Source organism: Lolium perenne, chromosome 5 (genome assembly GCF_019359855.2).
Source record: "Lolium perenne isolate Kyuss_39 chromosome 5, Kyuss_2.0, whole genome shotgun sequence".
NCBI classification, from domain to species: domain Eukaryota; kingdom Viridiplantae; phylum Streptophyta; class Magnoliopsida; order Poales; family Poaceae; genus Lolium; species Lolium perenne.
Window position 1 is genome coordinate 110,439,723 of NC_067248.2, and position 70,815 is coordinate 110,510,537.

The 70,815-nt window shown below is 42.5% G+C and overlaps 6 protein-coding genes, 1 long non-coding RNA gene and 5 other non-coding genes across 12 annotated transcripts in view; 9 read left to right on the forward strand and 3 right to left on the reverse strand.

The window, feature by feature from the left end:
• Window positions 1-18,148: 18,148 nt before the first annotated feature.
• LOC127304753 (uncharacterized) lies at window positions 18,149-20,048 on the forward strand. The gene is made up of 3 exons (XR_007853525.2): window positions 18,149-18,230; window positions 19,604-19,757; window positions 19,890-20,048. It is a non-coding gene; the product is annotated as an uncharacterized lncRNA (long non-coding RNA).
• Window positions 18,337-18,418, forward strand: LOC127304992 (small nucleolar RNA U54). Its single transcript, XR_007853657.1, has one exon. It is a non-coding gene; the product is annotated as a small nucleolar RNA U54 (small nucleolar RNA).
• Window positions 18,600-18,679, forward strand: LOC127304991 (small nucleolar RNA U54). Its single transcript, XR_007853656.1, has one exon. It is a non-coding gene; the product is annotated as a small nucleolar RNA U54 (small nucleolar RNA).
• On the forward strand, window positions 18,941-19,020 carry LOC127304989 (small nucleolar RNA U54). The gene has a single exon (XR_007853654.1). It is a non-coding gene; the product is annotated as a small nucleolar RNA U54 (small nucleolar RNA).
• Window positions 19,177-19,256, forward strand: LOC127304990 (small nucleolar RNA U54). Its single transcript, XR_007853655.1, has one exon. It is a non-coding gene; the product is annotated as a small nucleolar RNA U54 (small nucleolar RNA).
• Window positions 19,365-19,445, forward strand: LOC127304988 (small nucleolar RNA U54). Its single transcript, XR_007853653.1, has one exon. It is a non-coding gene; the product is annotated as a small nucleolar RNA U54 (small nucleolar RNA).
• A 3,861-nt stretch (window positions 20,049-23,909) lies between the features above and the next one.
• On the reverse strand, window positions 23,910-43,860 carry LOC127299627 (BTB/POZ domain-containing protein At2g13690). Its single transcript, XM_051329620.1, has 2 exons — window positions 43,199-43,860; window positions 23,910-25,069 (listed from the first exon to the last, which is right to left on the reverse strand). Exons 1-2 carry the CDS (start codon window positions 43,796-43,798, stop codon window positions 24,152-24,154), a joined length of 1,518 nt encoding a protein of 505 aa, XP_051185580.1. The 5' UTR covers window positions 43,799-43,860; the 3' UTR covers window positions 23,910-24,151.
• Window positions 33,867-37,247, forward strand: LOC127299626 (uncharacterized). The gene is made up of 11 exons (XM_051329619.2): window positions 33,867-34,484; window positions 34,559-34,711; window positions 34,807-35,046; window positions 35,134-35,313; window positions 35,454-35,808; window positions 35,885-36,090; window positions 36,192-36,392; window positions 36,473-36,601; window positions 36,677-36,789; window positions 36,871-36,946; window positions 37,025-37,247. Exons 1-11 carry the CDS (start codon window positions 33,906-33,908, stop codon window positions 37,139-37,141), a joined length of 2,349 nt encoding a protein of 782 aa, XP_051185579.1. The 5' UTR covers window positions 33,867-33,905; the 3' UTR covers window positions 37,142-37,247.
• On the forward strand, window positions 37,963-38,985 carry LOC127299630 (uncharacterized). Its single transcript, XM_051329624.2, has 3 exons — window positions 37,963-38,057; window positions 38,156-38,296; window positions 38,475-38,985. The coding sequence occupies exons 1-3, from the start codon at window positions 37,968-37,970 to the stop codon at window positions 38,886-38,888; spliced, it is 645 nt and encodes a 214-aa protein (XP_051185584.2). The 5' UTR covers window positions 37,963-37,967; the 3' UTR covers window positions 38,889-38,985.
• On the reverse strand, window positions 40,220-42,194 carry LOC139831166 (protein FAR1-RELATED SEQUENCE 5-like). Its single transcript, XM_071820526.1, has 5 exons — window positions 42,051-42,194; window positions 41,901-41,969; window positions 41,761-41,826; window positions 41,567-41,650; window positions 40,220-41,476 (listed from the first exon to the last, which is right to left on the reverse strand). Exons 1-5 carry the CDS (start codon window positions 42,192-42,194, stop codon window positions 40,220-40,222), a joined length of 1,620 nt encoding a protein of 539 aa, XP_071676627.1.
• Window positions 43,861-69,047: 25,187 nt separating the features above from the next.
• The window catches only part of LOC127299631 (uncharacterized), a 5,012-nt gene continuing 3,244 nt past the window's right edge, over window positions 69,048-70,815 (reverse strand). The window contains exon 2 of the mRNA XM_051329625.2: window positions 69,048-69,529. Coding sequence (XP_051185585.1) covers window positions 69,293-69,529 — 237 coding nt within the window. The 3' untranslated portion in view covers window positions 69,048-69,292. The remainder of the gene's footprint in view (window positions 69,530-70,815) is intronic.
• The window catches only part of LOC139831014 (uncharacterized), a 2,275-nt gene continuing 1,352 nt past the window's right edge, over window positions 69,893-70,815 (forward strand). Inside the window, exon 1 of the mRNA XM_071819935.1 lies at window positions 69,893-70,815. This exon is cut by the window's right edge and continues 1,352 nt beyond it. Within this exon, the coding sequence (XP_071676036.1) occupies window positions 70,105-70,815 (711 nt within the window). The 5' untranslated portion in view covers window positions 69,893-70,104.

The following is a 70,815-nucleotide window of genomic DNA, read 5'->3' on the forward strand; positions in this document are numbered from 1 at the left end:
GGACATTGTGCCTTTATTTTATTCCAAATTTTATCCTCCAAGTGAAATTCACAAAGATCGGAACCGCATATATAATTTCTGGCCTCATGATGGAGAGAGTATTGCCCAAGCTTGGGGGAGATTGAAGTCTTTAATGCTCAAATGCCCCATTCATGAGCTTCCTGGTAATGTTATTATTGATAATTTCTATGCAAGACTTTCTTTTCAAGACAAGACCTTGCTGGATACTTCTTGTTCTGGATCATTTACACGCAACAAAGAAGAGTTTAAAAGGGACCTTCTTGATCGGATCCAAGAAAATACTGAAGGATGGGAGAACGACAAAGATAGAGAATCAGGTATAATTTATGATTATAAATGCATTGAAGCTTTTATGGATACTGATAAATTTCGTAATATGAGTGCTACATATGGTCTTGATTCCCAAGTTGTTGCAAATCTTTATAAAGCTTTCGCCTCTCATTATGAATTGCCTAAGAAGAATTTTGATAAGTATCATGAACCGTATAAAGATAAAGTTGATTCATCTGTAAACAAATGTGTAGTGATTGAAACTGTTGATAATGTTATTCCTGAAGCTTATATTGAAAAAACTCCTTTCCCTGCTAAAATGAAGGAGTACTCTGTCATATCTAGTGCGGTTAATAAAAGTGAAAAGAAACCTAAAGAACCTGAAGAACAAATTAAAATTGAACCTGCTGTTGCAATAGTTAAAGATCTTGTGACTGAAAATGTGGAGGATGGTCATATTATTTTCTGTGAAGATGCTTCTAATATTGTTTCACATCCTAATAAACCCAAACAAATTAGTGTTCCTATGCTATCTGTTAGAATTGGTGATCATTGCTATTATGGTTTATGTGATATTGGTGCAAGTGTTAGTGCTATTCCTTATGAGCTTTACACGGAGATTATGCACGAAATTGGTTCCTGTGAACTTGAAGATATTGATGTGGTTATTCAGCTGGCTAATAGAGAAACTATTTCTCCAATTGGTATTGTTCGAGATGTGGAAGTTCTATGTGGTAAGATTAAATATCCTGCTGACTTTTTGGTACTTGGTTCTGCTGCTAGTGATCATTGTCCTATCATTTTTGGTAGACCTTTTCTAAATACTTGTGGAGCTATTATAGATTGTAAGAAAGAGAAAATTTTGACTAGATTTGCTGGTGAACCTTATGAATTTAACTTTTCTAAATTTACCAAAACTCCTTATAAAGTTGACTTGCCTAGTAATGATTTTAAAATGGAGCAGTGTGCATCTATTGTTCTTGTTCCTAATAATCCTTTGCAGCAACATTTGGAGAATAGTGAAAGTGAAGCTTTTAGGAAAGAAAGAGATGAGCTTGAGGAAATTTTTCTTCGCCAACCTATTCTCAAGCATGATTTACCGGTGGAAGATTTGGGTACAACACCGCCACCAAAGGAAGATCCTGTTTTTGATTTAAAGCCTTTACCTGATAATCTTAAATATGCTCATATTGATGAAAAGAAAATATATCCTGTTATTATTAGTTCTAAGCTTTCAGAGATTGAGGAAGAAAGGTTATTGGAAATATTGAAGAAACACCGAGGAGCTATTGGCTATACTCTTGATGATTTGAAAGGGATTTCTCCTTCTATTTGCCAACATGCTATCAATATGGAAGATGATGCAAAGCCTGTTGTTGAACATCAACGTCGTCTAATTCCGAAGATGAAAGAGGTGGTAAGGAACGAGGTATTAAAACTTCTTGAAGCTGGTATTATATATCCTATTGCTGATAGTAGATGGGTTAGCCCTGTGCATTGTGTTCCTAAGAAAGGAGGAATGACTGTTGTGCCTAATGATAATGATGAGCTTATTCCTCAAAGAATAGTTGTAGGGTATAGAATGTGCATTGATTTTCGAAAAGTTAATAAAGTTACTAAGAAAGATCATTACCCTTTACCCTTTATTGATCAAATGCTAGAAAGGTTATCTAAAAATACTCATTTTTGCTTTCTTGATGGTTATTCTGGGTTTTCACAAATTGCTGTTAAAGCTAAAGATCAAGAGAAAACCACATTTACTTGTCCTTATGGAACTTATGCTTATAGGCGTATGCCTTTTGGTTTATGTAATGCTCCTGCTACTTTTCAAAGATGCATGTCTGCTATTTTTCATGGTTTTTGTGAAAGCATTGTAGAGGTGTTCATGGATGATTTTTCTGTCTATGGGAATTCTTTTGATAATTGCTTGCGAAACCTCGATAAAGTTTTGCAGAGATGTGAAGAAACTAACCTTGTTCTTAATTGGGAGAAATGCCACTTTATGGTTAATGAAGGAATTGTATTGGGACATAAAATTTCCGAGAGAGGTATTGAAGTTGATAGAGCTAAAGTTGAAGCAATTGAGAAGATGCCCTATCCGAGGGATGTTAAAGGTATTCGTAGTGTTCTTGGTCATGCTGGGTTTTATAGGAGATTTATTAAAGATTTCTCTAAAATTTCAAAGCCTCTTACTAATCTTCTTCAAAAAGATGTACCTTTTGTTTTTGATGATGATTGTAAGGAAGCTTTTGAAACTCTAAAGAAAGCCTTAACAACTGCTCCTGTAGTCGAACCTCCTGATTGGAATTTGCCTTTTGAAATTATGTGTGATGCTAGTGATTTTGCTGTAGGCGCTGTTCTTGGACAGCGAGTAGATAAAAAATTAAATGTTATTCATTATGCTAGTAAGACTCTTGATGCTGCTCAAAGAAATTATGCTACAACTGAAAAGGAATTGTTAGCTGTAGTCTTTGCTTGTGACAAGTTTAGACCCTATATTGTTGATTCGAAAGTTACAATTCATACTGATCATGCTGCAATTAGATACCTTATGACAAAGAAAGATGCTAAGCCAAGGCTTATTAGATGGGTACTTCTGTTGAAAGAATTTGATTTACATATTATAGATAGGAAAGGTGCTGATAATCCTGTTGCTGATAATTTGTCTAGATTGGAAAATATTGCTTATGATCCTGTTCCTGTTAATGATAGTTTTCCAAATGAACAATTGGCTGTAATAAAGGTGAGCTCGCGAGAGAGCCCTTGGTATGCAGATTATGCTAACTTTATTGTTTCGAAGTATTTGCCTCCAACCTTTTCAGCTCAGCAAAGGAGGAAATTCTTTTATGACTTGAGGCTTATTTTTGGGATGACCCACACTTATATAAAGAAGGAGTGGATGGTATTATGCGAAGATGTGTTCCTGAATATGAACAACAGGAGATATTGAGTAAATGTCATGGTAGTGTTTATGGAGGACATCACGCTGGAGATAGAACCGCGCAAAAGGTTCTACAATCAGGTTTTTATTGGCCAACACTCTTCAAAGATGCAAGGAAATTTATTTTATCTTGTGATGAATGTCAAAGAGTTGGTAATATCTCTAGACGCAATGAAATGCCTATGAATTATACTCTTGTTATTGAACCATTCGATTGTTGGGGATTCGACTTCATGGGTCCTTTCCCTTCTTCAGATGGTAACACTCATATACTTGTCGCTGTTGATTATGTCACTAAATGGGTAGAAGCTATACCTACAAAAAGTGCTGATGGTGAGACCTCTATAAAAATGCTTGTAGATGTTATATTTCCTAGATTTGGAATACCTAGATATATTATGACTGATGGAGGCTCTCATTTTATTCATGGAGGTTTTAGAAAAACTCTTGCTAAGTATGGTATTAATCATAGAATTGCTTCTGCTTATCACCCTCAATCTAGTGGTCAAGTAGAATTATCAAATAGAGAGATTAAAGCTATCTTAGGAAAGACTGTTAATAAATCTAGAAAGAATTGGGCTAGTAAATTGAAAGAAGCACTATGGGCTTATAGAACTGCTTATAAAAATCCTATGGGAATGTCACCTTATAAAATGGTTTATGGAAAAGCTTGTCATTTACCTTTAGAACTAGAGCACAAAGCTTATTGGGCTGTTAGAGAACTAAATAAAGATCCTAAATTAGCCGGTAATAAGAGGTTGCTGCAATTAAATTCTCTAGATGAATGGAGAAGTGAAGCTTATGAAAATGCTAAACTCTTTAAAGAAAAAGTTAAGAAATGGCATGATAGAAGGATTATCAAAAGAGAGTTTAATATTGGGGATAAAGTCCTATTGTATCGGTCTCGTCTCAGATTCTTTGCAGGGAAATTACTCTCGAAGTGGGAAGGACCATATGTTGTTGAGGAGGTGTATCGTTCAGGAGCAATTAAAATTAGCTCTCTCCAAGGCAATGCCACGCAAGTGGTGAATGGACAAAGACTCAAGCATTATATCTCGGGTGATTCTTATAATGTTGATGTTGATATTATTCAAGTGGAAACACCGGAGGCTTTCATCAAAGGACAAATTGACAGTCCGCCAGAACTCGACTTTGAATAGGTAACAGTACAGGTAATAAAAAGTCCGCGTTTACCTTTCCGAACATTATTTCTGCTGTTTTTGGAAAATATGAAAAATTACGGAATCGAATCGGAGTGGAAAAGACGCGCGAGGGCCCGTCACCACAGGCCGGCGCGGGCCCCACCCTGGCCGCGCCGACCTATGGTGACAGCCCCTCGGCGTCCCGTTTCCACTCGTTTTCGGCCTGGAACCTTCCTTTTGTCGTAAAAATATTTGCTATATAATCCCCCGGACCCCTGGAGGTCCGTAATATCGTTTTCTCGTCGTGTTTTGTTTCGAGCTGTTTTCTGCCAGATTTGTTTTGATCTAGAAGCACCATGGTCTCCAACAACAAAGACAAGGGGCCTTGGAGGGAAGAGATGGATGAAAGGATCAATAAGGAGAAGGAGAAGATAGCATCAGCAAAAGGAGAGTGGGAAACTACGAGGAGTAAGCCAATTTTGGTGGGATCGGTTAACACTGGACGTTCTTTTTCTCATAACTTGCAGGGAGCTCTTCCGCCTGCTCTGGACCTCGACTCTTTCCCTTGTGTGGAGGAAGCAATACGGGTTGCTGATGAGTTTTGTGATCAATATCGTGCTCTTAAAAGGGAAGTGGAGACACTTCAAGAGGAGAACCAGAGACTTCGCAGAATGCTGGAATATTACTCAATTCCCAGCACAAGGCCGTCACCGCCACCCTCGGATAACAATAAGTCTCTTCAAATTTTGGTGCAGAATTGCAAAATTGAAAAACTGAAGCTGAAGGAGATCCTTATGAAGCGCGAGAAGAATCCATCGCCATCATCACCGAAGGAGTAATTCATCATCGGTATTGGCATCCCCTTGGTTTGTTCCAAGCTTGGGGGAGTGCCGCGGTATCACATCATCATTACCTTTATCTTTTACTATCAAGTAGTGTCATATCATGAGTAGGGAAGTTATCATATGGAATAGTATGCAATATGGAAGTATCTCTCTTAGTTAGTTATCTATGTATCCGTTGGTGTGAGTTATCGTTATGGAATATTAATGAGAAGTCTTATCATTTACTTTTTGCACACCTTATTTTAGTTTGCAATCTCCATTATATGATTACTCTTGACATGAGTATTGATATCACTTTGGGAGCATCAAGTAAATCTATTTGGTTTTGGCAAACTTAGCATTGGTCAATAGCAACAACACCCTGATGTTTAAATAGAAGAGAGAAATACACTTAGATACATTACTCTATCATCTCTATGCTAATGAGTTTAGTATTCTGAAGTTAAAATTGCTTGTGCTTATGGGAAAGATGCATGATTGTTCTATCATATGTATATTTGTTTGTTTCCCTCAACCTTTATGCTTGCTATCAAACCTTGCTAGCCAAAGACCTGTATCGAGAGGGAATGCTTCTCATACATCCATAACCTTAGACCAAACCTATGCCATTTGTGTCCACCATACCTACCTACTACATGGTATTTTTTGCCATTCCAAGTAAATACTTCATGTGCTACCTTTAAATTATTCAAACTACTACTCCTTATTTGTGTCAATGTTCTATAGCTCATGAGGAAGTATGTGGTGTTTTATCTTTCAATCTTGTTGGGCGGACTTTCACCAATGGACTAGCGGCATATCCGCTTATCCAATAATTTTGCAAAAAGAGCTGGCAATGAGGTTCCCAGCCTCAATTAATTAACTTGCATTAATAATTCTCTTCACATGTTTTGCTCTGATTTATCAGTAAGCAACTTAATTTTGCAATAGACACTCCTCCATGGTATGTGAATGTTGGAAGGCACCCGAGGATTCGGTTAGCCATGGATTGAGAAAGCCAAGGTTGGGGGGAGTGTCATCCTTAATAAAACTAAAATACATGTGTAAACAAAAGAGAAGGGGGATGATCTGCCTTGCTGGTAGAGATGCCGTCCCTCATGGGAGCCGCTCTTGGAAGGTTCGCTTGGCAAGGGGGTTAGAGTGCCCGCTACCATTCGTTGACAACAACAAACACCGCTCAAAATCTTACTTTTATGCTCTTTATATGATTTCAAAACTTGAAAAGCTCTAGCACATGATTTAATCCCTGCTTCCCTCTGCGAAGGGCCTATCTTTTACTTTTATGATTGAGTCAGTAAACCTATTTCCCTCTATCTCAAGCAAGCAATTGAGTTGTTGTGAACCAACTATTTATGCTATGATTCAGTTGATCATGTCTTTTATACTTTCTTGTTTAGTACCAATTTTATCTGAATGAATATGACTTTGAAGTTATCAATGATTATGAGGAGATTGTTATGCTTGAATATGAAAGCTCAGCTATAAAATCTAATATGAAAGCTTTGCTTAGAAGTACAATCCGTTAGCAGTTCTCTGACCAAGAACAAAGTTTGCCATCACCAGCTATGATTTCTTATGCACCTTTACTTGTGATTTCTCTTTACCTATTTCAAGATGAGTTATATGAGGAAGTTGTTTACTAGAATGTCTTGTGTGAATGAATATGATGCTTCTTGTCCGTATTTTATTTATCGACTCTTTACTCCATAAACATGTGGTCTTGTTTATCGAGCTCAGTTTCGCTTGGGGACAAGCGAGGTCTAAGCTTGGGGGGAGTTGATACGTCCAATTTGCATCACTATTTTGTATCATAATTTGCTGTTATTCATTGATATATTTCATATTGGGACACAATACTTATGTTATTTCATCTATTTTGCATGTTTCATCATTATTGGAGGATCAAGCACCGGAGCCAGGATTCTGCTGGAAAAAGCACCGTCAGAACGCAATATTTCGGAAGATCAACTGTGGAAGGAAATTTCACGTAAATTCCTATTTTTCCAGATGACGAAAGGAGCCAGAAGGGGAAGAAGAGGGGAGCCATGGTGGGCCCAGACCACAGGCCGGCGCGGCCCATGGCCTGGTCGCGCCACCCTGTGGTGTGGGGGCCCCACAACCCCTTTCGCCTCCTTTTCTTCGCGTACTCCTTCGTCCCGAAAACCTAAGCCAGAGGGAGGACCTCACGAAGAGTTACAGCCGCCTCTGCGGGGCGGAGAACACCAGAGAGAAAAGAGCTCTCCGGCGGGCAGGAATCCGCCGGGGAAATTCCCTCCCGGAGGGGGAAATCGACGCCATCGCCATCGTCATCGAGCTGGACATCATCTCCATCATCATCATCATCATCTCCACCATCTACACCGCCATCACCACGGCTGCAACTCGTCACCGCTGTAACAATTTGGGTTAAATCTTGATTGTATGATAGGGGAAACTCTCCCGGCATTATTCTCTACTTGTTATTGATGCTATTGAGTGAAACCATTGAACCAAGGTTTATGTTCAGATTGTTATTCATCATCATATCACCTCTGATTGTATTCCATATGATGTCTCGTGAGTAGTTCGTTTAGTTCTTGAGGACATGGGTGAAGTCTAAATGCTAGTAGTGAATTATGGTTGAGTAATATTCAATGTTATGATATTTAAGTTGTGGTGTCATTCTTCTAGTGGTGTCGTGTGAACGTCGACTACACGACACTTCACCATTTATGGGCCTAGGGGAGTGCATCTTGTATTCGGTTGCTAATTGCGGGGTTGCCGGAGTGACAGAAACCTGAGCCCCCGTTAGTATATCGATGCAAGAGGGATCGCAGGATCTCAGAGTTTAAGGCTGTGGTTAGATTTATCTTAATTACTTTCTTGTAGTTGCGGATGCTTGCAAGGGGTATAATCACAAGTATGTATTAGTCCTAGGAAGGGCGGTGCATTAGCATAGGTTCACCCACACAACACTTATCAAAACAATGAAGATTATTAAGCCACATGAAGCGAAAGTACTAGACTAAAATCCCCGTGTGTCCTCAAGAACGCTTGGTCATTATAAGTAAACAAACCGGCTTGTCCTTTGTGCTAAAAAGGATTGGGCCACTCGCTGCAATTATTTCTCTCGCATTTTACTTACTCATACTTTATTCATCTGTTACATCAAAACCCCTTGAATACTTGTTTGTGAGCATTTACAGTGAATCCTTCATCGAAACTGCTGCCAACACCTTCTGCTCCTCGTTGGGATCGACATTCTTACTTATCGAAGATACTATGATACACCCCCTATACTTGTGGGTCATCAAGGCTTTAAGTAGGCGAAAGGGCAAAGTCGGGGGGCTGACGAGGGTCCCACACCATAGGGCGGCGCGGGCCCCCCTCTGGCCGCGCGGCCCTATGGTGGCGGCGCCTCGTCGCCCCACTTCTTATCCCTTTCGGTCTTCTGGAAGCTTCGTGCAAAAATAGGACCCTGGGCGGTGATTTCGTCCAATTCCGAGAATATTTCCTTACTAGGATTTCTGAAACCAAAAACAGCAGAAAACAGCAACTGGCTCTTCGGCATCTTGTTAATAGGTTAGTTCCAGAAAATGCGTAAATACGACATATAATGTGCATAAAACATGTAGGTATCATCAATAAAGTAGCATGGAACATAAGAAATTATCGATACGTTGGAGACGTATCAGCATCCCCAAGCTTAGTTCTGCTCGTCCCGAGCAGGTAAAACGATAAAAAAGATAATTTCTGAAGTGACATGCCATCATAATCTTGATCATACTATTTGTAAACATATGTAATGAATGCAGCGATCAAAACAATGGTAATTTCATGAGTAAACAAGTGAATCATAAAGCAAAGACTTTTCATGAATAGTACTTCAAGATAAGCATCAATAAGTCTTGCATAAGAGTTGACTCATAAAGCAATAAATCAAAGTAAAGGTGTTGAAGCAACACAAAGGAAGATTAAGTTTCAGCGGTTGCTTTCAACTTATAACATGTATATCTCATGGATATTGTCAACATAAAGTAATATAACAAGTGCAATATGCAAGTATGTAGGAATCAATGCACAGTTCACACTAGTGTTTGCTTCTTAAGGTGGAGGGAGATAGGTAAACTGACTCAACAATAAAAGTAAAAGAAAGGTCCTTCAAAGAGGAAAGCATCGATTGCTGTATTTGTGCTAGAGCTTTTATTTTGAAAACATGAAACAATTTTGTCAACGGTAGTAATAAAGCATATGAGTTATGTAAATTATATCTTACAAGTTGCAAGCCTCATGCATAGTATACTAATAGTGCCCGCACCTCGTCCTACTTAGCTCGGACTACCGGATCTTTGCATGCCATGTTTCAACCAAGTGTCACAAAGGGGTACCTCCATGCCGCATGTACAAAGGTCTAAGGAGAAAGCTCGCATTTTGGATTTCTCGCTTTTGATTATTCTCAACTTAGACATCCATACCGGGACAACATGGACAACAGATAATGGACTCCTCTTTAAATGCATAAGAATGTAGCAACAATTATTATTCTCATATGAGATTGAGGATATATGTCCAAAAATGAAACTTCAACCATGATTCATGGCTTTAGTTAGCGGCCCAATGTTCTTCTCTAACAATTTGCATGCTCCAATCATTAAAGTGATAGATCCTTCAGACAAGACGGACATGCATAGCAACTCACATTATATTCAACAATAGTTGATGGCGTTCCCCAGAAGCATGGTTATCGCACAACAAGCAACTTAATAAGAGATAAAGTGCATAAGTACATATTCAATACTACGATAGTTTTTAAGGCTATTTTGTCCCATGAGCTATATATTGCAAGGGTGAATGATGGAATTTTAAAGGTAGCACTCAAGCAATTTACTTTGGAATGGCGGAGAAATACCATGTAGTAGGTAGATATGGTGGACACAAATGGCATAGTGGTTGGCTCAAGGATTTTGGATGCATGAGAAGTATTCCCTCTCGATACAAGGTTTAGGCTAGCAAGGTTATTTGAAGAAAACTCAAGGATGAACTGGTGCAGCAAAACTCACATAAAAGACATATTGTAAACATTATAAGACTCTACACCGTCTTCCTTGTTGTTCAAAACTCAATACTAGATATTATCTAGACCTTAGAGAGACCAAATATGCAAATCAAATTTTAGCAAGCTCTATGTATTTCTTCATTAATGGGTGCAAAGTATATGATGCAAGAGCTTAAACATGAGCACAACAATTGCCAAGTATCACATTATCCAAGACATTTTATAATTACTACATGTAGCATTTTCCAATTCCAACCATATAACAATTTAACGAAGAAGAAACTTCGCCTTGAACATTATGAGTAAAGCCTAAGGACGTATTTGTCCATATGCAACAGCGGAGCGTGTCTCTCTCCCACAAAGTGAATGCTAGGATCCATTTTATTCAAACAAAAACAAAAACAAAAACAAACCGACGCTGCAAGTAAAGAACTCAAGATGTGATTGAATAAAAATATAGTTTCAGGGGAGGAACCTGATGATGTTGTCGATGAAGAAGGGGATGCCTTGGGCATCCCCAAGCTTAGACGCTTGAGTCTTCTTAAAATATGCAGGGGTGAACCACGGGGGCATCCCCAAGCTTAGAGCTTTCACTCCTCTTGATCATAGTATATCATACTCCTCTCTTGACCCTTGAAAACTTCCTTCACACCAAACTTCAAGCAAACTCATTAGAGGGTTAGTGCACAATTAATAATTCATACATTCAGAGGTGACACAAACATTCTTTACACTTCTGGACATTGCATAAAGCTACTGGACATTAATGGATCAAAGAAATTCATCCAACATAGCAAAAGAGGCAATGCGAAATAAAAGGCAGAATCTGTCAAAAACAGAACAGTCCGTAAAGACGAATTTTAAAATGGCACCAGACTTGCTCAAATGGAAAAACTCAAAACTAATGAAAGTTGCGTACATATCTGAGGATCACGCTCGTAAATTGGAAGATTTTTTCGAATTTTCTACAGAGACTTGTGCCCAGATTCGTGACAGACAGCAATGCTGTTTCTGCGCAGCGATCCCAAATATAACATCAACTTTGACATAGAAACTTTACTTGGCACAAAAACATGATAAGGAGAGGTTGCTACAGTAGTAAACAACTTCTAAGACTCAAATATAAAATAAAGTACTGTAGTAAAAACATGGGTTGTCTCCCATAAGCGCTTTTCTTTAACGCCTTTCAGCTAGGCGCAGAAAGTGCAAATCAAGTATTTTCAAACGAAGAAGCATCAACATTATTACCTTGAGAGTTGGGAGTTTTCTCAACAATTCATAGTATATTGGATACATAAGTTTTAGCGTCTCCCTTTTCATTAGTCTTGGGCTTGCTATTCCCATCGAACAAGTTTTCAGGAACAAGCCAAGCATAGTTATTTTCTAGTGCATCATTCATAGCTAGGAGTTTACATGGTATTGGTGCTTTGATCTCCCCACCATCATTAATATTATTAGTGTATCTTATTCTATCTATGTCCATTTTTTCAAGGAGACCAACAAAATTAGTATGAGAACCTAGCATATTAAATTTAGCAAAGACCTTTCTAGCCTCTCTTGCTAATCCCCCAAATTCTCTAAGAAGAGTTTCTAAAACAAAATCTTTATTTTCCCCTTCTTCCATATCACCGAGTGTAAGAAACATGTGTTGGATTATAGGATTGAGATTAACAAATTTAGTTTCCAACATACGAACTAAAGCAGCAGCAGCAATTTCATAAGTAGGTGCAAGTTCTACCAAGTGTCTATCTTCAAAATCTTCAGTAATACTAACATGATTGAAAAATTCTTCTATATTATTTCTCCCAACTATGGACCCACGTCCTACCGGTATGTCTTTTGTGGTAAAATTAAAAGGAAACATGATGCAATAAGCAAAAAGTAAACTAGGCGAATAAAGTAAAGACAAGTAACTAATTTTTTTGTGTTTTTGATATGGAGAGCAAGACAGTAAATAAAGTAAAACTAGCAACTAATTTTTTTGTGTTTTGTTTAGGTGCAGCAAACAAAGTAATAAATAAAATAAAGCAAGACAAAAACAAAGTAAAGAGATTGAGAAGTGGAGACTCCCCTTGCAGCGTGTCTTGATCTCCCCGGCAACGGCGCCAGAAAAAGAGCTGCTGGCGGGCAGTTGACGTGGGAGATAGAAATCTTTGTGGTGTAGATTTTCTTCAGATCCCCGGCAACAGCGCCAGAAAAAGAGCTTGATGGCGTGTAACTCGCACGTTCGTTGGGAACCCCAAGAGGAAGGTATGATGCGCACAGTAGCAAGTTTTCCCTCAGAAAGAAACCAAGGTTTAATCGAACCAGGAGAAGCCAAGAAGCACGTTGAAGGTTGATGGTGGCGAAATGTGATGCGGCGCAACAACAGGGATTCCGGCGCCAACGTGGAACCTGCACAACACAACCCAAGTACTTTGTCCCAACGAAACAGTGAGGTTGTCAATCTCACCGGCTTGCTGTAACAAAGGATTAACCGTATTGTGTGGAAGATGATTGTTTGCAAGAAAACAGTAAAACAAGTATTGCAGTAGATTGTATGCTATGTAAAGAATAGGACCGGGGTCCACAGTTCATTAGAGGTGTCTCTCCCATAAGATAAAAGCATGTTGGGTGAACAAATTACAGTCGGGCAATTGACAAATAGAGAAGGGCATAACAATGCATATACATGATATGATAAATATAGTGAGATTTAATCCGGGCATTACGACAAAGTACATAGACCGCCATCCAACTGCATCTATGCCTAAAAAGTCCACCTTCAGGTTATCATCCGAACCCCATTCAGTATTAAGTTGCAAAGCAACAGACAATTGCATTAAGTATGGTGCGTAATGTAATCGACAACTACATCCTTAGACATAGAATCAATGTTTTATCCCTAGTGGCAACAGCACATCACAACCTTAGAACTTTCATCACTTGTCCCGGTGTCAATGAAGGCATGAACCCACTATCGAGCATAAATACTCCCTCTTGGAGTTAAGAGTAAAAACTTGGCCAGAGCCTCTACTAATAACGGAGAGCATGCAAGATCATAAACAACACATAAACAATAGATTGATAATCACCATAACATAGTATTCTCTATCCATCGGATCCCGACAAACACAACATATAGTATTACAGATAGATGATCTTGATCATGTTAGGCAGCTCACAAGATCCAACAATGAAGCACATCAGGAGAAGACGACCATCTAGCTACTGCTATGGACCCATAGTCCAGGGGTGAACTACTCACTCATCACTCCGGAGGCGACCATGGCGGTGTAGAGTCCTCCGGGAGATGAATCCCCTCTCCGGCAGGGTGCCGGAGGCGATCTCCTGAATCCCCCGAGATGGGATTCGCGGCGGCGGCGTCTCTGGAAGGTTTTCCGTATCGTGGCTCTCGGTACTGGGGTTTTCGCGACGGAGGCTTTAAGTAGGCGAAAGGGCAAAGTCGGGGGGCTGACGAGGGGCCCACACCATAGGGCGGCGCGGGCCCCCCTCTGGCTGCGCGGCCCTATGGTGGCGGCGCCTCGTCGCCCCACTTCTTATCCCTTTCGGTCTTCTGGAAGCTTCGTGCAAAAATAGGACCCTGGGCGGTGATTTCGTCCAATTCCGAGAATATTTCCTTACTAGGATTTCTGAAACCAACAACAGAAACAAAGAATCGGCTCTTCGGCATCTTGTTAATAGGTTAGTTCCAGAAAATGCGTAAATACGACATATAATGTGCATAAAACATGTAGGTATCATCAATAAAGTAGCATGGAACATAAGAAATTATCGATACGCTGGAGACGTATCACAGCTAATCCTATTTTTCATGCCAGAATGAAGCATATAGAAGTAGACTACCACTTTGTTCGAGAAAGGGTGGCTCGCAAAGCGTTGGATGTGCGATTCGTTTCTACACATGATCAGTTAGCTGATGTATTAATGAAGCCTCTAGCTATACCTTCCCTTGTAAAATTTAGGAACAATCTGAACATGGTAATACTACCCCGTTGAGATTGAGGGAGGCTGTTCGACAGTTAGGATTGTATAGCCTAGCTTCTAGAAGATTGGATCAACCGGTTTGTCTAGATAAGATAGCTACGGTTGGTTAGTATCTAGGAGTTTGTTATTTGTAAATCTCCTGTAAACCCTAGGCCTCTGGCCGCTATATATACATGCGACGATCGGGCCTTTGAGGTCATCGCCTTCCCTCATCTCTCTTCCTTGTCCATCTAGGTTTACAAGCTAGCACATATGTCTTGAAGATCAATCCACCAAGGCCACACTTTATCCCGATATTCTTGAATGATCTTGTCCGTTTGCAATTTATTAGAATATTTGTTAGTCCATAGGTTGCTTGTATGACATGGAAGTTATATAGTATATTCTCGTGTGCTTAAACTTAAGCTTTGATCATCTTTTTCCTCATCATCCCAGCTAAACCATTGAATTGTTCTTGGGTTTTCGTCGCAAAAAGATGTTCTTGAATTTGTTGCCACTCGAGTTTATCTTACCTTGGAGTCATTGAACTGTTCCTGGAATTCACGCCAAAGTTCCTTTGTGTAACCTATTTCATCCTTCTCTCCATTTGAGGTTGTACTTTTAGTATATAACTGAGCAATATTTTGTCCTCTAAAGATTTCCATATGTGAAGCTTTATGGGCTGGGAGGCTTGGTTAGTAGACACAAAATAATGCAGAAGTGGACTGTATTTGTTTCAGCCCAATAGTTTTTGTTGGGCGGACCCAGCCCAAACGTTGTGCTTAACTAGAGGATCCCACACATTGCAGCGGATGATCTAAAAAATAAAAAAAATAAAACACATTGCAGCGGGAAATTTGGGCGCTCCTTTACACCGACCTAGTCGGCACTAGTAGAGTTGCCGCACACCCCCTTGCGTACATGGGCCTGGCCCACGATCGTTAAAAGCGTTTCGGTCTGGCTCGCGACTTCCGAACAATCGTACAGGAAGGTTTTTCCGATCGGTTATTCTGTTTCGTACTAAAGTAACTAAAATTTCCTTCCGATCGACGGTTTCGTTCTGTTTTTAAATCGAATTATTTGAAAATTAAACTTTCCAAATTTAAATGTTTTTAAAATTTGAACATTTTTCAGATTGGAACAATTTTCAAATTGGAACAAATTTTAAATTGAAACAAATTTTGAACATTTTTTATAATGAACATTTTTTCAAAAATTCGATTTTTTCCAAAATTTAAACATTTTTCGAAAATGAACATATTTTAAATTTGAACATTTTTCGGATATGAACAATTTTTAGCTTTGAACATTTTTTGTTTTGAACACTTTTCAAAATTTGAACTTTTTCGAATTTGAACTATTTTCAAATTTGAAGTTTTTCGATTTTGAACAAAAATAAAATAAAACAGAAAAAGGAAACAAAAAAGAAAACAGAAAAAAGAAAAAACAGAAACAGAAACAGAAAACGAAAAAAAAAGTGAAATGGGCCAGGCCAAATACCCGACCAGGGTGTGCGGTGGCTGGTAGGCACCGACCTGGTCGGTGTATAGGATTTCCGGGAAATTCGGGAGGTCCTATATGCCGCTTTTAGCGGTGCCTATGATCAACGCCGCATACCCTCGGTGGTTAATGGGCTCGGCCCATGCAGGTGCCGTTAACTGTTTCGTAGACCTGATCCGAAGAACACGACGTCGCGGGCGTCGCTTGTACACGTTTCGCACACCTGACCGAAAAGAAGACCGCGTTCTCAATCGCATTCGCTCACTTTGCTTACTGTTTCTTTGAACTGATCGATGCCATCAGTTCTTGTACAGTTTGTTCGGCTGTTTTACCTTTTCTTTTGAGAAGTAGCACCACACATTAGATTGAAAACTAAGTCATACGTGAAAGTAAATGAAAACAAAATTTAAATTTGACAAGCATTCTTTGAACACCGTGAACAAATTATTTTAGTGGAAAAGATGAGAATATTTTAGAAAAACCTTGAAATTTTTTGAAACCTCGAGAACATTTTCTCGAAACGGAGAACATTTTTTGTAATCCTCTAAAAATATATTTTCTTGCACCATGAACAGTTTTTAGAAAAACCTTGACCATTTTTTGGAACCCTAAGAACATTTTTTTAGTAATCCTCTGAACAATTTTCGTGGATGATAAACATTTTTTTTGAAAAACCTTGAATTTTTTTATAATCTTCTGAAAATATTTTTTTTGGACCATGAACAATTTTTAGAAAATCTGTGAACATTTTTTAAACCCCTAGAACATTTTCACAAACCGGCGAACATTTTTGTAATCGCTAAAAATACTTTCATGGACGATGAACATTTTTTTAGAAAAACCTTGAATCGTTAAACAATTTCTGTATTCCTCTGAAAATAATTTTTCTTTGACCATGAACTATTTTTTTGTAAACCCCAAGAAATGTTTTCGAACCATCATACAATTTTTGTAATCCTCTGAAAATATTTTTTCTTTGACCATGAACAATTTCTAGAAAAACCTTGAACATTTTTTGAAACCCCAAGAATATGTTCACGAACCGGTGAATATTTCTTTGTAACCCTCTAATTTTGGGCGATGAACAATTTTGGAAAAACCTTGAACATTTTGTAAACCCTGCTAACATTTTCTCTAACCTGTGAATGTTTTTTAATCCTCTAAATATAATTTAGTGGGCCATGAAATTATTTGAAACCCCAAAAACATTTTCTCGGACACGTGAACATTATTTTTTACTCCTCTAATTTCTTTGTGGAAATGAAAAAAATAGAAGACCATGACTTTTTTTTGAATCCCCAAGAACGTTTTCTTGAACAGGTGTAAGTTATTTTTTACTCCTCTAATATTTTTTTTAGAAAATAAATAGTTTTGTTAGGAAACCATGAACATATTTTGAACCACTTGATTTTTTAATATCATTAACATTTGTGGAACCATGTGAACATTTTTCAAAATATGGAATATTTTTTATATGAAAACATTAAATATGTTTTAACCCATGTATATTTTTTTGGAATGTAGACAAGACATGTAATTTAAGATTAAAGAAACAGAAAAACAAATATAAAAGAGAAATAAAAAAGAAACTGGAACCGTACAGAAAGAAATAGTAATAAAAACGGCTAAAAAACAATCAAAAAAGTAAACCGAAATATAAAACCATTATAAAAAAACAACAGGAAAAACTGTCCAAAAAACAGCTGTCGCTAGTAGACTCGCCCCTAGTCACGCGCGCGACAGAAACGGCAAAAGGCGGGATCAGTGGGCCTAGCCCAACAACTAATGCCTTCAGGCGGGAGCGATCATAGGGATCACAATAAGCGGAGAATAGGAAACGCGGGGAAATTCAGGAGCAATTTGACATAGCAAAATGAAAATTAAGGCACTGAGCATTAATATTGGCACAAAACATTTTTCTTCTTAGATGTGTGAATGGTCATGCCGCTGGTACTGCCAAGATAGCTTCAGTCATGTAATGTGCATTTTTTTTTTGTCCATCGGTTAAGGCTGATTCTTTGTTACTTGGTGCCGTTGGTTCTCTCAAATATGTAATAGTATTGACACTTGTGCAAATATTTTTTAACTGCTCAGGTTGTCAGCATCTGAATTATATGTTGTTTTTAATGGTTATCCAATGCATGCATGATGCTGAGCCAGGTGGCACAACTGCAACGCATTCTGTTTAGTCAACTCATTTGTATGTGATTGTTCTACTCATGATGCTGAACTAGGAGTAACATTATTATATTTTTTCTTGTGCTGTCAGGTGGTTATTGGAGGTGGTCAAGATGCTACGAATGTGACCGCCGTGCGGGCAAATTTGAGGCTAAATTTTTCCACAAGGTGAACTATGCCTCTTAACTCTCCGTGGGGAGTTACTTTCTGTATGCTTATATATTGTGACTGTAACATGCCTTTGTTATTCAGATTTTACAAGAATAAATTGGTGGCGTTAAAGGACATTTTGGACCAATCAACGCATTGGCATTTAATCCTGATGGGCGGAGGTAAGTACTTATTCCAATATTTCCAATATCCATTTTGTCATGTTTACAATTGCCACTGCACTTTGAGTTCGCGGTGTGCCTCTGTTTCTCATTTATTATGTGAATCTGCTCAATGATTAAGCTATGTAGATTCATGGAGATATACGCTATTCTGAGTCTTTAGGATGTCATCAAACGTTACGAGAGCAGATCCTGATATGTAATTAGTGTAACCCCATTTAGTATTTCACATTTTCTTATCTTGCAGATCAAGTCTTCATTTCTCTCACCCCCGGTTCATTTTGTTTGCTTGACATATTTAAATGCCCTTTCTTCCTACCATATGTCGTGTTGAATCGTTTTCTCTTCTGTTACAGTTTTCCAATATGTACCTCAATGATTAGAGCCAATTAGATAGGCAATATACGCTATACTGACATTATTATGATGGTAAGTTGAGTATGAGAGCTACATATGAAGTAATCCTCAATCACTGTTTTTTTCCATCTTTAGTCTTAACCTATCCTCCCTATCTTGATGTTGTCTCCATCTGGTCTCTTCTCTTTTCACCTACTCCCTCCGATTCAAATTAATTGACTCCACTTTGTCTACATACGGATATATCTAGATGTGTTTATAGATACATCTACATTTATAAAAAGTTGAGTCAATTATGAATCAGAGGGAGTACTATTTTGTTAATTTTTCCCCCATGTTTACTTTTAGTACGTTGCTCAGTGATAAGAGCCAACTACGTTGGCAATACACGCTATACTGACCTTATTTTGATGAAAAAATGTATATGGGAGCTACATATGAAGTAATCCTCAATCACCATTTTATTATCTTCCGTCTTGAGTCTTAGCCTATCCTCCCTATCTTGATGTTGCCTCCTTCATGTCCTGGTGTCTTCTCTTTTCACATTTTACCTTGTTCAATCCTTTTTCCATGTTCATTATTAGTATATTGCTCAGTATTAGAGCCAATTACATTGGCAATATACGCTATACTGACCTTATGTTGATGAAAAGTTTGTATATAAGAGCTAGATGTTCCTGAGAATTTTGTTTTCAAAAATCTAACCTGCTTTGGCTATCAATGGACATTCTGTTTTGATTGTACCTTTTGATTCTTCATGCTTCTGATGGTTTTGGCAGCTCAGTGAATTCAATCAAATACATTTTGGTTATATACGCTATTCTGAATTTGTTGTTGTAAAATAAATTTATGAGAGCTACCTATCTTGTTTGATTTTTTTTCTTTTGCGATGCATAATTAATTGCTGCCAAATGGTTGCGAGAATATGATTCTAAGCTAAAACTTCCATTCTTTAATTCTCTTATCTTATGAGTTTCAACTTTAATAAACTGTGTTCTTCCATGCAATGTCTTTAGCTTTTCGAGCGGTGGTGAGGATGGTTATGTAAGGCTGCACCATTTTGATCTGGAGTATTTTAACATCAAGATGTAATCCTGTGAATTTGCCAGAGGAATGGCTCATGTCCCTTTTCAGCTAAGCGTGAACTACTGCAACTTGCTTATACATTTTGTAAGTGTGGTTATTTTTGTTCCCTATGTTATTTTTTTCTCGCTGCATCATCATTTGTATTGTTACCAAATCTCTCTTTTGCTCCTGGCCTTTGCTTATACTTTCATTTACTAACCTGTTTTCAGGCTGCAGTCGAGGGATTCTCCTATCCCCTGGAGAGAACAATAGCAGTTTTTGGCTTTTCGGCTTAGTTTTTGAATGACTTAGTTGGATGGTCTATGTGAGTAGCTCATTTTGTACACAATTACAATGGAGATCTGCTTCTGCTTAAATCAACACCTTGTTACTCTACTCCGTTTTTATTCAAAATATTCTGTTTTGTTGTGATTCCAATTCTGCTTAACATAGTACATGGCTAGACACAAAACATGCTTTGCGCAGCTTTGTTACCTAGGTGTAAACCAAGGATATTTCCCAAAATTTCTTCTGTGCACCATTTTCATTTCATTATCCCGAAGGCCCAAGAATGCCTGTTCATTGTACTTTGAAGCAATGAAAATGTTCATCATAGCCCTGAGCGTATAACCTCACCATCTACAGCATCCAAGGCAGTAGGACTCTTTACGATTGCAGTTTACCCTTCTTGATTGTTTTTTTTTTTTTTTTGAAGCGAGGCAAAAGACTTGCTATTTTCATTAATAGAGAAGAAGTACAGAATTTGGCCAGTTTATTAACGGAAAACCGGCCGAAAACCGAAACAAGTGCCCCGACACGCGGGGGCACAGAGCCACCCCGGCAACCCACCCAAGATACGCAGGCCTCCGAAGCGAGAAGTCGTCGCGGTTGACCTTTAACGTCATCGTCATCACTCTTCAGCGACTCCGACTTCACCGAAGAACCAACCACCAAGACCCCGCTGAAGCGGCACCGTGAAGCTCAAGCCGGCCACCGCCAAACAAGCGACTCCTCGTGAAGCAACAGGCAGCTCCGACTCTGATGACGAGCTCCGAAGAGGATAAGCGCAAGACATGCGCCGAGGAAGATCATCGCCAGAGGGCCACCCAGCAGGTCATCGTACGCTGCTCAAATGAAGAAACTCGACAAACCATAGCAGCTCCGACTCCACCGCAAGCGAAACACAAGACGAAGAAGCTCGGACGCTCGTTGAAGCCAAGGTCTTGACGCTACCAAAACATCGCTCACCACCGCCATCGTTGCCACACAAGCCACCACACGGACCTCACACATCACCGGCCACCCGCCGAGATGCCGTACAAGTCCAGCCTCAGGAAAGCACGTTGGGGAACAAAGTCTTCAAGACGACGCCCCCCCCCCCCCCCAAGAGGGAAGCGACGTGGATCGACGCCGTCGTCCGGCCCTGCCACGGCCTAGGCTTTCACCCGAAGAACTAAGCTCCGGGAGCGGAGGAGGTCGAAGGCTCCATGAAGGCCCCCAAGAGGATAGCGACATCCGCAGCTGCCGCGCCATCAGCTTTCGCTCGGAGCAGCCGAACCTCCGCACTCCCACGTTGCCGAACGGAGATGAGGGAGACCCACAACGCCGCCGGCCTGCGAACCACTGGCACAAGCACCTCCCACGCGGCGACGACGCCACACCATGTAGGACCACCAACCTCACCGCCGGCGGGAGCCGACGCCCGCCGCAACGACCAACCGACAACAACCGGCAGATCACCACCCGCAGAGGAAGAAGCAGGGGAGAGGGGCCGCCACCCCGCTCACCCTCGCCGGACAGCAGCCGTGAGCCGCCGTCGACGCCGCCACATCTGGGAGGAGCCGGAGCTCCGCCCGCCGCCGCGCTGCTTCGAACCACCGGGGGTGCAGATGGGGCGCCGAGCCAGGCCGCCGGCCGACGACCCGGAGCAAGCCCGGGCAGGCCCGCAGAGCCCATCCGGGGCCCGCACGCGCCGCCAAGCCCCACCGCGCCCGCTGCACCACCACCGGCCCCGACCTCGACACGGCCACGGACCACCGGCCGCCCGCAGCCCCCGCCGGCGCCCGGCCCGCCGGCCCACCGCGCCCGCCGCACATCGCCGTGCCCGGGCGAGCTCCTCCTCGCTAGGGGACGCGGGAGGGGGAGAGAAAGCCCCGCCGCCACCTTCCCCGGGGGCGCGCGCGGCTTTGCCGGGTCCCCTCCGGCGGCGGCGAAGCGAGGGAGAGGGGAGGAGGGGCGAGAGGCGGCGGCGGCAGGGTTCCCCCCTGTCGCCAGAGGAGGGCGACGCGGGGGGAGAGACTGGATATTCTTTGATTGTTTGTTTTATGGGTACATAACCCGTTTTAGGGTACGTTTGGTTTTGAGCCAACGATGGCCTTACTAAAAAATTGGCAATACCATTAGTCTACGAGCCCTGTTTGGTTGGCTTCCAATATTTTGGCTAGCCCAGGCCGGACTGTGCGATACAGTTCACTTTTCAGCCAATTCCTGGGCAAGTTGAGGAAGGCTGATTGGTCTGCCAAAAAATTGGCCGCGCACGCGAATTGGTAGGACAAGACGAGGCCACTAGGCAGTGCAAAAGTAGCCTGGGATGAACCGTATGATCCTGCTCCTTACATATTGACACACCCACAGCCCCATGATGAAGGAGAATCATCCACTGTAATCCTGGCGAGCCCTGATGTATGTATAAACGGGGAGTACCAACCAATTGTTGTAGCTTATACATGATGTGCAGGGTAAAAATGAAAGCAAATATGCACAAATCCTCTTTGCAGGTTCTGAACGTATCATCAAAATAGTTTTGATTGCAATTCTCCAAGTAAAAATAACATGTTGGTCACTTTAGCCCGCTAAGTGGGAAGTGACCATCGATATCACCAGCATGTTACTTCCTCTGTTAGGAAAAGGATGTCGCAAATTTATCTAGGTATGCATGTGTTACCATCCGGAAAAAGATATCACATACTCGTATTTGTCTAGATAGGCATAAGCATATTTAGACAACTGTGCAACATCCTTCTTCAGACGGAGGGAGTAGTTATTTTGCAATAAAGGAATTATTGTTATGTTGCATCTTACAAAAAGAAAAACTCATCCATCTTTGCTGTTGTGTGCGTGCAATTTAATATACAGCATGGAAGCATGTGAAGTGGAGCAAATCACCAATCCGCAGAGGCGGCAGAATGCCACCTTTGACCCTGTAAACTATGCAGTCAGCTCCAATTTATCAAACTACTGATACTAGTAGTGGTTAGTTGTTTTGGTTTGTAACTGAAAGCAGATCGTAAACTATCACAACAGACGTCGGGGCAGGCTGAGAACGATGCTATCCAGGATCTAGCTTAAACCTGTTACGGTGCATAAAAAACAAACAGTAGATCCAAATATAGTTTGCTACCTCAAACACCCAGACATCACAATCAAAGTATTCTTCACAGGATCAACTCTGAGCTCAGATTTCAGAGAGTAAGAATCTCGGTGGCCACATTAGTAGCAACAAATGCCGCCAAGAGACCATGTCAGGAGTGGTTGGACTCTTGGTTTCTTCCTTATGACCCTGACATTCTAACCAATACATATAACTAACTTCAGTGTACTGACAACCTCACCCACTGGAACTGAATGGCTCCTTATGGCAGCCACCTGGCCAAAACCTTAAAGAATTCCCAGTGTATGAACTGCTTTTATGCTATCCAATTAACTCCATTTATGCGTAATTAAGCATCTGATGCATGAACAAAGTACTATAAAAAACCAGGCTGGGGGAATTAAAAGTACATAACTTCTACCAGATGCACATTGATTTAACAGTAATATGCAACTAAAGATGTGTCTGTGATTCTCTGGTTTTTGCAAACCACTCTTGCCTGGCATGCACTTGAGCATTGTCTAACTTACACCCTGTCTCAAATTATTGTTCATGCCACAATATTCAGAAGTGAAAGCAAAACACGAAGATCAGATACATGGTAACGTAACACCTTGTTTGACGACGGTCGAGAGAACAGCCAAGCACATAAAACAAGCATTAACAAGGTACATAGAGACGAGTACCGACATTTCGGTCATACAATGCACAACACATTATGAAGACATTATTACAAGACAGCAAGCTCCAATTCTCCTTTATATTCATGTTTAAGAATTCTCACACAAGTGGACCACAAGCTTTAAACACACTTGAGGTATAATATTAATGAACGTGTACTAACAGCACTCATTTCATGAAGAATAAACATGGCTACATGGACCAACTTTCCTAACAAACCGCAGCAGATACCTTACATAGAATATGAAACAGACAAAGAATATGTTTTTGTTACATCCCAGCAGAGGCTTCAACAGGAATCTCTCTCATGAGCTATACATACATATATACCAACGTTATGAAAATATCGAACACAAACGGTAAGTGTGCATGAAACTTAGGCGATTTCTATAGATGATGAAAGATTTACTCCCTATGCGGTGTATTGCACAAATAAACTAGACCCCACTCAGCTACTAACTAGTGGTCTCACGAAAGATCGTCGCCACCAGGTCTGGAAGGAACTCATAAGGTTTGGACATTCGCGTCCTTGTCGACCAAAAGCCTCAAACCAATCCATGAACAATGTCTGCTGCTGCATCAGTGCGAGTGTCAATAGCGACTGCCCAATTCCTTCCTCCAGCATCGTCATGTTGAGACCCTTGGGACATCTCCTCAGCCAACCGAAATCAACCAGCATTGGTCCAAACCAGGCCTGAAACATGCCGAGCCTTTTCTCCCCGGTACAGTGAAGCTTCCCACTCCCCATGGCAATAAAAACTGTGGCAGAGATACGGCTGAGCTCGTAGCGTACCATTGGTGACACCCGTTTGTGCATAGCAGCAAGGGTCTTCTGGTTGGCCCATAAATCGACAAATTCCTCTCCCATCTGCCTGTCTATTAGAATCTGCAACAGCCAGTTGAGGTCCTCAACTTGCTTGTATATTTTCTCAAGTGGTCCTTTTCCAACAGAAATGGTTGTTTGGTCAGTAGGGCTCAGGTCAGAGGCTTCTTCAAATAATTCCACCAGACAGTTCAGGCAAGAATGGCAAATACGGTAAACACTTGTCTTGTCCAGCTCCTTATCACGCTTTACGTGGATGGGAGTCCTGGATAAGATACTATCGACAAGAGTTCGTAGCTCCTTGCGAGCATTATTGTTGGTCCCCTTTGTGATGCACTCTATGAGTTCAAATACCAGCTCCGAAGATGAGGTGGAGTTTTGTGGCTGTAACCTTGCTAGCAAATCTCGTGAAGCTGCTTCATTGGAAGAATGCTGAGAAAGCAAGCTCTTAATTTTCTCCTCTTCTGGTTCATTCCATGGGACAGCCTCGAGATATTTTAGACAGCTGTTAATTCCTCTGTCAAATATAAGTGCGAAGGATACCTGAGAAATTCATTCAGGCATAAATAAGAACATGTTAAGAGCAAGGTAAAAAAGAATTTGGAAGCAGTAAAGCTAATGAGTAACATGTATTTCTACGTACGAAACTAGACCTTAGAGTAATTTTAGTCTATGTTCGCGAATGTTGTGCATTTATTAGCCCCCTTGAAGATCATATGGAGTTATGGATGTATCTCCAAAATACATCAAGAGCACTTGAGCAGCATGATTGGTGCTGCGATACTATGATTGCACTAAGACATCTATGACTATGAGCAGCAGATACATCACTTTGATCCTTGTTAGATGCCACAAAAAGTGCAGGATTTGAACTACTGTCATATAACAGCGAAGGTCGCGACTCCCTACTAGGAGGTAGACAAGCACATCGAAGAGTCGGAACCAGCACTGTCTATCCTACCAATTTAGTTGCGATGTGGCCAGGCATTTCATAAGCTAATATCGCCTGTGCTCCGGTGTCCCCCCCCTGGCGAACGACGTTGGGGTGAAAAACACATTGACGGTCAAGATTACCCGATACCCCTTCGGCGTTGTGTATAGCGGGGCGCGCGGATGCATTTGTACGGTATTCTGTACGTATACGGTTTGCGACGTGGCCAGCAACGTGGCAAGGAAGAGGAGGCGTCGGTGACGTGTAGTCAGACGTGGCTAGGGAGCGCAATCGTCGGGGAATATAAAAGGCTTCCGTCTGGCACGCCCGCTGCCATTTCCCCCCGTTCCCCATCTTCTCCCTCTCGCTCACTCCGCCAAAAAACCCGCCTCCCTCTCCCTCACTCCGCCCGCCGGTAGTTTAGGTATTGGATCGTCGGCGATCCAGTAGATCCGTACGCGATGGAAGCAGGGGGAGCTGCCGCGGACGATGTGAAGACGGTGGCGGTGGTGGAACTTGATCCGTCGTCGCAGGCGGTTGGAGGGGAAAGCGGTGCTGGAGGGTCGGCGGTCGCTGCGAGGACCTCCGCCGTGGAGTCCTCCGTCATCGGGTCGGTGGTCGTCGGCACGGTGGTGGCGGCAACGGCCGATCTGGATGCGGGCGAATCCAGCATCGCATGCGGTGATGCTGCCGCAACCGTCAAGGTGGCCGCGGATCTTGTGGAGGAGGCTTCATCCTCCGCGGCGGTGAAGACGGTGGCGGATCTGGTGGCTGCGCCGGCTGCCGGCGACGTCAGTGAGGTGCAGGCGGACATGCAGATGGAGGTAAGTTCTCTGTCCCTTCTTTTTTGCTTTCGATTAAGAGGGTCTACGAGGCTAGCATGCGTGCACAGATGCATGGGGGGAGTGGCTTGGAGATGAAAAAGACCTAGGAAGAACGAATGATTTTGTATGTTTTTTAATTGCTGGACATCGATGGATCTTGGGCGTAGTTCTTTTGCTGCTAACAGTATGAATAGGAATAGAGATATCTTGCTATGCCGGTTAATATGTAACAAAGAAATAGTTGGTACCTATGATCGAATTTTTGTTGGAACAGAGATTTTTGTAGGTTTATATTGGTTTGTGAATGCAATAAATAAACTAGGCCGTTGTATTGATTCGTGATTGATGCCGGATATGAATTGCAATATGGGTTGTAAGTGAGAAAAATACCAGAATTGTTGATTTGTTTCCTGATTTATGCTAGTTATGAGTTGCAATGTGGGTTACAAGTAACATTTGGTGACATAAGAATTAACTTAAATTTTAGTAGAGTCACAATTATTGAGACAGAAATATTAAATTGATGTATTCAATCCTTTGTCAACTCCTATCTAGATTAAGATATCATTAACTACATTTTAAAGCTTGATATTCATATGTTGCCTGGTACAAATAGCTTGAAATTAGAAAAATTAGTGATAGATAACTTGCTTGTATGAGCATACATGTTTGCAAAGTTATCATTGACAAAGTGATGCTACTCTGTAGCAAATTTTAGCACTGATGGGCCACTACCAATAACAACAAAATGAATTTTGTTCTTCCTTTCTTATTTGACAAGGGAAATTTTAGCAATGATGGGGCACTACCAATTAGCAAAATGAAGCTTGTTGACTTATTGCAGTTGTGATGCATTGCTTAACAGAGCAGACAATATAATTCGCTTGTCAATGATAACTTTGCATGATCATGTAGTTTGGAGTATAATGTAAGTTTGCATGATCAGGTAGTTCTGATGCATTGCTTAACAGAGCAGACAATATAATTCTCTTGTGAATGATAACTTTGCATGATGATTTAGGTGCTAGCATAATGTAACTATAAATATAATTCCCTTATATGCATGATCAGGTAGTTTGGTGTATACATAAGATATAATGAAAGAATAATTAAGATGATCTATTTGCCATGCATAGTATTTGGATGTTCTTTTCATATTGGTGATTACTGTGCTGACTTATCTTATTTGTATGCAGGCTGGTGAAGGGTCGAGGAAGCGGAAGCGCGAGGAGGAGGAGCCTGTGCCTCCTCCAATCCAGGAGCTAGAACCTGTCGCTCCTCCAATCCAGGAGGAGGAAGTAGCTGTCCCTCCTCCAATCCAGGAGGAGGAAGATCCTCTGCCTGCTCCAGCAGTGCATGCTCCAGTAGTGCCTGCTCCAGGAGTGGCTGCTCCACCTTTCCCTGCTCCATATGAGCAGCTGGAGGATTCAGATGGCTCCCTGGAGGTGAGCTATACAATTTGTTGTGTAGCATTGCATGTATTTCTTTATGTTTGCTATGTTTCTGTAATCTTAACTTGTACAAATTGTTGGTGTGCAGTATGACTCTCAGGATTCAAGCGAGTCCGTGGACAGCAGGAACATTGGATCCTTCTGGACCAAGCTGCTGAAGAAGCTGGATGATGGGGTCCTCCCTTTCAAGAAGAGGGGGAGGTACTTCTGTCCATGGCACAAGGTGAAGCCCAGGGATGGAGAGCTTGGTAGCCTCAGGCAGCACTGCGAGGAGCTAGCCCGTAGTGGCACCTCCAAGCAGATAAGGGCAGAGCATCAAGGGCTTCTCATGGTGCTTGCTAATGAGGATGCATGATGCCTACTTCTGGTGGATGGTGCTTGGTCTGTAGATTTGGTGTTTGTTTATGATGTTGGAACTACTGGTTTGTGTTGTCTTGAACAATGTTTGGTTTGCTTTTGAACTAAGTATTCAGACCATCTATTATAGTGATGGTCTTAATTACTGAATCTGTGTGGATCTAAGTTGTGTGTTGAATTATTATGTAGCTGATGATGCTTACCTCTATGTTTCATTTGGAATGATGGTGGTTTCATGTTTCATTAATTTGTGAATGAAAGCACAGGTCCAGTTTAGAAGAAGTTTTAAACATGAACAAAACAATTGTAATCCATCAATGCAAACAAAAAAATGCATGTCTTTCTTTAACATTATGAGGGCGTTTGCTGAATCCTACTGTAATAGTAGTGACAAATTTGCATATAGATGGTTATGTAACATGGCTTTGAATTTAATTATATGCTAGCACATTAGGACTAATGCAAATTTCAATATAAAACAAGTTAAATATTACAAGAAAACATAGAAATATTACAGCAAATCAGGAACAAATCATGGAAATATTAGAGCAGATCAGCAACAGTCCTTGAATGTAAATATAGTAGAGCAAAGGGTAGTGTTTCGAGAGAGGGGTTTTCGGACGAAAAGAGGGGGCAATCGCCAAAAAGTAAGCAAACCACCATGGAATGGGGCAAGATTTGGCACACTTGACCACCTTGTGATGTGACACCTTGTTTGTTAGGGGTTTTGATATTTTGGAGTTGGCACCATGGTTGCCCCATGGTGTAGATGTGTCGAGAGAGGGGTTTTCGGACGAAAAGAGGGGGGAATCGCCAAAAACTAAGCAAACCACCATGGAATGGGGCAAGATTTGGCACACTTGACCACCTTATGATGTTAAACCTTGTTTGTTAGGGGTTTTGAATTTTTGGAGTTGGCACCATGGTTGCCCCATGGTGTAGATGTGTCGAGAGAGGGGTTTTCGGACGAAAAGAGGGGGCAATCGCCAAAAACTAAGCAAACCACCATGGAATGGGGCAAGATTTGGCACACTTGACCACCTTGTGATGTTAAACCTTGTTTGTTAGGGGTTTTGAATTTTTGGAGTTGGCACCATGGTTGCCCCATGGTGTAGATGTGTCGAGAGAGGGGTTTTCGGACGGAAGAGCGGCGAATAGCCAAAAACTAAGCAAACCACCATGGAATGGGGCAAGATTTGGCACACTTGACCACCTTATGATGTTAAACCTTGTTTGTTAGGGGTTTTGAATTTTTGGAGTTGGCACCATGGTTGCCCCATGGTGTAGATGTGTCGAGAGAGGGGTTTTCGGACGAAAAGAGGGGGGAATCGCCAAAAACTAAGCAAACCACCATGGAATGGGGCAAGATTTGGCACACTTGACCACCTTGTGATGTTAAACCTTGTTTGTTAGGGGTTTTGAATTTTTGGAGTTGGCACCATGGTTGCCCCATGGTGTAGATGTGTCGAGAGAGGGGTTTTCGGACGAAAAGAGGGGGGAATCGCCAAAAACTAAGCAAACCACCATGGAATGGGGCAAGATTTGGCACACTTGACCACCTTATGATGTTAAACCTTGTTTGTTAGGGGTTTTGAATTTTTGGAGTTGGCACCATGGTTGCCCCATGGTGTAGATGTGTCGAGAGAGGGGTTTTCGGACGAAAAGAGGGGGGAATCGCCAAAAACTAAGCAAACCACCATGGAATGGGGCAAGATTTGGCACACTTGACCACCTTGTGATGTTAAACCTTGATTGTTAGGGGTTTTGATATTTTGGAGTTGGCACCATGGTTGCCCCATGGTGTAGATGTGTCGAGAGAGGGGTTTTCGGACGAAAAGAGGGGGGAATCGCCAAAAACTAAGCAAACCACCATGGAATGGGGCAAGATTTGGCACACTTGACCACCTTGTGATGTTAAACCTTGATTGTTAGGGGTTTTGATATTTTGGAGTTGGCACCATGGTTGCCCCATGGTGTAGATGTGTCGAGAGAGGGGTTTTCGGACGAAAAGAGGGGGGAATCGCCAAAAACTAAGCAAACCACCATGGAATGGGGCAAGATTTGGCACACTTGACCACCTTGTGATGTTAAACCTTGTTTGTTAGGGGTTTTGAATTTTTGGAGTTGGCACCATGGTTGCCCCATGGTGTAGATGTGTCGAGAGAGGGGTTTTCGGACGAAAAGAGGGGGGAATCGCCAAAAACTAAGCAAACCACCATGGAATGGGGCAAGATTTGGCACACTTGACCACCTTATTATGTTAAACCTTGTTTGTTAGGGGTTTTGAATTTTTGGAGTTGGCACCATGGTTGCCCCATGGTGTAGATGTGTCGAGCGAGGGTATTTCGGTGGAAAAGAGGGGGGAATCGCCAAAAACTAAGCAAACCACCATGGAATGGGGCAAGATTTGGCACACTTGACCACCTTATGATGTTAAACCTTGTTTGTTAGGGGTTTTGAATTTTTGGAGTTGGCACCATGGTTGCCCCATGGTGTAGATGTGTCGAGAGAGGGGTTTTCGGACGAAAAGAGGGGGGAATCGCCAAAAACTAAGCAAACCACCATGGAATGGGGCAAGATTTGGCACACTTGACCACCTTGTGATGTTAAACCTTGATTGTTAGGGGTTTTGAATTTTTGGAGTTGGCACCATGGTTGCCCCATGGTGTAGATGTGTCGAGAGAGGGGTTTTCGGACGAAAAGAGGGGGGAATCGCCAAAAACTAAGCAAACCACCATGGAATGGGGCAAGATTTGGCACACTTGACCACCTTGTGATGTTAAACCTTGTTTGTTAGGGGTTTTGAATTTTTGGAGTTGGCACCATGGTTGCCCCATGGTGTAGATGTGTCGAGAGGGGTTTTCGGACGAAAAGAGGGGGCAATCGCCAAAAACTAAGCAAACCACCATGGAATGGGGCAAGATTTGGCACACTTGACCACCTTGTGATGTTAAACCTTGTTTGTTAGGGGTTTTGATATTTTGGAGTTGGCACCATGGTTGCCCCATGGTGTAGATGTGTCGAGAGAGGGGTTTTCGGACGAAAAGAGGGGGGAATCGCCAAAAACTAAGCAAACCACCATGGAATGGGGCAAGATTTGGCACACTTGACCACCTTGTGATGTTAAACCTTGATTGTTAGGGGTTTTGATATTTTGGAGTTGGCACCATGGTTGCCCCATGGTGTAGATGTGTCGAGAGAGGGGTTTTCGGACGAAAAGAGGGGGGAATCGCCAAAAACTAAGCAAACCACCATGGAATGGGGCAAGATTTGGCACACTTGACCACCTTATGATGTTAAACCTTGTTTGTTAGGGGTTTTGAATTTTTGGAGTTGGCACCATGGTTGCCCCATGGTGTAGATGTGTCGAGAGAGGGGTTTTCGGACGAAAAGAGGGGGGAATCGCCAAAAACTAAGCAAACCACCATGGAATGGGGCAAGATTTGGCACACTTGACCACCTTATGATGTTAAACCTTGTTTGTTAGGGGTTTTGAATTTTTGGAGTTGGCACCATGGTTGCCCCATGGTGTAGATGTGTCGAGAGATCTTAGTTTACAGACATAGATGTAATGTGCATGAATTAAAATTTGGAAATTATTATTTGTAAAAACCAGAATGCAATTTGAAACTTTGCATTGAAAATAATAATTACAAATATGGGACTTCAATTGCATTATTATGAGTTGGGACAACTTAATGGGCTTTCGGCCCATTTAATGATTCATGAATGCGTTGACACGTACATTACGTGCGAGTAGTGCGGGGTGATCGGGTAGAATTAGTGCCGGTCGTGGACTCGTTGACCTAGTTATCAACCTCCATCTTCCCACGTCCGCCGCCCCCCACCTGAACCCACGTCCGCCGCCCCCCACCTGAACCACCGTCCGCCGCCGCCGAGGTGAACCACCGTCCGGCACCACGCACATCACCGACCCTGGGACGCACATCTCTGTGGCGGCCACCGTCGTCAGTGCATCGACATCAAGATCTCTCCCGCGGCCACCGTGTGTGTCTGCTGCGGTCGTCTCTGCCGCGGACATCGTCGTATCTAGGGCGGCCACCGTCTCTGCCTCGACAAACGCAGGTATGCCGCCGCCACCATCATCTGTGACGCGACCATACTCTCTCTCACGGTCGCATCCTCCTCCCTCAACCCTAATTTCCTCAGCACATGCGGTATAGATAGTCCTTGTCAAATACGCACGTCCCTTCTAATGATAATTGGATGTCTCTGAACGGCGACCTGGGCGTGCCTGTATGGGGGCGCCTAAAACGGAGGGGACAACGGGGTCGCCGTGGGCTCGTGCCTCTGCAACGTGGGCGTTGTTGATGCACAGCCATGGCGAGCGGGTGCGAGGAAGCAATGCGGCGAGCAGCGCGGACCGCGGAGATTTACACACGCATGTGGCGGCGCGGCTCAATGCCGGCCATGGCAGCAGAGCTTGGCACAGCATGCGTGTTTGGCGGCTTGCTTTGCCCAGTACATGCGACAACACAATCCGAAGCGTTTGGCTGGGCTACAACGACTGGCCAGCAGCACACACACACACGATTAGAATTGAGGGGCATGTAGTCTTTTCTTGAATCGTGTCTGTCTAGTTATGTCTAGTTACAGAAAACCCCTTTTGGGTAAATCAAAAGAAGATCTCCTCCTTGTAATGGGTATTTTACCAAGGGACCATCAACTTTGGGTATATGATCCAAGGCCGATGAACTTCTGGGTAAATAACCAATTTTCCCTAACATATTAAACTAGACTTGTATGTGTATCTGAACAGTTTGATGTCTCACAAATCTGAACGAGTGAAGGTGCGCTTGCAACTTGAAACATATAAAGCTGGAAAGAGAACTTTTTAGTGTAATCTGTTGTATGAACTAGATCAAAGAAAGCTTTAGGTTACTTGGTCTCATATTCAACCTGATGGAAGATTTTTTTTTTCATTTCTATTTGGATTGACCGCTGCAGATTCGATAACACTTATTGAATTTTTTGTAGCCAAGTTGATTTATATAACATGGGTCCATATATTCCGTTAATTTTTTCCTATAGTTTTAGATGATTCCCTCTCGCATATTCCATTTTGCGGGTTTTCGTAACTTTTCTCTTTGTTCTTTTATCATCTTCATAGTATAGAAGACATAAGAGACTGCAAGATAGATGTTGTTTTTCTTGTAGGCACGTTATTTTTTGCATTATTCATCTTACAATTATGTTATTCACTCTAAATATTCCAATAAATGATCTATATGTTTGAATGTGATTGTATGGTCTTAGAGATGTCTGCATATACGTGATTCATATAGGTTCATCATGGGTTATGTGTATTGAAATTACATGATGCAGGAAATAAAGCTTGATTTTACTAAGAAAATATGGCCATATTTAGGAGACCGAAATTTAGGATTTACATAAGATATAGAATAAAAAAGTATAGAAAAGGCAACTCATACAAAAAAAGTACTATTAATAGACGTGTTGTATGGCAAGACGTGCGTTGCACGTACACACTAACTAGTACATGTTAGCAGACGAAGTACAGATGTGTTTTCACAGGAAGTTCATATATGATATGACAAGAAGTTCAAATCTGTTATCACGTGAAGTTTGAATCTGCTGTCACATGATGTTCAAATCTGTTATTACGTAATTAAACCCGAGGGTATAGTGTATTAGTTTCATGTGATGCAGTTGTACAATTTTATTTCGTACCTATTATTAATTTAATGCTGTTCACAATTGGTCTACACAGGATGCAAGACCCAGACGGGGAGATTTTTTGTGACATCATTAGGTGGCAGAAAGTCGTAGCAGCAATGACGGACGACCAACGAGACAAATTATGCACTTGTGCTGTTGGCCGTTGCATGATCCAAATTCCATCCAGAAAGATACGGCCACTATTGGTGAAATACATGATGCAGGTTTATGACGAGGAAAAGGGTAGGTTCATCATTGAACCTAGGGTGGGTGAAATATCGGCAACAAATGAGGATGTGGAATGCTTGCTAGGATTAGAGGATCAAGGCTTGTCCTCTGCTGATATTTTAGAAGAGGAAGGAGAAGAATGGAAAACAAACATACCTACTAGATTTCTTAGTAAAAAAACTGGCAATTTAGTCATGAAAGATATGATTGATGAAATCATTACATCTAAAGCCACAAATGATGACTTCCTTCGAAGAGCTGTCTTAATTCTTATAGGGACTGTTCTAGCTCCTACTTCGACAGTTACGGTTTACAAGCCGTTCTATGCATTTGTGGAAACAATGTACAAGTTACACGACTTGAATTGGAACCAATTCACGCTTGCATATGTCATGAACCAGATCAGCCCTTGCCGGAGAGGAATATATGTTAGGCAGTGGCCGAAAGGCAATGTCGCAATTTTAGAGGTACATGTCCTTTAATGTTTTCGTTTTAATTTATTGCAACATATACTAATTGTCCTTTATATTTTTTCATGTAGTACTTGTATTGGGAGAAAGTGCAACCTATTGATGAGATAGCACTATATTCTCGCATCTCTTCACGCCCACTTATGATCAACTGGACAGAAGCTGCTGTAGCCTTGAGAGATAGCTATGATCAAGATAATGGCCGGGGCAAGGGTATCCTTAAGGTAACCATAGCGACACGGCCATTTCATATATTTGTTTAAAATGTAACTATCTACTATGAAAAATCGTACTTACATATTGAAATTGCGAATTTTAGATTGAAGATTGCATCACAGAGGAATATAGGCGAAAGTCTGCGAACATGGGTGCGGAAATTAAAAAACCGGGTAGTGGAAGGAGCAATGGAAAGGGCACTGGAAGGAGCAATGGGAAGGCAAGTAGCTCGAGAAAACCAGCAGGCCCGTCGTGGGAAATAAAGATGGAAAGCACCATGAAGAGGTTGATGCAGGATTTGAAGAGGGAGATAATGGAAGAACTACCAGAGATATGCGCGAAGGTGAATTGGCCGATATATTTCTCAACGACAAAGTTCACCCTGTATTTAATTATTATTGACATGACAAAATTTATATTCTTGTTGCAGGATGTTGTGAAATTACTAAACAAATCAGGTGTTAAGTACAAGGCATACAAGGAACCAATATATATGTCAGATCAGTACGATTATTACGAAGGCTGCGAAGTACCTGAACGGAAAGAATTTGTTTACGACAAAAATAGTGACACCCGGAGTGTGTCAGTACGTAACGAAGATGGTGACAAGGTTAGTTTTACAACAAATAATTGAGACTAACATGCTTCCACTATCGTTTCAATATACAATCTAGTCCAAACAATATAGAATCTGTGTAATACTTTGGATATTTGACCTGCGTCATGTTCATCTATGTTTCCTTTGCGTAGGTGTCCAAAGAGGCCCATAAAGAAGAGGATTACATCACACCTGCAAGGACCAAGTGTGACTTTCTAGGGGATGGCACGCCAGACAATCCTTGGCAACCGGCTGAAGATTTTAAGGAGGCCTCTTCATCGGAGGTGCCATCAAATATATTTGAACCTGCGCTCATTAAAATGAACAAAGAGGACGAACATAAAGACGCTGCATCAGAAGGTTCAAAAAGCGTCAATAGTGCAACCGGGAAGAATGAAGATGTAAATGGAAAGAGGAAGCGAAAGATCCCTCTTAAACTGCAGTATCCTTATATCGTTGAGAATCGAACAAAACGTCAACCTCGGAAAAAACCAACTCCCGCAAAAGGTACGCAATGGTAATTTATTTGTTAACTTTTTGATTAGTAATATCATACTAACCACAATGCATTTTGTTTGTACAGCTACTCCGTCAACCAATGATGTCGAAATTCCGCAAGACTCTACTGCGTTAACAGCGGAACACATTGCAGCAGCACAGCTTTTTGTTCAACTGTGCTGCAAGACTGAGGAAAATGGGAAAAAATGTGTCTACAAAAATGATATTGGCGTCACATTGACATCACAGAGGCTTAAAGTGGTTCTAGACCATAAATGGTGTACAGATGATGTAAGTACATAGCTGATGACTCAAGTATGCACATACTTTTGATGTTTGAATTATGCACATGTATGTTTACGTGTTTGCTACACCAAACATTTGTTTTTCAGGTTATCGATGCTTACATTGGAGATTTGTCTCTTCGTGTTGGGGATGATCGGTACTTATGTGCAGCGTGGAGGTCATCATTCCTGCTAGAACAACATCGCAAAGGCCAGAAAACTAAAAAAAGTAAGAAGAACGATGATGACTTAGCTATAAGAACTGGAACCATTCAACGAGTGGTGGACGAATATTTTAGGCGGCAGAAGGTAAAGTATTCCATCAATATGACAAACTTTAGTACGAATACTAATTTACATTGCAATGACAATTTTTTCCTGTCACACAGGCATATTTTCCAGTTAACATTATGAACAATCACTGGATTACCGTGATCATGCACATACCGAAGGAAGAATTCCAAGTTCTTGACTCATTATTTCCATTAAGTGTGACAATAGACACTGTCAGGGCTCTGGTACTGTTTCTTGTACTACATATTGTCTTCAAATTTAATGCGCACTCAAACATCTAATTATCTATATTTGTATAGAGAGAACAAATATCTGCTGACATCCTAGAGTACAACAATTCTACATCTGGATTTTTCCCTGATGTGAAAACTTGGGATATAAAATCATACAATATGCCGCAGCAAAAAGATGGGTCAGTACATGCAAACTACAAATAAATACATATTACAATACTACTTCTGAACTAAGTCAATGTAATCAATTATTGTTGCAGCAATTCATGTGGCTTATTTGTTCTTCAATGCATGGAACATTGGGATGGAGATAAATGGACTAAAGAAATATCACAGGTACTGGTTTCTACATGCTGAAAAAAAACCTTTGTTCCATGCTACATAAAATTAATAACCCATGCCTTTTGTTTGCAGGAGATGATAGACGGATCAAGGAACCTCATTAACGCACAGATAGTTTTAGCAACTTCAAATCTCTTAGACACGGTGAAAACAAAGGTTGTCCGGATCTCCAAGAGATTTACAAAGTAGATAAACCAGCAGTGAGCATAGGTTGGGTTTTAGTCCCGTAGAAGGTTTCCCAGCTTGTGTGAATCTCCTGTAATTCTATATGTATGACAGTTAAGTACGATTGGCAACTACTGTGCTTGTGTGATTTTAAGTATTCATCTATCTATTGTCTACATCTATTCCTTCTTGTTCAAACTACGATGTCACTTACCTGCCTGTCGTCAGGGTTATTTGCAGCACCCTTAAGCTATATTTAAGTCGAGATCTTATGCTGTCGGTCACATATTAAAATCACAATGGTTTTAGATTGAACTGTGCGTGTAGGACTGGATCAGTCATGTACTTTACGTTGCTTTAAAGAACAGCATGAACACACTTACTCTCCGCTGTCTTGTGAGCCAGTTATCACCTTGCCGCGATGTGTTTCAACTTGCTAAAACTCGGCTACAAGGTTCATCTTATAAATCTCATCTCTTGTAATCCTTATGTGCTGTGTAAACCAAGCCCATGTACCAACATTTCGTATGGAGAAAATTACAAAACCCACCACAACATGCGTGCGGCTAGGGGGTTTCAAAAAAACGCCACCTTTCAAAACGACCCAGCCGGCCCCTGCCTTGTAACGATTTATTCTTTCTCTCCCCTTCTCCCGTCCGCCTCAGCCGCCGCCGTCGCACGTCCGCCGCCGTCGCACGTCCGCCGCCGTCGCACGTCCGCCGCCGTCGCACGTCCGCCGCTGCCGCACGTCCGCCGCTGCCGCACGTCCGCCGCCGTCGCACGTCCGCCGCCGTCGCACGTCCGCCGCCGTCGAACGTCCGCCGCCGGCCGCGCGACCGCCGCCGCCGACATGCCGTCCTGGAACGACGGAGAGAGCAGCAGCCAAGACAGTCTGCTCTCTGAGTTCGCCAATGGGGCCGATCTGAGCCCAATGTGTCGGGTACGTGTGGAGCTAGGGTTAGGGTTTGGTTCAATTTGGGAATTTGCTTGATTTAAACCATTTGATTCGAATTCGTTGTATTTTATCTTCTCATTAAGGTCCCAGAGACCATGTATGACCCGGATTACGCCGGTGTTCATGCTGGGCCGGAGCGCTGCCACCACCACTTGCCGTGCCACAAGTATGTGGCATTCGACGGGACGAACACGGGCCGGAGGTTCTTGGGCTGTGGATGCAAGGTAGGAACATCCTTCTGCATTTACAAATTCTTTGTGCAGTGATCAAATGTTGTGACAGTTCTTGTGTTGTGGATGGATGTACCAATACAAAACCTTGTGTCATATTTAGCACCACAGTTTTGAGCCACATTGTTTCATCAACACTTGTACTAATTTTTGGAATAAAAAAAAATTTCAGGACAATATTTGTGAGACAGTATTTTGGGTGGATCAGGAGTGGCCACAATCTCTGAAACGTGCATTGCTCCAGTTGTGGCATTCATTTGAGGAGGAGAAGGAAACCAGAATCTCTGGTAATGTAGAGTATGCTACTGCCAATTACCAGCTAGTGCTTGAGAAGAGGGAGCTGGAAAAGAAAAACCTTGAACTGCATAAACAGCTTGGTAGCCTGAGTACTGACCAAGAAGGAATGGTTGCAAAATCTGCTGCTGAACTTGAGAAGGTTATGAGGGAGAAGGCAGAGCTGCAGATTGCCACTCTAAAGGAGGACAAGAAGAAGCTCGAGTATTACGTTGCAGATCTCTTCAATATTAGAGACAGAAACCAGAAGAAGATGAAGGCCATACAAGAGATTTCTGCAAGTTGGGAGTGAAGCATGCCACTATGTTGATGTAATAAATGTACTACATGTTCTATCTCTGAGATTTGTGTAACTGAACCAAGTACACTTTAGTAAAGAAAACTAAAAAAAACCATGTCACCATTCCAACTCAAGCTTCATAATGTACTACATGTTCTATCTCTGAGGTTCATATAGCATAATGATTGATGACTACATATCGGCATGCCAACTCAAGCTTCATAATATCGTGCGAAGTTCATCCTTTAAAACGCACCCTTTCAAAATAAGTCATTCATCTTCCTGACCTACAAACATATGCGCAACATGCCTGCAATTCACAAAACCAGATGATAAAGTAAATAACTATAATATACAAGGATGCATAAATAATTGATCGCAAACAAAAATTAATACTCACCTAGGATTCAGCTCACATTTCAAGCTACGTTTGGTGTGTCCACCCTTTTTGCATCTGCTACATCGAATCCCCCTACCCTGCTCGTCATACGATAATGGCCTTCCATTCTTTGTCACGGGTCCTTCTCCATCATCTCTACGCTTTCGTTTCTTAGGCGCACCTCGAGCAGCAACTTGAGCAGGATCACCCAATTCATTAACATTAGTATTAAGCGAGTTTGTGGCACGGTTGGGTACATTATCATACTCCATCTTCTTTGAAATAATGTCAGCATAAAATGCCTTGGTCCGCTCGAATAACACTGGATCTTTGTATGCAACTTGCAATGCTTCAGCTTGTAACACGTTCAGCTCCGTAAATCTTTGTCGCTCCTCCGCTACGGGAAAACCCCAACCATACAGATCGCTCGTGCGCCTCGCTGGCAAGCCACCCCTAGCTTGTTTAGAGAATCGGAGCAGAACTAAACAACCCGGTATTTCATCCAAATCCAGCACATCAAGTACATGGAGAATATGCTTGCAAGGAAGTCCCCTCCGGATCATCCTTCGACAGCTGCACTCTACAAATTTATCCGAGTTGGCCGGTTTATAATCAACATAAAACTTTGCATGCTTTCTCTTTTTCCAAGCAACAACAAACTGCATCTCACCTTCTGTTCCCTTGTACTGATCTATAACCTCAATGCCTTCTATTTTATATATCTCTTGCTGCAATATATAAAAGTTTGCCGGAGTGAATACCTTTGCAGCAGCTCTCTCAATTCTCCTCAAATTGGTTACTGGTAATGTGTGATGTCCGTGAACCGATGCGCTATCTTTTGCCTCCGTCTCTCGAATGCGCACTATAGCATTCTCGTAGTGCAAAATCAAATCCACTAGTGTCATACCGTAGTCTAGGTGTAGGTGAAGACATGAGTTAAGACTTTCACTTCGCTGATTGCTTTTCATACCAAGCCAGAACCCTCGTATAGGTACGCCGCTGCCCATAATCTCCTCTTCTTGTACATTCTTTTCAGCCAAGTTTGTGTTTTCTCCGTCTGCCATTTCTGGATAAAAGCGTGCCATCTTTCCTCGAATATATCCGGTGTGGTCGTGTAATACAACAGAGCCCGAAACTCACTCAACGACTTGAAACTTAGGTGCCGAGCCATGTTCTTTTCAATGTGCCATGAACAAATACGGTGCGACTGCTCCGGAAACACACTTCGAATAGCTCTAATCATCGCACTATCGGCATCGGTGATTATTGACTTGGGTTTCTGCTGCAACATAGCTTTCAAAAAAGTCTTCAGTAGCCATACATATGTGCGTTCCTTCTCATCTGATAAGATGGCACACGCAAAAACTGTCGTCCTCCGGTGATTGTTAATTCCAACAAACGGAACAAATGGCATACCATATCGGTTCATCTTATATGTGCTGTCAAACACGAGTACGTCTCCATAATCATTGTAATCCTGCCTGGACTGAGCATCACACCAGAACAAGCTTTTCAAACGACCTTTACTATCAACGTCGTACTCAAAAAAAAAATCAGCACACTTCTTCCTCCGGTTCTCCATCATGGCAATGGCTGAGGTAGCATCACCACCTGCAAGTAACTTTCTCTTCTCCCTGCAGCACATGTTGTACAAGTCCTTCCTCGTAAACCCAACAGTGGTGTACCGACCATACTTGCTGAGGAAGGTATCCATGATCACATGCTTCCTAACCCCAGCTGCTGCCAATGCTAATATCTCCGCTTTCTGGAAATCTTTTATCCTCCGATGTGACCATAAAAATGGGCTCTCCGTCGGTTCTGCACACTTATGACTATGCTTGTAAACAAATTTTGCAACACGCCAAAGCCCCGTACCTCTATCAAGCTTCACATCCAACTCCGCTTTACAATTGCAACGTGACAAAGGTCTCAACCTACGGGTGCGGTTGTCCATAGTCAGAAACTTGCTGTTACGTTTTCCTTCCCGTGAACACACAAAACGCCTTCTGCGAACTATTTTGTTAGCACCCTTACTCTTTTTGAACTTGAACTTTCTTACACTGAATCCCTCTTGTCGAGCATATCCATTATAAAAAGTATAAGCAGCTGCCTCAGACACAAATGTCATCTCCATTACCTCCCAGTAAAACTTTCTCTTTTCTTCTGTATCACTCTCATCTTCATCCTCTGATCCATTCTTTTTCTTACCAACAGATTTCACCTGCATGCACAATTTTATAACATTCAAAACATAAATATTTTTTAACGCAATGTCCGCGATTCATAAAACGAATAAATTCAGAATACTTACATGTCTTCTTCTAACAGGTTCTTCTATAGTCTCCAAGTCTGAATCACCGTAATAGTCGTAAGAAGAATTATCGCCAACTAATACCTGAGCAAACAATAAATATTAACGATCATGTCACGACGACATAAAATGCATTGTTCAATTATTAAAATTTAATTAAACATACATATGACCTAATAAAAAAATATGCATACCTCGTCAACAAAACCTGAGTCCAATCTCTCGTCATCAGTTGGCTCGTCCAGAACATCACTCTGAATCTAATGCATTTTAAACCATGTGAACATCAATTACATATTTTTATGCAATCGGAAATTTATTACTACAAACTCACATTATGAGTGTCAACATCTTCTTCTACCTCTACATTATCATCTTCTAGATCAACACCATCTGCATCCATCTATTAACAAAAAAAGCACTATCAGTATTTAACAAATTACATACAACTGCTAAATATAACTAGTATTTCCGTTTCACTCACACTTTCGTCGACATCATCGTCTCCAGATGTTTGTTCATCTTCAGGAGGTGCATTATCGTTGCCAGACGAAATATTGAATTCCTCTTCATCTGTATTTCCGCTCTCGTACTCCATTGAACTTGCACTCAAATCTGAAACGTCCATCGCCTGTCCAAAGTAACAACAAAATAAGTACATCTGAAAAAAAGAGCTCCAAACCCAAACCCTAACATCAACCAAATCATGAACATGCAATTAGTTTTAAAAATCAATTACCTACCAGCAACCAACAATGTAGCAGCAGGAACAACCCGCGTGCGATCCTTGGCCAGCCTCCTCGTCGCCGGATCCGCCTCCCGCCTCCACGTCCGACCTTGGCCAGCCTCCTCGTCGCCGGATCCGCCTCCCGCCTCCACGTCCGACCTTGGCCAGCCTCCTCGTCGCCGGATCCGCCTCCCGCCTCCACGTCCGACCTTGGCCAGCCTCCTCGTCGCCGGATCCGCCTCCCGCCTCCACGATGCACGGCTTCGCCGGCTCAGCTCTCGGAACGAAACCGCCCTGCGCTAGGCCTTGCCGTCCCAACGTCGTCCTCCCTGCCGTCTCCCTCCCGATGGACAGAGCCTTCCAAACCCTAAGGAGAACTAGCAATGGCGCACACGCAAGGATTCAAATTATTTCCCCGTAACCACCGCCTATCGCCGGCATCAAATCCACGTGATCGACGTAGTTTTCGGGTCCAACTCCGATTCTAATGCCGTGGGGCCGGTGGAAACCGTCATCACCAAACATACGTACAATATCTACGTGGCATCCGATCATCTATGTGGAATATGACGTGGAGTATAATTATACGCCACTAATACGGCCCCACCGTCTCGAACGGGTATCCCATCTGAACGTCGTTCGCCAGGGGGGGGACACCGGAGCACACCCCAAGCTAATATAACTACAATCAAGAGTACAGGTGCAAAGTTCTCGCACGAATCAATGCTTAATCCATCCTAAGCTTGGGTACTCCAACTTCATGGACAAGATATAACTAATAATCAACTGCTCGATCATGAAAAGAAATAACTAACAATCAATTAGCAGAAGAGTTATGATAAGTATGGGCACTTGATGGACAATCAACTACCAGACGCGCGCGTTAATGGCATCAGAGAGCTCACCTCCAGCAGGCTAATGGCCCGCTCCACGCCGCCGCGCGCGAGGCGCCTCATCGCGTTGACCTCGTCGTCTTCTTGCAGCATCATCTCCACAACCTCCCTGACCGCCCACACCTCCACCTTTCCTTCCACCGCCACCTCGCCGCAGCTGCCGCCACCTCCTCCCCGAAGAACTCTGTCGACCACCTTACTCTCTCTACGCACCCTCTCCACCTCGTCCACCTCCAGGATCAATCCCTTGGCCACCAGCCTGAGCCGCAGAGTGCCCTTTGGCCTCTCCGGCGCCGGCGGCGGGGGCGGCGGGGGCAGGGGAGGCAGCGGGTACTCGCTGACAGACGACAGCCGCGCGGAAGGGCACGTCGAGGCGGCGTCGGTGTACGGTTCGTCGATTGGGGAGACGCGGCCGGGGGAGCGTATGCGGCGGGAGAGCGGGGCGGTGGCGGCCGGCTTGGCTCGCGGCGGCGCGGGGACGGGGCTCCGGCAGGTGGAGGAGAGGGGATCGAGGCCGAAGGAGCAGCACCAAGGCTGGCGCGGAGGAGGTGGGCGGTGGCGGCGGCTCCGGCGTCGGTGCGCCGCCGCCGGCGACGTGCTCGTGGTCGGCATTGGGCGCGGTCGCGGTCGCTGTGGCTCTTGGCTTTTGGGTTGGCGTCTGGGAGGAGTGAGCATATTATGTAGGTGTGTGAGCTGTGTGGGGAGTTTATGTGGTGCTATTTGCTATCGCTACAGGTTGCATCGCCAAGTTCCCACCAATGTGTGAGATTATGGTGCTGATTTGCAGTTGTTTAAACAGTGAATAATTTGTTCTGCACTTGCTCCTCCGAGAGTAACAAATCCTTCCTCTTCTATTTATGATTAAGTTTGCATCAACAATTTGACTGGTAATCTATGAGTTACTTGACATAAAGATTGGCATTGTGATTTTTTCAATACAAATTTTAGTGATATATTATTTCTGGCAGGAGCCTCATAAGAAGAAAAGTGTTGAAGTATATTAGTCTTTTTCATTAGATTGGTCTTTTAGTTACATTGGCTTGCAACTCATTGCCCCTTGGTGTTTAGTATAGGCCTTGTGAGCCATACCTCTGAATCACAGGTCCACGTATAAGTTCTTTTGAGCCCGTCTCTCTGAATCTTTACATGTGTTGACCTATCTTTCAGTCACATGTAGGTTAAAGTATTGAAGTGTATAAACGTAGGTGCTCATAGGGGTAGAGTGCGCGTATGTGCGTTCATAGAGGTGGGTGTATACGTGAAATGTAAACGTCTAAATTTATATTGTGTTTCTAAAAAAATTGAAATGTATAAGTAGATTATACTAATTTTTTATATCAGTTCGGATTTTTGAATGTCCTTAACGACGTGAAGCTTGACAATTCGAATTGTAGTAGCAGCATCCTATCCACAATCACGTCGCTGCAGCACCTTTTTGCTGAATTACCTTTTGCTTTTGGGCAAATCACGTCGATAAATCAAGCACCAGTGTGGCGTGGCATCGGGGTGCGGGACGCGGGGTGCGCCAAGCGTATGCTTTCGTGGCGTGCTGATCAATAAGTCTACAGAAAAAGCGGGAAGCAAAGCTGCCGTTGCAGCTTTAGCGGGCAACGGCATTCCATCATTGCTCTCCTCACCCCGGCTTAAGCGGCAAAAGGTTTTCTTGTGACGTTGTGCTAGTAATCTCTTCTTGTGCCGCTGCCGCTTGATCTCACGGATATCACACTAATTAACCGATCTGCTTTTCGTTTAAATAAACAGGCCACGAGCTTTGTTAGTGGAGTTTACTACTCCCTACTGCTCTAAATAGTAAATACTGGTTCCAGATTTAGGTAAAATATAGTCTAAAATATGTCTAAATTCTCTAAACTTATAATAAGTAGGTTAGTTTGATTCGCAACATTTTTAGAACATAGAAAAAGAAAAGAAAAACATATGATTGTAATGGCATGTCCTTTCTAATCCTAGGATTAGGAAACTACATGATTTTAAATCCACGATCATCGGAATAGAAACTATTGCATAGAAAAACCAAAAGAATTGTAAAAGGAGGTTGGAGTGAAGGAAATTTTAAAACATAGCGCAAATGAATCTTCTGTAGAAATTTTAAAGGATTGCAATCCTGTGAATCAAACAACATTTGGAGAAAAAATTCCTATGGATCCAAATCCTCCCAAAATCCTACACAATTCCTTTGAATCAAACAAACCTTTAGTGCCAGAGGATTATTAGGGCATGTACAATGGGGTGATGTCAGCCTTTTCTTAAAGCAAGGGGGCCCTCAAACAAATGAGGGGGAAATGTAAATCACTTCGGTGAGGATGTAGATCGGTGGCTTCTCCTTCGAATCTCCAAAGATCAAGAGCTTTGGTTGGGGGAGGAAGGAGATCTTGCAAATCTTGTGTTCTTGAGGTGGCTCTAATGGTGGTGAAGCTTGGCAGATATTTCTTGCAATGATTGAGCAAAGGAGGAAGGAAGAAGAAGAGGGGTATAAATACCCCTCCCCAAAATCCAGCCGTTGGGGCTTCCGGGGGCCGGATATTCCGGCCTAAGTAGGGGCCGGATAATCCGCCCCCCCCCCCCGGATAATCCGGGTTCCGGTACAAAACCGGGACAATGTCCGGCTGATACGTCTCCAACGTATCGATAATTTCTTATGTTCCATGCTACTTTATTGATGATACCTACATGTTTTATGCACATTATATGTCATATTTATGCATTTTCTGGAACTAACCTATTAACAAGATGCCGAAGAGCCAGTTGCTGTTTTCTGCTGTTTTTGGTTTCAGAAATCCTAGTAAAGAAATATTCTCGGAATTGGACGAAACTTTCGCCCAGGGTCCTATTTTTGCTCGAAGCTTCCGTAAGACCGAAGACCTAACGAAGTGGGGCCACGAGGAGGCCAGGGGGTGGCCGGCGCGGCCTGTGCCCCGGCCGCGCCGACCTATCCCCCGGGCCCCTCGTGTGGCCCCCGCGTTGACCCTCCGCCTACTTAAAGCTTCCGTCGCGAAACCCCAGCATCGAGAGCCACGAAACCGAAAACCTAACAGAGACGCCGCCGCCGCGAAGCCCATCACGGGGCATTCTGGAGATCGCCTCCGGCACCCTGCCGGAGAGGGGATTCATCTCCCGGAGGACTCTACACCGCCATGGTCGCCTCCGGAGTGATGAGTGAGTAGTCCACCCCTGGACCATGGGTCCATAGCAGTAGCTAGATGGTCGTCTTCTCCTTGTTGTGCTTAATTGTTGGATCTTGTGAGCTGCCTAACATGATCAAGATCATCTATATGTAATTCTATATGTTGTGTTTGTCGGGATCCGATGGATAGAGAGTACTATGATTATGGTGATTATCAATCTATTGTTCATGTGTTGTTTATGATCTTGCATGCTCTCCGTTATTAGTAGAGGCTCTGGCCAAGTTTTTACTCTTAACTCCAAGAGGGAGTATTTATGCTCGATAGTGGGTTCATGCCTCCATTGAATCTGGGACAGTGACAGAAAGTTCTAAGGTTGTGGATGTGCTGTTGCCACTAGGGATAAAACATTGATGCTATGTCTAAGGATGTAGTTATTGATTACATTACGCACCATACTTAATGCAATTGTCTGTTGCTTTGCAACTTAATACCGGAGGGGGTTCGGATGATAACCTCGAAGGTGGACTTTTTAGGCATAGATGCGGTTGGATGGCGGTCTATGTACTTTGTCGTAATGCCCAATTAAATCTCACTATATTTATCATATCATGTATATGCATTGTTATGCCTTTCTCTATTTGTCAATTGCCCGACTGTAATTTGTTCACCCAACATGCTTTTATCTTATGGGAGAGACACCTCTAGTGAACTGTGGACCCCGGTCCTATTCTTTACATAGCATACAATCTACTGCAATTGTGTTTACTGTTTTCTTTGCAAACATCTTCCACTCGATACGTTTAATCCTTTGTTACAGCAAGCCGGTGAGATTGACAACCTCACTGTTTCGTTGGGGCAAAGTACTTTGGTTGTGTTGTGCAGGTTCCGCGTTGGCGCCGGAATCCCTGGTGTTGCGCCGCATCACATTTCGCGACCATCAACCTTCAACGTGCTTCTTGGCTCCTCCTGGTTCGATTAAACCTTGGTTTCTTTCTGAGGGAAAACTTGCTACTGTGCGCATCATACCTTCCTCTTGGGGTTCCCAACGAACGTGTGAGTTACACGCCATCAAGCTCTTTTTCTGGCGCCGTTGCCGGGGAGATCAAGACACGCCGCAAGGGGAGTCTCCACTTCTCAATCTCTTTACTTTGTTTTTGTCTTGCTTTATTTTATTTACTACTTTGTTTGCTGCACTAAATCAAAATACAAAAAAATTAGTTGCTAGTTTTACTTTATTTACTGTCTTGCTCTCTATATCGAAAACACAAAAAAATTAGTTACTTGCATTTATTTTATCTAGTTTCTTTTATTTACCGTTGCTAAAATGAATACTCCTGAAAATACTAAGTTGTGTGACTTCACAAATGCAAATAATAATGATTTCCTATGCACACCTATTGCTCCACCTGCTACTACAGCAGAATTCTTTGAAATTAAACCTGCTTTACTAAATCTTGTCATGAGATCTCAATTTTCTGGTGTTAGTTCTGATGATGCTGCTGCCCATCTCAATAATTTTGTTGAACTTTGTGAAATGCAAAAGTATAAAGATGTAGATGGTGATATTATTAAATTGAAAGTGTTTCCTTTCTCATTAAGAGGAAGAGCTAAAGATTGGTTGATATCTTTGCCTAAGAATAGTATTGATTCATGGACTAAATGCAAGGATGCTTTTATTGGTAGATATTATCCTCCCGCTAAAATTATATCTTTGAGAAGTAGCATAATGAATTTTAAACAATTAGATACTGAACATGTTGCTCAAGCATGGGAGAGAATGAAAACTTTGGTAAAGAATTGCCCAACCCATGGACTGACTACTTGGATGATCATCCAAACCTTCTATGCAGGACTAAATTTTTCTTCGCGGAATTTATTGGATTCAGCTGCTGGAGGTACTTTTATGTCCATCACATTGGGGGCGGCTACAAAACTTCTTGATGATATGATGATAAATTACTCTGAATGGCACACGGAAAGAGCTCCACAAGGTAAGAAGGTAAATTATGTTGAAGAAACCTCTTCCTTGAGTGATAAGATTGATGTGATTATTGATACGTCTCCAACGTATCGATAATTTCTTATGTTCCATGCTACTTTATTGATGATACCTACATGTTTTATGCACACTTTATGTCATATTTATGCATTTTCTGGAACTAACCTATTAACAAGATGCCGAAGTGCCAGTTCCTGTTTTCTGCTGTTTTTGGTTTCAGAAATCCTAGTAACGAAATATTCTCGGAATTGGACGAAATCACCGCCCAGGTTCCTATTTTTCCACGAAGCTTCCAGAACACTCGAGAGCTGCCAGAGATGGGCCCTGTGGGCCCCAGGTGACATGGTGGCGCGGCCCAGGCCCTGGCCGCGCCACCCTATGGTCTCGTCGCCTCGTTGACCCTCCTGCGCCGCCTCTTCGCCTATTTAAAGCCCCTGCATCGAAAACCCTTACGGAGGAAGCCACGGTACGGAAAACCTTACAGAGCCGCCGCCATCGCGAAGCCAAGATCTGGGGGACAGGAGTCTCTGTTCCGGCACCCTGCCGGAGCGGGGAAGTGCCCCCGGAAGGCTCCTCCATCGACACCGCTGCCATCTCCACCGCCATCTTCATCACCGCTGTTGCTCCCATGAGGAGGGAGTAGTTCTCCATCGAGGCTCGGGGCTGTACCGGTAGCTATGTGGTTAATCTCTCTCCTATGTACCTCAATACAATGATCTCATGAGCTGCTTTACATGATTGAGATTCATATGAGTTTTGTATCACTACTATCTATGTGCTACTCTAGCAAAGTTATTAAAGTAGTTCTATTCCTCCTGCACGTGTGTAAAGGTGACAGTGCGTGCACCGTGTTAGTACTTGGTTTATGCTATGATCATGATCTCTTGTAGATTGCGAAGTTAACTATTGCTATGATAATATTGATGTGATCTATTCCTCCTACATATGCATGAAGGTGATAGTGTGCATGCTATGCTAGTACTTGGTTTAGTCGTTTTGATCTATCTTACACTTAAGGTTACTTAAACATGAGCATTATTGTGGAGCTTGTTAACTCCGGCATTGAGGGTTCGTGTAATCCTACGCAATGTGTTCATCATCCAACAAAAGTGTAGAGTATGCATTTATCTATTCTGTTATGTGATCAATGTTGAGAGTGTCCACTAGTGAAAGTGTAATCCCTAGGCCTTGTTCCTAAATACTGCTGAGTTACTACTGCTTGTTTACTGTTTTACTGTGTTACTACTGCTGCAATACTACCACCATCAACTACACGCCAGCAAGCTATTTTCTGGCACCGTTGCTACTACTCATATTTATTCATACCACCTGTATTTCACTATCTCTTCGCCGAACTAGTGCACCTATTTGGTGTGTTGGGGACACAAGAGACTTCTTGCTTTGTGGTTGCAGGGTTGCATGAGAGGGATATCTTTGACCTCTTCCTCCCTGAGTTCGATAAACCTTGGGTAATCCACTTAAGGGAAACTTGCTGCTGTTCTACAAACCTCTGCACTTGGAGGCCCAACACTGTCTACAGGAAAGGAGGGGGAACGTAGACATCAAGCACTTTTCTGGCGCCGTTGCCGGGGAGGGAAGGTAAACGGCACTCACACATTGGCAAGCCCGGCAACTAAGCACTTTTCCTCCCTCGTCAACTACGCGTCAAGCACTTTTCTGGCGCCGTTGCCGGGGAGGAAAGGTAAAAGGTACTCACACTCCGGATCTTGGCTACTAAGCTATTTCCCGGCGCCGTTGTAAGTACTCGAAGCTATTTCCTTTAGACTCTGCAATTGCGACATTTGGTTTCTTGTTTACACTAGTTAGGCTTAATGGAAGACAACAATAAAATGAGAGATCTTTATGAACTTTATCTTGAATTAGGACATGATGTGTTTGAAGAAAGAATTAAAAAACCCATGGAACTTTATATGCATGATAATGGGAATGTTATTACTATGAATGCTTTGAACACCATTGTTGCTAATGCTATGGAAAATTCTAAGCTTGGGGAAGCTGGCTTTGATGAGCATGATATTTTTAGTCCCCCAAGCATTGAGGAGAAAATTTACTTTGAAGATACTTTGCCTCCTATTTATGATGATTATAATGATAGTAGTCTTTTGTTACCACCTGTTATGGAGGATAAATTTGATTATGATTACAATATACCTCCTATATTTGATAGCTACTTTGTTGAATTTGCTCCCACTACAATTAATAAGAATGATTATGCTTATGTTGGGAGTAGTAATTATTTTATGCATGAGACTCATGATAAGAATACTTTATGTGATAGTTATATTGTTGAGTTTGCTCATGATGCTACTGAAAGTTATTATGAGAGAGGAAAATATGGTTGTAGAAATTTTCATGTTACTAAAACACCTCTCTATGTGCTGAAATTTTTGAAGCTACACTTGTTTTATCTTCCTATGCTTGTTACTTTGCTCTTCATGAACTTGTTTATTTACAAGATTCCTATGCATAGGAAGCATGTTAGACTTAAATGTGTTTTGAATTTGCCTCTTGATGCTCTCTTTTGCCTCAAATACTATTTCTTGCGAGTGCATCATTAAAACTGCTGAGCCCATCTTAATGGCTATAAAGAAAGAACTTCTTGGGAGATAACCCATGTGTTATTTTGCTACAGTACTTTGTTTTATATTTGAGTCTTGGAAGTTGTTTACTACTGTAGCAACCTCTCCTTATCTTAGTTTTATGTTTTGTTGTGCCAAGTAAAGTTTCTATGCTAAAGTTGATGTTATATTTGGGATCGCTGCGCAGAAACAGCATTGCTGTCTGTCACGAATCTGGGCACAGTCCTCTGTAGAAAATTCGAAAAAATCTGCCAATTTACGAGCGTGATCCTCAGATATGTACGCAACTTTCATTAGTTTTGAGTTTTTTCATTTGAGCAAGTCTGGTGCCATCTTAAAATTCGTCTTTACGGACTGTTCTGTTTTTGACAGATTCTGCCTTTTATTTCGCATTGCCGCTTTTGTTAAGTTGAATGAGTTTCTTTGTTTCATTAACTTTCAGAAGTTTTGAGCAATGTCCAGAAGTGTAAAGAATGATTGTGTCACCTCTGAACATGTGAAATTTTGATTATGCACTAACCCTCTAATGAGTTTGCTTGAAGTTTGGTGTGGCAGAAGTTTTCAAGGGTCAATAGAAGAGGGTGATATAATGTGATCGAGAAGAGTGAAAGGTCTAAGCTTGGGGATGCCCCGGTGGTTCATCCCTGCATATTTTAAGAAGACTCAAGCATCTAAGCTTGGGGATGCCCAAGGCATCCCCTTCTTCATCGACAACTTATCAGGTTTCTTCTAGTGAAACTATATTTTTATTCAGTCACATCCTATGTATTTTACTTGGAGCGTCTGTGTGTGCTTTTATTTTTGTTTTGTTATCTTAGTTCTCTGAATAAGTTCATCCTTGTTTGGGAGAGAGACACGCTCCGCTGGTTCGTATGAACACATGTGTTCTTAGCTCATAATATTCATGGCGAAGTTTCCTCTTCGTTAAATTGTTATATGGTTGGAATTGGAAAATGCTACATGTAGTAATTGGTAGAATGTCTTGGATAATGTGATACTTGGCAATTGTTGTGCTCATGATTAAGCTCTTGCATCATATGCTTTGCACCCATTAATGAAGAAATACATAGAGCTTGCTAAAATTTGATTTGCATAATTGGTCTCTCTAAGGTCTAGATAATTTCTAGTATTGAGTTTTGAACAACAAGGAAGACGGTGTAGAGTCTTATAATGTTTACAATATGTCTTTTATGTGAGTTTTGCTGCACCGGTTCATCCTTGTGTTTGTTTCAAATAAACCTTGCTAGCCTAAACCTTGTATCGAGAGGGAATACTTCTCATGCATCCAAAATACTTGAGCCAATATTCATGCCATTTGTGTCCACCATACCTACCTACTACATGGTATTTCTCCGCCATTCCAAAGTAAATTGCTTGAGTGCTACCTTTAAACAATTCAAAAGTTATTACCTCTTATTTGTGTCAATGTTTTATAGCTCATGAGGAAGTATGTGGTGTTTATCTTTCAATCTTGTTGGGCAACTTTCACTAATGGACTAGTGGCTTCATCCGCTTATCCAATAATTTTGCAAAAAGAGCTGGCAATGAGGTTCCCAGCCTCAATTAATTAACTTGCATTAATAATTCTCTTCGCATGTTTTGCTCTGATCTATCAGTAAGCAACTTAAATTTGCAAATAGACACTCCTCCATGGTATGTGAATGTTGGAAGGCACCCGAGGATTCGGTTAGCCATGGCTTGTGTAAGCAAAAGGTTGGGAGGAGTGTCATCCATAAATAAAGAAAAACTAAACTAAAGTACATGTGTAAACAAAAGAGAAGAGGGATGATCTACCTTGCTGGTAGAGATAACGTCCTTCATGGGAGCCGCTCTTGAAAGTCTGGTTGATAAGGTAGTTAGAGTGCCCACTACCATTCGTTGACAACAACAAACACCTCTCAAAACTTTACTTTTACGCTCTCTATATGTTTTCAAAATAAAAGCTCTAGCACAAATATAGCAATCGATGCTTTCCTCTTTGAAGGGCCATTCTTTTACTTTTTATTGTTGAGTCAGTTTACCTATCTCCTTCCACCTTAAGAAGCAAACACTTGTGTGAACTGTGCATTGATTCCTACATACTTGCATATTGCACTTGTTATATTACTTTATGTTGACAATATCCATGAGATATACATGTTATAAGTTGAAAGCAACCGCTGAAACTTCATCTTCCTTGTGTTGCTTCAATACCTTTACTTTGATTTATTGCTTTATGAGTTAACTCTTATGCAAGACTTATTGATGCTTGTCTTGAAGTACTATTCATGAAAAGTCTTTGCTATATGATTCATTTGTTTACTCATGTCATTACCTTTGCTTTGATCGCTGCATTCATCTCATATGCTTACAATAGTATGATCAAGGTTATGATGGCATGTCACTTAAGAAATTATCTTTGTTATCGTTTTACCTGCTCGGGACGAGCAGAACTAAGCTTGGGGATGCTGATACGTCTCCAACGTATCGATAATTTCTTATGTTCCATGCTACTTTATTGATGATACCTACATGTTTTATGCACACTTTATGTCATATTTATGCATTTTCTGGAACTAACCTATTAACAAGATGCCGAAGTGCCAGTTCCTGTTTTCTGCTGTTTTTGGTTTCAGAAATCCTAGTAACGAAATATTCTCGGAATTGGACGAAATCACCGCCCAGGTTCCTATTTTTCCACGAAGCTTCCAGAACACTCGAGAGCTGCCAGAGATGGGCCCTGTGGGCCCCAGGTGACATGGTGGCGCGGCCCAGGCCCTGGCCGCGCCACCCTATGGTCTCGTCGCCTCGTTGACCCTCCTGCGCCGCCTCTTCGCCTATTTAAAGCCCCTGCATCGAAAACCCTTACGGAGGAAGCCACGGTACGGAAAACCTTACAGAGCCGCCGCCATCGCGAAGCCAAGATCTGGGGGACAGGAGTCTCTGTTCCGGCACCCTGCCGGAGCGGGGAAGTGCCCCCGGAAGGCTCCTCCATCGACACCGCTGCCATCTCCACCGCCATCTTCATCACCGCTGTTGCTCCCATGAGGAGGGAGTAGTTCTCCATCGAGGCTCGGGGCTGTACCGGTAGCTATGTGGTTAATCTCTCTCCTATGTACCTCAATACAATGATCTCATGAGCTGCTTTACATGATTGAGATTCATATGAGTTTTGTATCACTACTATCTATGTGCTACTCTAGCAAAGTTATTAAAGTAGTTCTATTCCTCCTGCACGTGTGTAAAGGTGACAGTGCGTGCACCGTGTTAGTACTTGGTTTATGCTATGATCATGATCTCTTGTAGATTGCGAAGTTAACTATTGCTATGATAATATTGATGTGATCTATTCCTCCTACATATGCATGAAGGTGATAGTGTGCATGCTATGCTAGTACTTGGTTTAGTCGTTTTGATCTATCTTACACTTAAGGTTACTTAAACATGAGCATTATTGTGGAGCTTGTTAACTCCGGCATTGAGGGTTCGTGTAATCCTACGCAATGTGTTCATCATCCAACAAAAGTGTAGAGTATGCATTTATCTATTCTGTTATGTGATCAATGTTGAGAGTGTCCACTAGTGAAAGTGTAATCCCTAGGCCTTGTTCCTAAATACTGCTGAGTTACTACTGCTTGTTTACTGTTTTACTGTGTTACTACTGCTGCAATACTACCACCATCAACTACACGCCAGCAAGCTATTTTCTGGCACCGTTGCTACTACTCATATTTATTCATACCACCTGTATTTCACTATCTCTTCGCCGAACTAGTGCACCTATTTGGTGTGTTGGGGACACAAGAGACTTCTTGCTTTGTGGTTGCAGGGTTGCATGAGAGGGATATCTTTGACCTCTTCCTCCCTGAGTTCGATAAACCTTGGGTAATCCACTTAAGGGAAACTTGCTGCTGTTCTACAAACCTCTGCACTTGGAGGCCCAACACTGTCTACAGGAAAGGAGGGGGAACGTAGACATCAAGCACTTTTCTGGCGCCGTTGCCGGGGAGGGAAGGTAAACGGCACTCACACATTGGCAAGCCCGGCAACTAAGCACTTTTCCTCCCTCGTCAACTACGCGTCAAGCACTTTTCTATTATGTCTATGCTTGTGAATGGTAGATCTAATGTTGATCCAAATAATGTTCCTTTAGCTTCATTGGTTGCTCAAGAAGAAAATGTTGATGTGAATTTCATTAAAAATAATAATTTCAACAACAATGCTTATAGGAACAACTCTGGTAATAACTATAGGCCATATCCCTCTGCTAATGGTAATGGTTATGGTAATTCTTATGGGAATTCTTACAACAATAATAGGAGTGTACCCCCTGGTCTTGAAACCATGCTTAAAGAATTTATTAGTACACAAACTGCTTTTAACAAATCTGTTGAGGAAAAGCTCGATAAAATTGATATTATTGCTTCTAGAGTTGATAGGCTTGCCTCTGATGTTAATCTTTTAAAATTGAAAGTTATGCCTAATAATGATATTGATAATAAGATTACTACTACAGCAAATGCCATCCAAGTTAGAATTAATGAGAATATAAGATTAATGGCTGAATTGCGTGCTAGGTGGGATAGAGAAGAAAATGAAAAACTAGCTAAAGAGAATAATGTAGCTAAAGTTTGGACTATTACCACCACTAGTAATGCTAATTCTTCACATGTTGCTGCACCTCCTACTATCAATGGTAAAATAATTGGTGTTGGCAATGTTTCTACTCCTAGTGCAAAGCGAACAAAAGCCCTCGAAATTGCTAAAATCATTAAATCGCTTGTGATAAAACTGCTGAAATTTTTTCCAACCTTGGGAACAATGATTCCATTGCTATAGCTCATAATGATTTAGATTTTGATGATTGCCACATCTCTGAAGTTATAAAGTTCTTACAAAAACTTGCTAAAAGTCCTAATGCTAGTGCTATAAATTTAGCCTTTACAAAACATATTACAAATGCTCTCATAAAAGCTAGAGAAGAGAAACTAAAACTCGAAACTTCTATTCCTAGAAAGTTAGAAGATGGTTGGGAGCCCATCATTAAAATGAAATTCAATGACTTTGAATGTAATGCTTTATGTGATCTTGGTGCAAGTATTTCTGTTATGCCTAAAAAGATTTATGATATGCTTGACTTGCCACCATTGAAGAATTGTTATTTGGATGTTAATCTTGCCGATAATGTTAAAAAGAAACCTTTGGGGAGGATTGATAATGTGCATATTACGGTTAACAATAACCTTGTCCCCGTTGATTTTGTTGTCTTGGATATCGAATGCAATGCATCTTGTCCAATTGTATTGGGAAGACCTTTTCTTCGAACCGTTGGTGCTGTTATTGATATGAGGGAAGGTAATATTAAATATCAATTTCCTCTTAAGAAAGGTATGGAACACTTCCCTAGAAAGAGAATGAAGTTGCCTTTTGATTCTATTATTAGAACAAGCTATGATGTTGATTCTTCTACTCTCGATGTTACTTGATTTGCACTTTCTGCGCCTAGCTGAAAGGCGTTAAAGAAAAGCGCTTATGGGAGACAACCCATGTTTTTACCTACAGCAATTTTTTGTTTTTTTGAGTCTTGGAAGTTGTTTACTACTGTAGCAACCTCTCCTTATCATGTTTTTGTGCCAAGTAAAGTTTCTATGTCAAAGTTGATGTTATATTTGGGATCGCTGCGCAGAAACAGCATTGCTGTCTGTCACGAATCTGGGCACAATTCTCTGTAGAAAATTCGAAAAAATCTGCCAATTTACGAGCGTGATCCTCAGATATGTACGCAACTTTCATTAGTTTTGAGTTTTTCCATTTGAGCAAGTCTGGTGCCATCTCTAAATTCGTCTTTACGGACTGTTCTGTTTTTGACAGATTCTGTCTTTTATTTCGCATTGCCTCTTTTGCTATGTTGGATTTATTTCTTTGATCCATTAATGTCCAGTAGCATTATGCAATGTCCAGAAGTGAAAATAATGATTGTGTCACCTCTGAATGAGTGAATTATTAATGATGCACTAACCCTCTAATGAGTTTGCTTGAAGTTTGGTGTGAAGGAAGTTTTCAAGGGTCAAGAGAGGAGAATGATATACTATGATCAAGAGGAGTGAAAGCTCTAAGCTTGGGGATGCCCCCGTGGTTCACCCCTGCATATTTTAAGAAGACTCAAGCGTCTAAGCTTGGGGATGCCCAAGGTATCCCCTTCTTCATCGACAACATCATCAGGTTCCTCCCCTGAAACTATATTTTTATTCAATCACATCTTGTGTTCTTTACTTGGAGCGTCGTTTTGTTTTCGTTTTTGTTTTTGTTTTAATAAGATGGATCCTAGCATTCACTTTGTGGGAGAGAGACACGCTCCTCTGTTGCATATGGACACATGTGTCCTTAGGCTTTACTCATAATGTTCAAGGCGAAGTTTCTTCTTCGTTAAATTGTTATATGGTTGGAATTGGAAAATGCTACATGTAGTAATTCTAAAATGTCTTGGATAATGTGATACTTGGCAATTGTTATGCTCATGTTTAAGCTCTTGCATCATATGCTTTGCACCCATTAATGAAGAAATGCATAGAGCTTGCTAAAATTTGATTTGCATATTTGGTTTCTCTAAGGTCTAGATAATATCTAGTATTGAGTTTTGAACAACAAGGAAGACGGTGTAGAGTCTTATAATGTTTACAATATGTCTTTTATGTGAGTTTTGCTGCACTTGTTCATCCTTGAGTTTGCTTCAAATAACCTTGCTAGCCTAAACCTTGTATCGAGAGGGAATACTTCTCATGCATCCAAAATACTTGAGCCAACTACTATGCCATTTGTGTCCACCATACCTACCTACTACATGGTATTTCTCCGCCATTCCAAAGTAAATTGCTTGAGTGCTACCTTTAAAGTTCCATCATTCACCTTTGCAATATATAGCTCATGGGACAAAATAGCCTTAAAAACTATCGTAGTATTGAATATGTACTTATGCACCTTATATTTTATTAAGTTGCCTGTTGTGCGATAACCATGCTTCTGGGGAACGCCATCAACTATTGTTGAATATCATGTGAGTTGCTATGCATGTCCGTCTTGTCTGAAGGTCTATCATTTTGGTGGTTGGAGCATGCAAAATTGTTAGAGAAGAACATTGGGCCGCTAACTAAAGCCATGAACCATGGTGGAAGTTTCAGTTTTGGACATATATCCTCAATCTCATATGAGAACAATAATCATTGCTACATGCTTATGCATTTAAGAGGAGTCCATTATCTGTTGTCCATGTTGTCCCGGTATGGATGTCTAAGTTGAGAATAATCAAAAGCGAGAAATCCGAAATGCGAGCATTCTCCTTAGACCTTTGTACATGCGGCATGGAGGTACCCCTTTGTGACACTTGGTTGAAACATGGCATGTGAAGACCCGGTAGTCCAAGTTAAGTAGGACGAGGTGCGGGCACTATTAGTATACTATGCGTGAGGCTTGCAACTTGTAAGATATAATTTTCATAACTCATATGCTTTATTACTACCGTTGACAAAATTGTTTCATGTTTTCAAAATAAAAGCTCTAGCACAAATACAGCAATCGATGCTTTCCTCATTGAAGGACCATTCTTTTACTTTTATTGTTGAGTCAGTTTACCTATCTCCTTCCACCTTAAGAAGCAAACACTTGTGTGAACTGTGCATTGATTCCTACATACTTGCATATTGCACTTGTTATATTACTTTATGTTGACAATATCCATGAGATATACATGTTATAAGTTGAAAGAAACCGCTGAAACTTAATCTTCCTATGTGTTGCTTCAACACCTTTACTTTGATTTATTGCTTTATGAGTTAACTCTTATGCAAGACTTATTGATGCTTGTCTTGAAGTACTATTCATGAAAAGTCTTTGCTTTATGATTCAGTTGTTTACTCATGTCATTACCTTTGCTTTGATCGCTGCATTCATTACATATGTTTACAAATAGTATGATCAAGATTATGATGGCATGTCACTTCGTAAATTATCTTTGTTATCGTTTTACCGCTCGGGACGAGCGTAACTAAGCTTGGGGATGCTGATACGTCTCCACCGTATCGATAATTTCTTATGTTCCATGCTACTTTCTTGCTGAGCCCTACATGATTTATGCCCATTATATGTCATATTTATGCATTTTCTGGAACTAACCTATTAACAAGAGGCCGAAGAGCCGCTTGTCAAGTTTCTGCTGTTTTTGGTTTCAGAAATCCTAGTAAAGAAATATTCTCGGAATTGGACGAAACTTTCGCCCAGGGTCCTATTTTTGCACGAAGCTTCCAGAAGACCGAAGACCTAACGAAGTGGGGCCACGAGGAGGCCAGGGGGGTGGCCGGCGCGGCCTGTGCCCCGGCCGCGCCGACCTATCCCCCGGGCCCCTCGTGTGGCCCCCGCGTTGACCCTCCGCCTACTTAAAGCTTCCGTCGCGAAACCCCCGCACCGAGAGCCACGATACGGAAAACCTTACAGAGACGCGCCGCCGCGAATCCCATCTCTGGGATTCTGAGATCGCCTCCGGCACCTGCCGGAGAGGGGATTCATCTCCCGGAGGACTCTACACCGCCATGGTCGCCTCCGGAGTGATGAGTGAGTAGTCCACCCCTGGACCATGGGTCCATAGCAGTAGCTAGATGGTCGTCTTCTCCTTGTTGTGCTTAATTGTTGGATCTTGTGAGCTGCCTAACATGATCAAGATCATCTATATGTAATTCTATATGTTGTGTTTGTCGGGATCCGATGGATAGAGAGTACTATGATTATGGTGATTATCAATCTATTGTTCATGTGTTGTTTATGATCTTGCATGCTCTCCGTTATTAGTAGAGGCTCGGCCAAGTTTTTACTCTTAACTCCATGAGGGAGTATTTATGCTCGATTGTGGGTTCATGCCTCCATTGAATCTGGGACAGTGACAGAAAGTTCTAAGGTTGTGGATGTGCTGTTGCCACTAGGGATAAAACATTGATGCTATGTCTAAGGATGTAGTTATTGATTACATTACGCACCATACTTAATGCAATTGTCTGTTGCTTTGCAACTTAATACTGGAGGGGGTTCGGATGATAACCTGAAGGTGGACTTTTTAGGCATAGATGCAGTTGGATGGCGGTCTATGTACTTTGTCGTAATGCCCAATTAAATCTCACTATATTTATCATATCATGTATATGCATTGTTATGCCTTTCTCTATTTGTCAATTGCCCGACTGTAATTTGTTCACCCAACATGCTTTTATCTTATGGGAGAGACACCTCTAGTGAACTGTGGACCCCGGTCCTATTCTTTACATAGCATACAATCTACTGCAATTGTGTTTACTGTTTTCTTTGCAAACATCTTCCACTCGATACGTTTAATCCTTTGTTACAGCAAGCCGGTGAGATTGACAACCTCACTGTTTCGTTGGGGCAAAGTACTTTGGTTGTGTTGTGCAGGTTCCGCGTTGGCGCCGGAATCCCTGGTGTTGCGCCGCATCACATTTCGCGACCATCAACCTTCAACGTGCTTCTTGGCTCCTCCTGGTTCGATTAAACCTTGGTTTCTTTCTGAGGGAAAACTTGCTACTGTGCGCATCATACCTTCCTCTTGGGGTTCCCAACGAACGTGTGAGTTACACGCCATCACCGGCCAAATGTCCGGCCACACACCAGACTTGCTTTTCTTCAGGTCCTTAGCCATTTTCGAGGGGGCCGGATATTTCCGAAATGTTCGGCCCGGATAATCCGGCCCTGGGACAAAACCAGGACAATATCCGGGCAAATGTCCGGCCCTTGTACTGAGCTGCCAAACCTCCAGTCCTTAGCCATTTTCGAGGGGGCCGGATATTTCCGAAATGTCCGGCCCGGATAATCCGGCCCTGGGACAAAACCAGGACAATATCCGGCCAAATATCCGGCCTCTATCCAGAGGCATACTGAGCCGCAAATCCTCAGGTCCTTAGCCGAAAAACTGGGGGCCGGATATTTTGGAAATATCCGGCCCGGATTATCCGGCCTGAAGAACTTTTTGCTGATTCTTTATGACAGCACTGACCACATCCAACACACATAAAAATGTATCTATATAATCCCTGTACCACTTAAACAAACATTAGTGTATCACATACATTGACATCAAACACACAAAACATAATATGAGAGATGTTCTTTCATCCGCTCAGGCTCGCGCGCAGGTACTGGAGGGATGGGCACCCGGCGGCAGCTGAGCCGCCAGCCACCAGGCAGCTGCACGCCGGACCAGGCGTCGCACGGCACCCATTTGCCGTGCATGAGCCTCCCCACCGTGACGGGGAGCGGCACCTTCTTGCTGCCGCTGCCAGAGGCCTCGAAGTCGTTCTTCTTCCCCATGGCGCAGCGGCGGTTGTGGTGCGAGTGGAGCTGTGGGCGAAGGAGCAACGCGGCCGGTGGACTTTTAAGGGCGGCCGCGCGCGGGATACGATGCCATTGAAGGCGCCGCAGATCCCGGCCCGCCGCCGCCAAAGGTACATGCGCAACAGAAGTCGCGACATTCATGGCGGCGGCTGCGGCGCAGACGCGGAAGCGCTGACCGCGGAAGCGATGGCCGCGGAAGCGATGCCCTCCATGCAGGCTCGCTGCCAGGCGGGCCCGTGGAGACCGGAGCGGACACTTTGCGCGTCCGCGCAGCGTCCGCCGAGACGCAAACCTGGCGCATATTTGGGCCAGGTTTGCGTCTCCGCGAACGGCCCGGTCACTTTGCGTCGTGCCGCTGGAGAGGGTGCCAGACGCATTTACGACCAAAGCGGACGCAAACGGTCGTTTGCGTCACGCCGCTGGAGATGCCCTAAGAATGATGTGGAGTAGACATTTAGAACATGGTCACTAGGTTAGATGTGGGACATCATGAATGGTTGTCCTATCAAGCACAAGATGATCATGAGGATTAAGTGTGATGCAGTATGGTGTGTGATGAGCCCTATGACTGCTCGGGCCCTCTTGCCAAGCAACTTTAGGCTTGGGCCGAGATTGCTCAATTTCTTGTCATATTGTATCATCTACATAGAAAATAGACATTGATTGGAAATACCTAAAAAAAATATTGTTAGGGGTACTCTGAACCAGCAACGGTTGTGCCAACCTTAAGTACGCGAAATAGGTATATTCTGAACTGATCCATCTACTACCACACTCGTGAATGATTAATCCATTAATTAGCATTAATATAATCAATTCCAACCATCAGATCATACCGCATTAGGCAGACACGTAAGAATAGGAGTATTGTACGTTCACTATTATTCCAACCTAATGATACTGTCCCGCACCATTAATCCAACACCTGTTCTACTCCGTGCTGTTGTTGCTAAACAAAATGAGTCGCTGATCTAGCGATCGAGGTGTGATACGGCCGACCAAACAGTGGTTAGGCACCTGCACGCAGCCGAGGCCTAATCTGGTTGGCTACGGCTTGTACTAGCAGCTGTTTCGTCGCAACCACTAGCATTGTGCTGTTTTTCTGGAGTACTACTTCATTAGTGGAGTATCGTTTTGATTAATTATGAAATCACGGGCCCTTCTTTCCATCCGCTTTTCTGTATCTAACTTATAGTGAACCGCGTGCTAACACGCTTTCCTGGCGAGTTCATCATTGCGTCTAGCAAATTGCAACCATGATTTGGGCGCTGCTGCTAGTTAATCGTGTCGCACTGTCGCTGTTCTAGAGTTCTCCTTGTACCATTTGAAAATATTTTCCATATTACTAGCTAGATTCCACGTTTTTCTGCATGTTTCAAGAGAGGAACCCATTCGTGGTCAGTTGGTACCTGAGCCCACCAGAAATCAAAATCTAACTTTAACGTGTTAGTGTCTTATAAAGACGGAATACGTTTCATGTTTTCAATGTGATATGATGTTTTCGCCGATAGAGAGACTTCTATGATGATTTCGTCGACCTCAAAATCGATCAGCTTAACATATCAAATTCAGTCTTTCAAAGGTGCTTAATATATTAAATTTAGTCTTTCGAAGGTGCTAACAAGGATAGAGTGTGCGTGCATTGTTAGCGATAAGTGTGTACGGTATGGGTGAGCTCGCCTGTATGTAGAAAAAAAAAGCATGTTTCAGCAGTTGAGCTACGGAATTGAATTAGTTACCGCCTCCTATGAGAGCATTAGGCGTAATTAGGCTACCGGTAGGTAGTAGTACGATTAAGCACTGTCACAGGAACCGTTTGAGTTCAGCTTCTTCACGCACGGCGGCTTGTCGGCCGTAGGCGAGATGAACGGAGTCGAGATGATGAGATAGACCGATAGACAAACTTAACCAGGACGGCATCGTGGTCTGCAGTCTGTTTATGCAGCCATGCATCGATGCTTGCTTCCTTGCCTGGGCTACACCATAGACTGATAGACCCTGCTGGCCGCCGTGCACTCGCACTACGTACACGGTACCCCGACCGATCTGAGGCTTTGAGCTGGTGCATGCGCTCGAAATCACGAAATTCATCTGAAAATGTAAAAAAAACAATACGAAAATGTTAGGCACGACAAAAGTACTGGTTCATGGCAGTGGAATGAGGTAAAGAAAACAACGAATATGCTAGTAACTCGACTGAAATTTAATGTGCATGCCAATCCATTTCGATAAAGAACACGGAAAATGCTAAACTAGGACGAAAATGTCGTGCAAACGCATACCGCCGGAGAGAATGAAAATACTGCTCCTCTGATCCATACTAATTGTTTAATTCAAAGTAAATCTAATTTAAATAAAAATCATAACACTTTTTATGAATCGGAGGGAGGGAGAGAGTAACCCGATTGAGAATTAGAGATATCAACACAAATCATTCAAAATATTTTCTGGTTACCTCATCTATGGACTACTCCCCCCCACCCCCCCCCCCCACCCCCCCACCTCCCCCCCACACACTCCAAATTGTTTGAGCGTGCTTCCTTGTCAGCATCAAGTCGGCTACCAGCTTCGACGTATCAAGTATCATGTGCATAGTATGGTTGTTGCATGAAAAATATTTTGGCATTCCCAGCGAACTGTACATATGGATCAGATTTAGTGGCAGGTTATGTAAATAAATTGGGTTCGATAGCATGCTATAATTTCTTTGAAACTAATCAATGTACCTAGCTATTTTTCGATAAAGGATGTTTTATTACTTTTGAGAAAGCAATTACATCCAGCCTCTGCATAAACCAGGATGCACACAGCCGTTTATATGTCTCGAGTCAACAGATAAAATAAAAGGCGAAATACATATCGGAGCGATGAATCATATAACGCCTAGGATGTGGGTGGTGCTGTAATCCGTAAACTATGCTGCCACCCATGGAGGGAAAAAGTATCCCTCGTCGTAGCCTCCAACCGTGTACAGACCTCCGTAAACAGCTCTCGGTTCTCCACTCGCTGAAGAGGTAACCACGAATGGAGAATACATGTATATCTGTAGATGACCTGCAAAATTGAACAATTTTTATCATTAAAAATCTTGTCATTTCTACATAGCCAAAGCGCCCAGATAACTGATAGAGCCTCCAACCTAAGGAGCAACTCAAACCTTGAATCAGTATCATGAAGCCAATTGTCAAAGACATTGGTTACACTAGTCGGAGGATACAGGCTAGACGCTACTTGGATGATCGACCATATAGATCTCGCAACTTGGCATTGGAAGAATAGGTGTTTAATAGTTTCATCATGATGACAGAAAACACACCGTGTACTCCCATGCCAATTTTGCTTAACAAGATTATCTTTGGTGAGGATAACCCCTCGACGAAGATACCATCCAAAATTTTAATTTTTAATGGTATTTTCATCCTCCAATTTTTATTATTATTATCAACTGGTATATCAGAATGAAGGACCGCATTGTATAACGATTTTACTGAGAAAGTGCCATCTACATGTAGATTCCATCTGAATTCGTCCGGTCCAGTCGATAGTTGTATATCTTCTAACCGGTGAATTAAAGAATTCCATGCCACTAGCCTTTGCCCAAGTAAGACTCGTCTGAACGTCACATTCGGAGTGAGGTAGCCATTACCGTAGCAATGGTATCACCCTTGCGACGAACAATATTATACAAGGCAGGAAACTGTTCACATAAGGGTGCATCGTCTAACCAATTGTCTTCCCAGAACCGTATATGTGCTCCATTATTAATCGAGAAAGTACCATGACGAAAAAAAATATTTTTTATCGCCATAAGACCAGCCCAGAAGTGTGAATCCCCAGGTTTCTAAACCACTTGGGATAGTGTCTTCGAGCCGATATATTTTCTCTTGAGAATATTTTGCCAAATCCCATCTTCGGTAAGAAGCTTAAACAGCCATTTACCAAGCAGAGCTGAATTCTTGACCTCCAGGTCATGAACTCCAAGCCCACCTTGATCCTTGGGACTACGAACTATACTCCATTTAACCAGCCGAGATTTCTTTTTCTCGCTGTTCCCTTGCCAAAAGAATCTGAATCGATAATAATCGAGTTTGTGCAGAATTCCTTTCGGCAGAACAAAGAATGATAACATATACAGTACCATATTTGTGAGTACCGAATTAATGAGTACCAATCTTCCTCCCTGGGACAACAATTTCCCCTTCCAGCTACTAAGACGTTTTTGTAATCTTTCTTCCACAATTTTCCATTCAGCAATTGTAAGTCTCCGATAGTGAATCGGAATACCCAAGTAGCGAATAGAAAATTGACCTTGCCCACAACCAAACAGCTCTGTATATGGAGCCGTATCATTTTGGGCATCACCGAAACAGAACAGTTCGCTTTTATGGAAATTAATTTTTAAACCCGACAACTGCTCGAAAGCCGCCAAAATTAATTTGAGATTGCGAGCTTTTTCGAGATCATGATCCATAAAAAGAATTGTATCGTCGGCATATTGAAGGATAGATAAACCCCCATCAACCAAATGTGGGATCACACCTTCAATCTGGCCATCAAACTTGGCCCGCTCAATGAGTATAGCCAGTATATCCGCTACAATGTACCGGGAGTGGTGTTTTGGAACATGGGAGCATATGCTCCCTTTATTTTGAAATTCATCTTACATAAATTTTGAATTTCAAAAAAATTGGAACGAAAAATTCGCACGTACATCTTCACGTGCTACACGCTCACAAAGTTGTTTCATAAAAAATAGACTTGTCATGTGACGTGTGTAAAAAAGACAAAACTCAGTGCTAAAAATAATGTTTTTTACAAGATAAATTTTCTCTTTTTTACATAGACCACAAAAAATATTAATTTTTCATGAAACTTGACGAATGCTCATATATTATGGAGATGTACACATAGAATTTTTTGTCAAAATTTTTCGACAACTCGAAATATTATTTTTTGGTATAGGGAGCATACGCACCCGGGAGCCGAATTGAATTTCCGCAATGTACCTAACTATATACAGAAGAAAATATTGATCTAGCCACAAGATATTGTACGGATCACTCTGCTAGTTACGTTATACTCACTCCGCTCCATATTTCTCCTCATACTAGATTCAGTTAAAGTCAAACTCTTTAAAGTTTAACTAATTATACAACTAAGAGTTGTTTTATGGACTTGTGGTACCCTCAAATAAATAATAGCCTTCTATTTTCGCTCATCCAAAGGCCTACAATAATCAATACTACTCTCAAAAACCTCACAATCATGATTCATACTTGTGGCAAATTTGGGCAACCCTCAAAAAAGGCCTTAGACGCCCCAGCTTAATAGCCCAAGAGAGTCCAAATATGTGATGTCGTTCAAAAAAAGAAACATTCTAACCCTCTTTCCTTTTCCGTGCGACACCGAAGCATCAGTGGCGGCGGATATCCGTCTTGATGATTCCCCTGCACGGGCGATTTCCCGCCTTTGTATGTCCTATAAATAGGAATGAAAATGGAGCAGAAAGTTTTCAATTTCTCCGTGCAAAAAAAGGAAATGATCTCGAAATACGGAAACGTAAATGGAATTATGCAAAACCGTAATGGAAACAGAAACTTCTTGGCAAAAATGGAAGCAAAAATGGAACAACTTTCCGACAGAAAATACGCGGCAACATAATTTCCGTTTTCGGCAGGATTTACCAACTCACGTAAAAATTCAGCCTTAAAGGCGTCCTGGACAGCACCATACACAGCAACCAGACTTCAAATGAAACCGTCTGCTTTCTTCTGAATATCGAGCTTAATGTGATACTCGCCATCAGAACTAGCTAACACAGTAATCGTGTCTATACGGACGCTAAGTAAAATGCCCCCGGACCTACCACGAGGCGGGCGAGAAAAGTGCACCAACAACTAACGCTAAGCGATACAAGAAACAAGGTGATATCAAGATATATAACTTCAAGTACGAAGACTAACACTAAGTAAAGTGCATTAGTAAAAAAGCTCGGGCATAATGGAAGCTTTCTTAGATATTAAAGAAAAATTGATGCTACCCTTTTCAATATGGCAGACCAAGCCGGCCCATAGGCACGAGAAGTGTGCGGCGCGTTGTAACATCCGACCTGATCGACATGTAGGGTTTGCCGAATTTTCAAGCTTACCACTCGCTTGAAGCGAGAGATAGGGCTAGCGTCCTTAAATCCAATGCACGGCGGCCCATTAATTTTGCGTCACGACATGTCTTTTGTGCCTGTAACACGACTGGGCGGACTTGAGCTTGAGGCAAACCATGAATTAGTTCCTGGTCACGACATGTCTTTTGTGCCGGTAACATGACTGGGCGGATTTTTTTTTATGTAACCATATATTTCATTAGACAATCTGTTTATAGAGATTACACATATGATCATCACACAAGACAAACATTTGCATCAAGCAACTTTGCACAAGAAAACTCACAAGAAGTAATCACCAAAAAAAAAAAACTCACAAGAAGTAAAACTACAAGTTCATCCTCGGAGAAACCTGTGCCTCGCCGAAACATCGTCCATCTTTCTCCACTGCCACCATGGTAGCGCTGGAAAAAGAGGCGAACAAAGCTTGAGGCAAACCATGAATTAGTTCCTGGCCGGCCGTATCGTTAGGGCATCTTCAACAGGCAGCAGCTCAACGTATTTCCTTTTTTTGAGAAAACTCAACGTATTTTGGTCATTAAAAATAATCGCGCAAGTTCGTTTACATATGTCTGTTGACGTGAAATTGATTTTTGGGTCACGATTGACGGTTTACATCCGGGTTGTCCAGCAGCCTGACACATTTCACAGTTTGCAAATGTTTAATTTTCATTGATAAATAAATACATAGTACATACATTTTGGGACATAACATAAAATAGTGTAAAATAAAAAATCTAACTAGTGGGTTCGTCTGGCCCTCGTCTTCTTCGCTAACAAGAAAGAACACCCAGTGATCCAAACTAGAATTCTAGGTGTCAGTGTCTTCTTCGCTGCGATGGAAGAACATCTAGAAACCTATACTAGCGGCTTTAACTGTCACTCGTTATCTTTGGTGCAAAGAAAGAACATCCTACAACCTACAATTGGTTCTGGCTGGTGTCATTGTCTTTGCCAGAGTTGTCGATGTGGTAGTGCCTTCAGGAGGATAAGTCGTCGAACACTCTGCCGATCATGTTGCCATGCCTTCGTACACGCAGTGCAGCAGGCATCCAACCTCTAGGCTATGTGCATGTGAAACTTCTTAAATCCAGCGTCGATGTATATCTTATCTTACCCGTCGAACAACATGTAGATGAGCCACCGGCAAAAGCCACGCCACGCAGCTGAAGACGAAACAGATGGAATCGCTGCGAGGCGAGTTCGAAGCAGAAAGGAGCGGTCACGCGTTACGTTTGCGCAGACGTATTTGAACCCCAAGTTTAGGTTGCGTTTATGTCCCCATGGACAGCGTAATTTAGTCGCTCTCGAATCCTCTAAGTTCTTCCACCTGCGGAATCTCAATGAAAACAGCTCCTCGACCAGAACAAAATCATTCGAGCGTCAGTTAACACAACACTCGTAACTGAACTTGTCGTCTTGGCAGTTTGTGACACTCTTCGATCACCGAGAGTCAATTAAGCTGCGCTCTCAGTTACACGGCAAACAGCTAGTATAACTTTTGCTGCATGCCTGCATTCATATTGTGACAAGAAAGAATCTCAACAGGAAATTGTGCATGCTAGTATGCTCCACCCTCCACACGCATGGATGAACGACACAAGGAAATTAACTTGGGAGGCAAAGCTCTAACGTACAGAGCTATCTGCTGATTATATGTACACACACGTCTCCACACGCAGCACGCACGCTAGCTTCACGTCTCTTGTAGCCTTCTCTAGGCCAGGACGCACCTCAAAATTTGCCGCGCTAAAGCTAAAGCTGAAAACCCAGGCAAGAAGACAGAAAATATGGCAGAGCAAGCAGAAGTTCAGAACTACTGAAACAGCTAACTAGCTAGAAGGGTGCGGTGGCGATGTCTCTCTTGATGGAGCGCCCATGGCGGCGGCAGCCGGTGCCGCCGCCGACGCGCGGGGTGGAGTTCTCGGAGGAGTCGAGCTCTACGTCGTCGTCCGACGAGTCGGTGGTGGACGAGCCCATCTTCCGCACGCCCTTCACCGGCTTGAGGCCGTCGGTAAAGATTCTGATGGCCTCCTCGGTCGTCTTGGTGCTCACCACGTAGAGAGCCGCCTCCTGCAATTACGAGTAATGTACACGTCAATACAGTACTATTAATCGCAAGCTGTTAGAATTTTAAACAAATTCTTTTCGCTTGCGTTTCAAGCTGCGTTCGCCTATGTACACGTGTGACACGTACCTGTACAGAGTATACAAGTTGGTACTCCTACGAGATGGCAACGTGACTAAGATTTACGACTACATCAGAACATACGTACGTAAACAAGAAAAATAAAATTGGTGGGCAAACGTCCGTGTCGCGACTGTACTCTACTGTGACCAGGACGTACGACAAACATGTGGTGAACACGTTTCATGCGAGTACTCGTACGAAAGTGACAGAGATCGACACGGCCCTGCTCCTTAAATTGGCTTCTCCAACCCTAGCTATCCGGCAGGGCACAATCGCTAGCGGCGCGCAATCTCTAATCCCGAAGACCAGCAACATCCGTTTCCTCCAGATCCGCCGCTTCCCCAGATAAACAATCCGTCGTTTCCTCCAGATCCGCCGCCGCCGCTTCCCCAGATATAAGCTACGGTTCCCTCCCTTGCTCGCTCCGCGCGCGGAGTCAGCTGCGACAATTTGCGCGATGACTGCCAAGACCATGGTTGAAGGAACCAGCGTCGAGGAGGGCAGCAGCAGTGGTTCGAGACTTTCTGTGAAGGAAGCCTATATCAAGAAGATGCGAAGCAAAGTAGCTATGACAAAGGCATATGAAAATAATCTACAGAAGATTAGGGATTCTCTCGATCTGAAGAAAGAAGCAGACATTACTAAATTCAAACCGCCCGAACCAGAATCTGGTGATGATCTCGCACGTTCGAAAATTTCAGCTTCCAACTTCCATCGCAGCGTTGTCTCGATTGCTTTGTTCCATGACGATGTGATGGTATTTGCTTGCTCGGGAACAGCTGTGCGCCTTAGGCATGGTTATATACAAGACCGCCATAAAATATTTGTGACTTCGGCGCGTTTCGCTCAGGAATTTAATGCTAATAGAACCAAAGATGATAAACTGAGGATTGAGCTGCGTACTCCTGAGAAGAAAACTCTGAATGGGTACTTGGGACTACACGATCAAAATATTGCTATTGTCACGTCTTTTTCCCCCCGTGCTCTCCACACTATGGATATGTGTAATCCTGTGGATCCGCCCCCAGGCCGAGGCAACCGCAATAATAAGCTGTTCGCATTTGGATGTGCTGACGATTGCAGTTTGATGGGCATAGGTTGTTCCTATCCGGTTCTCCTGGGGAATGGACTTGTGTCGGCCAAGTGTGATGGCAAGATCACAACGACT

Bases quoted from the DNA above. Each gene is read 5' to 3' on its own strand.
- LOC127299627 (XM_051329620.1), bottom strand. From the start codon at position 43,798: ATGCCGACCACGAGCACGTCGCCGGCGGCGGCGCACCGACGCCGGAGC. The intron at 25,070-43,198 runs GTGAGCTCTCTG...TGAATTTCTCAG, and splicing joins GGGCCATTAGCCTGCTGGAG to GTATCCTTCGCACTTATATT.
- LOC127299630 (XM_051329624.2), top strand. From the start codon at position 37,968: ATGCCGTCCTGGAACGACGGAGAGAGCAGCAGCCAAGACAGTCTGCTC. The intron at 38,058-38,155 runs GTACGTGTGGAG...CTTCTCATTAAG, and splicing joins ATCTGAGCCCAATGTGTCGG to GTCCCAGAGACCATGTATGA. The intron at 38,297-38,474 runs GTAGGAACATCC...AAAAAATTTCAG, and splicing joins TCTTGGGCTGTGGATGCAAG to GACAATATTTGTGAGACAGT.
- LOC127299626 (XM_051329619.2), top strand. From the start codon at position 33,906: ATGACGGACGACCAACGAGACAAATTATGCACTTGTGCTGTTGGCCGT. The intron at 35,314-35,453 runs GTTAGTTTTACA...TCCTTTGCGTAG, and splicing joins GTAACGAAGATGGTGACAAG to GTGTCCAAAGAGGCCCATAA. The intron at 36,947-37,024 runs GTACTGGTTTCT...TTTTGTTTGCAG, and splicing joins GGACTAAAGAAATATCACAG to GAGATGATAGACGGATCAAG.
- LOC139831166 (XM_071820526.1), bottom strand. From the start codon at position 42,194: ATGGACGTTTCAGATTTGAGTGCAAGTTCAATGGAGTACGAGAGCGGA. The intron at 41,970-42,050 runs GTGAGTGAAACG...TTTTGTTAATAG, and splicing joins ACGATGATGTCGACGAAAGT to ATGGATGCAGATGGTGTTGA. The intron at 41,827-41,900 runs GTGAGTTTGTAG...AAAATGCATTAG, and splicing joins AAGATGTTGACACTCATAAT to ATTCAGAGTGATGTTCTGGA.